Consider the following 72089-nt stretch of genomic DNA (forward strand, 5'->3'; position numbering starts at 1 on the left):
TAATATTGTATTGTATAGTATCTGTAATATTTTATCATATAATATTGTATTATATAGTATGTTATATTTTATCATATAATATTGTATTGTATAGTATGTTATATTTTATCATATAATATTGTATTGTATAGTATCTGTTATATTTTATCATATAATATTGTATTGTATAGTATCTGTAATATTTTATCATATAATATTGTATTATATAGTATGTTATATTTTATCATATAATATTGTATTGTATAGTATGTTATATTTTATCATATAATATTGTATTGTATAGTATGTTATATTTTATCATATAATATTGTATTGTATAGTATCTGTAATATTTTATCATATAATATTGTATTGTATAGTATCTGTTATATTTTATCATATAATATTGTATTGTATAGTATCTGTTATATTTTATCATATAATATTGTATTGTATAGTATCTGTTATATTTTATCATATAATATTGTATTGTATAGTATGTTATATTTTATCATATAATATTGTATTGTATAGTATCTGTTATATTTTATCATATAATATTGTATTGTATAGTATATGTTATATTTTATCATATAATATTGTATTGTATAGTATCTGTTATATTTTATCATATAATATTGTATTGTATAGTAGCTGTTATATTTTATCATATAATATTGTATTGTATAGTATCTGTTATATTTTATCATATAATATTGTATTGTATAGTATGTTATATTTTATCATATAATATTGTATTGTATAGTATCTGTTATATTTTATCATATAATATTGTATTGTATAGTATGTTATATTTTATCATATAATATTGTATTGTATAGTATCTGTTATATTTTATCATATAATATTGTATTGTATGGTATCTGTTATATTTTATCATATAATATTGTATTGTATAGTATCTGTTATATTTTATCATATAATATTGTATTGTATAGTATATGTTATATTTTATCATATAATATTCTATTGTATAGTATGTTATATTTTATCATATAATATTGTATTGTATAGTATCTGTTATATTTTATAATATAATATTGTATTGTATAGTATCTGTTATATTTTATCATATAATATTGTATTGTATAGTATGTTATATTTTATTATATAATATTGTATTGCATAGTATCTGTTATATTTTATCATATAATATTGTATTGGATAGTATCTGTTATATTTTATAATATAATATTGTATTGTATAGTATCTGTTATATTTTATCATATAATATTGTATTGTATAGTATCTGTTATATTTTATAATATAATATTGTATTGTATAGTATCTGTTATATTTTATCATATAATATTGTATTGTATAGTATATGTTATATTTTATCATATAATATTGTATTGTATAGTTTGTTATATTTTATCATATAATATTGTATTGTATAGTATCTGTTATATTTTATCATATAATATTGTATTTTATAGTATCTGTTATATTTTATCATATAATATTGTATTGTATAGGATGTTATATTATATCATATCATATAATATTGTATTGTATAGTATCTCTTATATTTTATCATATAATATTGTATTGTGTAATATCATGTTAAAATTAAATTTATCATATAATATTGTATTGTATAATATCTGTTATATTTTATCATATAATATTGTATTGTTTAGTATGTTATATTTTATCATATAATATTGTATTGTATAGTATGTTATATTTTATCATATAATATTGGACTGTATAGTATCTGTTATATTTTATCATATAATATTGTATTGTATAGTATATGTTATAGTTTATCATATAATATTGTATTGTATAGTTTGTTATATTATATCATATAATATTGTATTGTATAGTATCTCTTATATTTTATCATATAATATTGTATTGTATAGTATGTTATATTATATCATATCATATAATATTGTATTGTATAGTATCTCTTATATTTTATCATATAATATTGTATTGTGTAATATCATGTTATAATTAAATTTATCATATAATATTGTATTGTATAATATCTGTTATATTTTATCATATAATATTGTATATGATTATAGTTTATCATATAATATTGTATTGTATAGTTTGTTATATTATATCATATAATATTGTATTGTATAGTATCTCTTATATTTTATCATATAATATTGTATTGTATAGCATGTTATATTATATCATATCATATAATATTGTATTGTATAGTATCTCTTATATTTTATCATATAATATTGTATTGTGTAATATCATGTTATAATTAAATTTATTATATAATATTGTATTGTATAATATCTGTTATATTTTATCATATAATATTGTATTGTTTAGTATGTTATATTTTATCATATAATATTGTATTGTATAGTATGTTATATTTTATCATATAATATTGTATTGTATAGTATCTGTTATATTTATCATATAATATTGTATTGTATAGTATGTTATATTATATCATATAATATTTTATTGTATAGTATCTGTTATATTTTTTCATATAATATTGTATTGTATAGTAGGTTATATTATATCATATAATATTGTATTGTATAGTATGTTATATTATATCATATAATATTTTATTTTATAGTATCTGTTATATTTTTATCATATAATACTGTATAGTATAATATCATGTTAAATTTTATCATATAATATTGTATTGTATAGTATGTTATATTTTATTATATCATATTTTATTGTATAGTATCTGTTATATTTTATCATGTAATATTGTATTGTATAGTTTGTTATATTTGATCATATAATATTGTATTGTATAGTATTTGTTATATTTTATCATATACTATTGTATTGTATAGTATCTGTTATATTTTATCATATAATATTGTATTGTATAGTATGTTATATTTTATCATATAATATTGTATAGTATAGTATGTTATATTTTATCATATAATATTGTATTTTTATAGTATCTGTTGTATTTTATCATATAATATTGTATTGTATAGTATGTTATATAATATCATATAATATTTTATTGTATAGTATCTGTTATATTTTTATCATATAATATTGTATAGTATAATATCATGTTAAATTTTATCATATAATAGTGTATTGTATAGTATGTTATATTTTATTATATCATATTTTATTGTATAGTATCTGTTATATTTTATCATGTAATATTGTATTGTATAGTTTGTTATATTTGATCATATAATATTGTATTGTATAGTATTTGTTATATTTTATCATATACTATTGTATTGTATAGTATCTGTTATATTTTATCATATAATATTGTATTGTATAGTATGTTATATTTTATCATATAATATTGTATAGTATAGTATGTTATATTTTATCATATAATATTGTATTTTTATAGTATCTGTTGTATTTTATCATATAATATTGTATTGTATAGTGTCTGTTCTATTTTATCTATTTTATATTTTATCATATAATATTGTTTTGTATAGTATCTGTTATATTTTATCATATAATATTGTATTGTATAGAATGTTATATTTTATCATATAATATTGTATTGTATAGTATCTGTTATATTTTATCAAATAATATTGTATTGTATAGTATGTTATATTTTATCATATAATATTTTATTGTATAGTATGTTATATTTTATCATATAATATTGTATAGTATAGTATCTGTTATATTTTATCATATAATATTGTATAGTATAGTATCATGTTATATTTTATCATATAATATTGTATTGTATAGTATCTGTTATATTTTATCATATAATATTGTATTGTATAGTATCTGTTATATTTTATCATATAATATTGTATAGTATAGTATCATGTTATATTTTATCATATAATATTGTATTGTATAGTATCTGTTATATTTTATCATATAATATTGTATAGTATAGTATCTGTTATATTTTATCATATAATATTGTATAGTATATTATCATGTTATATTTTATCCTATATTGCATTGTATAGTATGTTATATTTTATCATATAATATTGTATTGTATAGTATCATGTTATATTGTATTATATCAGTGTGTATTACTTATATTGCACAAATATGCACAGTCCATTAGTTTTAAAATTAAAATAAATAGCATTAATTCAACCCCATTTCATACAATATACATATATATGTAACATGTTAGACATTCTTAGTTTAGTCACAATAGGGTTAATGCACTCTCTAGGTATCCTGGTTCTTTCCTATCTGCATCCTTTGCTGGGTGTAACAACTGGCACTAAAACATAGAATTTAATATAAATAACAACTCTGGCCACCTGCCAGCTCTTCCGTGACTTCATACGTTAAAGATAAATCTCTTTAAAGGACCATCCTGTTGTGTGAGGCTGTGTGACTTATGCTGGGACCGCTACTGGCACCCACACTGTTGGTGTGATAATCATGTGATATCTGGAGGGTCATGTGACAACTGTGTGATATCTAAAAAGTCATGTGACAGCTTTATGATATTCTAGAGGGTCATGTGAAAATTGTATGATATCTAGAGAGTCATGTGACAACCGTGTGATATCTAGACAGTCATGTGACAACTGTATGATATTCTAGAGAGTCATGTGAAAACCGTGCAATATCTAGAGGGTCATGTGACAACACTATGATATCTAGACGGTCATGTAAAAACTGTATGAAACTGTATGACATCTAGAGGGTAATGTGATAACTGTATGATATCTAGAGAGTCATGTGACAACTGTGTGCTATCTAGACAGTCATATGACAACTATATGATATTCTAGAGAGTCATGTGACAACCGTGTGTTATCTAGACAGTCATGTGACAACTTTATATTCTACAGGGCCATGTGACAACAGTATGCTATCTTGAGGTTCATGTGACAACCGTAAGATATCAAGAGGGTCACGTAACAACCGTATAATATCTAGAGGCTCAAGTAACAGCCATATGACATCTAGAGGGTCATGTCAGGACAACCATTTAAACGGGAGTCTATTGTGTTTTGTACAAGGATCTCATGGATTTATTGTATTTATTTATTTTGAGAAAATATTTTACACAATTCCTTTTTTATTACTCTAAATCCAATGTATAAAGGGTTAATAAACATTGGCCACATGTTATACAGACAGCCAGTTGAACCCTTATGAGACTCTACTGCTCCCATGGGTAAATAAATGTATCTTTAGCTCAGACAGAGGTGCATGTATCCCATTTATTACTCTACACCTGGTGTCTAACATGTTAGAAAACTGGCATTGTCACTAAAGTATGTACAGATGAGAGCGCTACATCACATCAGCTCATAGGGGTTTTGAGGATTAATTCTATGACCTGATGCCTTTTAACTCCAAAGTTGACCAAATGTTTTTATAGCCATATATGAGGCAGACATGAATGAAAATCATTGGCAATGGGAGTTCTCAATGCCTAGGGCAGCACAAATACCAAGTGCACCTCTGGATTTATCCTTATGTTCCTTTATAGATAATAAGCTTTTATCCTGCTTTTTATGCTTTGTCACATTGCAATACAAGAAATAATGGTTTCCTATTCATGCTCATTACCATACATGACTGCACATATTGGTATTTGTTATGTTAACTGGAAGAATGTGCAGAATATTTTGATAGCTAAAGTGATCAACTATTAAAGGATGTTAATTGTCCGTCTGATAACTATCATACCTGACGGACCAGCCACACCTCCAGGATTTATATAAATACCAGGGAAGTATTCTTTAAAGTCACTTCTGTCATTAGTGTCTCTGGAGCTTTGGATTGGATAACAAAAGGTACAGTGCTTTCTTTAATGGTTTCTTATAATTCAATGGATATTGGTAGAGAGGGACAACTGGAGAACATCTGAGATGTTTTCATCTGCACAGATCTAGAAGAGGACACTTTGAAGGCACAGACGCACTGTAGACACATAGGGTATATATGTAACAATCTATTAGATTCATATAATCAGGAAGATATATTTTATTGGATTGTTATCTACAGTTTCACATGTTTTATGCATCTGAAATTGGTTTGTGTAGGACATAGAGAAGGACACAAGGGTTAGATAAATCTGTTGTACATGGAATTGACCAACAAGAGTAAGTGAAGCAAAGACAAATCATTTATTAGAATAACGCTCTGTAAGGCTGGGGTGGTAATGAGGGATACAAGAGAATCAAACACCTGGGTAAATGACTCTGTGTTTCTTCTGGCAGATTAATAGAGCAAATTAGTGGGTCTCATCTTTACCACCTGAGATAAGAAAAGTTTTAGTTTGGATTCTAAATGCTAATTGTCTTTTATGTCATATAAAAGCTACACAACCGGGCAACAAGAGAATAAGAACCAGCTTAAGTCTCACAAGTAACATCGTAACCTACAGACAAGATGGCAGGAGACATGACCCAGAGAATTGATGATGGTAAGTACCACTGTAAAAGTGTATACATATATATATATGTGTGTAACTGGGGGATATACAGTAGAGAGTCTCATAAGCTGGTCATGCTCTGTTTAGAGAGAGAGAGAGAGAGAGAGAGAGAGAGAGAGAGAGAGAGAGAGAGAGAGAGAGAGAGAGAGAGAGAGAGAGAGAGAGAGAGAGAGAGAGAGAGAGATGATAGATAGAGAGATAGATAGATAGATAGATAGATAGATAGATAGATAGATGATAGAGTGATAGATGCATAGATAATTGATTAATAAACAGATATATACAAATAGATAGAGATAGATAAATAGATAGATAGATAAATAGATATAGATAGATAATTGATAGATATATAGATAAATAATTTATTGATAGACAGATAGATAGATAGATAGATAGATAGATAGATAGATAGATGATAGATACAGAAAGAGATAGATAAATGATAGATATATACAAATAGATAGAGATAGATAAATAGAGCGATAGATAGAGAGATAGATAGATAGATTATAGATGATTGATAGATAGATTGATAGATACATAGATAGATAGATAGATAGATAGATAGATAGATAGATAGATAGATAGATAGATAGATAGATACAGAAAGAGACAGACAGATAGATAGATGATAGATAGAGAGATAAATAGATAGATAGATAGATAGATAGATGATAGAGTGATAGATACATAGATAATTGATTAATAAACAGATATATACAAATAGATAGAGATAGATAAATAGATAGATAGATAAATAGATATAGATAGATAATTGATAGATATATAGATAGATAATTTATTGATAGACAGATAGATAGATAGATAGATAGATAGATAGATAGATAGATAGATAGATAGATAGATAGATAGATGATAGATACAGAAAGAGATAGATAAATGATAGATACAAATAGATAGAGATAGATAAATAGAGAGATAGATAGAGAGATAGATAGATAGATAGATAGATAGATAGATAGATAGATAGATAGATAGATGATAGATGATTGATAGATAGATAGATGATAGATACGTGATTGATAGATAGATAGATAGATAGATAGATAGATAGATAGATAGATAACAACAAAGACAGACAGGCAGATAGATAAATAGATAGATAGATAGACAACAAAGACAGACATATAGACAGAGAAAGAGATAGCTAGATAGATAGATAAATAGATAGATAGATAGATAGATAGATAGATAGATAGATAGATAGATAGATAGATAGATAGATAGGATAGACCGATATAGGTAGACTGAGAGAATATAAATATGTTGTAATCTGTCTATATAACACTGGCTTCTCTTTACATTGCAGGAGTCAATAAATGCTGTTATGGCTGTAGTCTGGGTAAGTATTTAGCTTATTGACTATACCAGGGGCCCTTTTAGTTGAGGGAAGAATAATTCCACTTACCATGTGTTATGGTTACACACCTGACTGATACCTACATATGCAGAGGCACACAATATATAGGATGCATTCCTCCCAGGTGATGCAACCACTGGCACAGAAGTCTGTATCAGCTAAACAGCTGGGAATTGGGTGTGTTGCACATGGGGGTAGTTAGAGGACCTCGGTGAGATGTTTCACCATAAGATTTCTGGCACATAAGTAGCTGGGGACACGCTGCCTGACCCTGTGAAATGCTACTGAATAATATGCTTTTGGGGAAATATATTGTGTTCATTCTGGCACTGTATGTTTTAGCGTCTATACCCTGCTAAACCTGTACAATAAGGTGGTGGTGGGGGGAATATTTAGGGGTCACAGTATCACTTACATAAGATACATTTTCAGTATTGATTTCTTTATATTGTAGTGGTGCAGATTATATTTGGCCTGATATGGACGGCACTGAACATTGCCATGATTGCTGTAGGTAAGTAAAGTATCTGCGGATCTCACCTGACGCTGCATCAGTTTTCATTGGTTGTTTTGCTAACTTCTCCGTCTCTCACCCTCAGGGGCTGTTAACTTATTTGGCTGCCCAGCCCAGCCCATGATCCCAATCTACCTGATCGTGGCCGGGGTATTCGGCTTCTCCTTCTGGATATTTCTGCCCCTGGAGTGGTTCGCCCCCTGCCTGAGAAAGATCCTCATGTTTGCTGTAACCCTGTTCCTTTTAGCCTGGCTTATTGCAGGTAATACAAGTCACCAGTACTGCTGCTTTCTAATGACAAACCCTCAGTACAAGTCTGTACAGCACATCCCTAGCTTCTGATGTACATGTGAGGAGTTTACTTCCATCCATCCTGAATGTGTAGCCCTTAAAGGGATATTGCACAAAAATATCATGCATGAGAAAACATCATTATATAAACACGGTATATATATATATTCTTCTATGATAAAAACTAACAGGAAGTAGATGTTTGTACACAACTCATCCCAAGAAAAAAATTGTTTATTGGCAAAATGAACAAGCATAAAAAAGTAGTTTTATTCAAGTCATGAAAATATGATTTAAAAAAAAACCTGTGATACATTTTTAATTACATTATTTTGCATGCAGGAAACAAATGAATCCCCATCAATAATAAGTTAACTGTCTGCCTGTTTTTAAATATTGTTAAACAAGTAGAGTGGTTAAAAGCTTATTTACTATTATCACTAGATATTGCTGTTCCTCACACTAGTTCCTCAGTACTAGTTATTGCTGTTCCTCACACTAGTTCCTCAGTACTAGGTATTGCTGTTCCTCACACTAGCTCATCAGTACTAGGTATTGCTGTTCCTCACACTAGTTCCTCAGTACTAGGTATTGCTGTTCCTCACACTAGCTCCTCAGTACTAGTTATTGCTGTTCCTCACACTAGCTCCTCAGTACTAGTTATTTCTGTTCCTCACACTAGTTCCTCAGTACTAGTCATTGCTGTTCCTCACACTAGCTCCTCAGTACTAGTCATTGCTGTTCCTCACACTAGTTTCTCAGTACTAGTTATTGCTGTTCCTCACACTAGCTCCTCAGTACTAGTTATTGCTGTTCCTCACACTAGTTCCTCAGTACTAGTTATTGCTGTTCCTCACACTAGCTCCTTAGTACTAGTTATTGCTGTTCCTCACACTAGTTCCTCAGTACTAGTTATTGCTGTTCCTCACACTAGCTCCTTAGTACTAGTTATTGCTGTTCCTCACACTAGTTCCTCAGTACTACTTATTGCTGATCTTCACACTAGTTCCTCAGTACTAGTTATTACTGTTCCTCACACTAGTTCATCAGTACTAGTTATTACTGTTCCTCACACTAGTTAATCAGCACTAGTTATTATTGTTCCTCACACTAGTTCATCAGTGCTAGTTATTACTGTTCCTCACACTAGTTCATCAGTATTAGTTATTGCTGTACGTCACACTAGTTTCTCAATACTAGTTATTACTGTTCCTCACACTAGTTAAACAGCATTAGTTATTACTGTTCCTCACACTAGTTCCTCAGTACTAGTTATTACTGTTCCTCACACTAGTACTACAATACTAGTTATTATTGTTCCTCACACTAGTTTATCACTACTAGTTATTACTGTTCCTCACACTAGTTTATCACTACTAGTTATTACTGTTCCTCACACTAGTACTACAATACTAGTTATTATTGTTCCTCACACTAGTTTATCACTACTAGTTATTACTGTTCCTCACACTAGTTTATCACTACTAGTTATTACAGTTCCTCACACTAGTACTACAATACTAGTTATTACTGTTCCTCACACTAGTTTGTCAATACTAATTATTACTGTTCCTCACACTAGTTAAGCAGCATTAGTTATTATTGTTCCTCACGCTGGTTCCTCAGTACTAGTTATTGCTGTTCCTCACACTAGTTCCTCAATACTAGTTATTACTGTTTCTCACACTAGTTCCTCAGTACTAGTTATTACTGTTCCTCACACTAGTTCCTCAGTACTAGTTATTACTGTTCCTCACACTAGTTTATCACTACTAGCTATTACTGTTCCTCGCACTAGTTTCTCAGTACTAGTTATTATTGTTCCTCACACTAGTTTATCACTACTAGTTATTACTGTTCCTCACACTAGTTTCTCAGTACTAGTTATTACTGTTCCTCACACTATTTCTTCAGTACTAGTTATTACTGTTCCTCACACTAGTTCCTCAGTACTAGTTATTACTGTTCCTCACACTAGTTCCTCAGTACTAGTTATTACGGTTCCTCACACTAGTTCCTCAGTACTAGTTATTACTGTTCCTCACACTAGTTCCTCAGTACTAGTTATTGCTGTTCCTCACACTAGTTCCTCAGTACTAGTTATTACTGTTCCTCACACTAGTTCCTCAGTACTAGTTATTACTGTTCCTCAAACTAGTACTACAATACTAGTTATTATTGTTCCTCACACTAGTTTATCACTACTAGTTATTACTGTTCCTCACACTAGTTTCTCAGTACCAGTTATTACTGTTCCTCACACTAGTTCCTCAGTACTAGTTATTGTTGTTCCTCACACTAGTTCCTCAGTACTAGTTATTACTGTTCCTCACACTAGCTCCTCAGTACTAGTTATTGTTGTTCCTCACACTAGTTCCTCAGTACTATTTATTGTTGTTCCTCACACTAGTTCCTCAGTACTAGTTATTGTTGTTCCTCACACTAGTTCCTCAGTACTAGTTATTACTGTTCCTCACACTAGCTCCTCAGTACTAGTTATTGTTGTTCCTCACACTAGTTCCTCAGTACTAGTTATTACTGTTCCTCACACTAGCTCCTCAGTACTAGTTATTACTGTTCCTCACACTAGCTCCTCAGTACTAGTTATTACTGTTCCTCACACTAGTTTCTCAGTACTAGTTATTACTGTTCCTCACACTAGTTCCTCAGTACTAGTTATTGCTGTTCCTCACACTAGCTCCTCAGTACTAGTTATTGCTGTTGCTCGCACTAGTTCCTCAGTACTAGTTATTGCTGTTACTCACACTAGTTCCTCAGTACCAGTTATTACTGTTCCTCACCCTAGTTCTTCAGTACCAGTTATTACTGTTCCTCACATCTATGTATTATGTGCACATTATAGACTGTACTTTAGATCTTAGCTAAAGAGTTAAAATAACAGTTGTATTCCTTTGTTTTGTAGGCAGCGTGTGGGTTTTCAGAATATACCCATTTCCAGCTAGAGCTTGCCAAATAAATATGTACCTCTTTGCATTTGCGGTCATTATCATACAGTACATATTTCTTGGATTAATGTTGATATACTGCCTGATCTCCTGCTTCTGCTCAAAAATATTAGTAAGTATTTGTCATTAAGTTGAACTTATAGGTCTGTAGAACATTTTCATCTTCTTGTGATAAATCTCATACCTGACTGGGTGGTTCCTTTCCATAAAACCCTTAATATTCTCTATGCCCAATATAACCGCTCCCTATAACTCCTCCTATTGCACCATATAACTGCTCCCTATAACTCCTCCTATTGCACCATATAACTGCTCGCTATAACTCCTCCTATTGCACCATATAACTGTTCCCTATAACTCCTCCTATTGCACCATATAACTGCTCCCTATAACTCCTCCTATTGCACCATATAACTGCTCCCTATAACTCCTCCTATTGCACCATATAACTGCTCCCTATAACTCCTCATATTGCACCATATAACTGTTCCCTATAACTCCTCCTATTGCACCATATAACTGCTCCCTATAACTCCTCCTATTGCACCATATAACTGCTCCCTATAACTCCTGCTATTGCACCATATAACTGCTCCCTATAACTCCTCCTATTGCACCATATAACTGCTCCCTATAACTCCTCATATTGCACCATATAACTGTTCCCTATAACTACTCCTATTGCACCATAACTGCTCCCTATAACTCTTCCTATTGCACCATATAACTGTTCCCTATAACTCCTCCTATTGCACCATATAACTGCTCCCTATAACTCCTCCTATTGCACCATATAACTGCTCACTATAACTCCTCCTATTGCACCATATAACTGCTCCCTATAACTCCTCCTATTGCACCATATAACTGCTCGCTATAACTCCTCCTATTGCACCATATAACTGCTCCCTATAACTCCTCCTATTTCCCCATATAACTGCTCCCTATAACTCCTCCTATTGCACCATATAACTGCTCGCTATAACTCCTCCTATTGCACCATATAACTGCTCCCTATAACTCCTCCTATTGCACCATATAACTGCTCCCTATAACTCCTCCTATTGCACCATATAACTGCTCCCTATAACTCCTCCTACTGTACCATATAACTGCTCCCTATAACTCCTCCTATTGCACCATATAACTGCTCCCTATAACTCCTCCTATTGCACCATATAACTGCTCCCTATAACTCCTCCTATTGCACCATATAACTGCTCGCTATAACTCCTCCTATTGCACCATATAACTGCTCGCTATAACTCCTCCTATTGCACCATATAACTGCTCCCTATATCTCCTCCTATTGCACCATATAACTGCTCTCTATAACTCCTCCTATTGCACCATATAACTGCTCTCTATAACTCCTCCTATTGCACCATATAACTGCTCTCTATAACTCCTCCTATTGCACCATATAACTGCTCCCTATAACTCCTCCTATTGCACCATATAACTGTTCCCTATAACTCCTCCTATTGCACCATATAATTGCTCCCTTTAACTCCTCCTATTGCACCATATAACTGCTCCCTATAACTCCTCCTATTGCACCATATAACTGCTCGCTATAACTCCTCCTATTGCACCATATAACTGCTCGCTATAACTCCTCCTATTGCACCATATAACTGCTCACTATAACTCCTCCTATTGCACCATATAACTGCTCCCTATAACTCCTCCTATTGCACCATATAACTGCTCACTATAACTCCTCCTATTGCACCATATAACTGCTCCCTATAACTCCTCCTATTGCACCATATAACTGCTCCCTATAACTCCTCCTATTGTACCATATAACTGCTCCCTATAACTCCTCCTATTACACCATATAACTGCTCCCTATAACTCCTCCTATTGCACCATATAACTGCTCCCTATAACTCCTCCTATTACACCATATAACTGCTCCCTATAACTCCTCCTATTGCACCATATAACTGCTCCCTATAATTCCTCCTGTTGCACCATATAACCGCTCCCTATAAATCCTCCTGTTGCACCATATAACTGCTCCCTATAACTCCTCCTATTGCACCATATAACTGCTCGCTATAACTCCTCCTATTGCACCATATAACTGCTCCCTATAACTCCTCCTATTGCACCATATAACTGCTCCCTATAACTCCTCCTATTGCACCATATAACTGCTCCCTATAACTCCTCCTATTGCACCATATAACTGCTCGCTATAACTCCTCCTATTTCCCCATATAACTGCTCCCTATAACTCTTCCTATTGCACCATATAACTGCTCCCTATAACTCCTCCTATTGCACCATATAACTGCTCCATATAACTCCTCCTATTGCGCCATATAACTGCTCCCTATAACTCCTCCTATTGCACGACATAACTGCTCCCTATAACTCCTCCTATTGCACGACATAACTGCTCCCTATAACTCCTCCTATTGCACGACATAACTGCTCCCTATAACTCCTCCTATTGTACCATATAACTGTTCCCTATAACTCCTCCTATTGCACCATATAACTGTTCCCTATAACTCTTCCTATTGCACCATATAACTGCACCTTATAACTCCTCCTGTTGCACCATATAACTGCTCCCTATAACTCCTCCTATTACACCATATAACTGCTCCCTATAACTCCTCCTATTACACCATATAACTGCTCCCTATAACTCCTCCTATTGCACCATATAACTGCTCCCTATAACTCCTCCTATTGTACCATATAACTGCTCCCTATAACTCCTCCTATTGTACCATATATCTGCTCCCTATAACTCCTCCTACTGAACCATATAACCGCTCCCTATAACTCCTCCTATTGCACCATATAACTGCTCCCTATAACTCCTCATATTGCACCATATAACTGCTCGCTATAACTCCTCCTATTGCACCATATAACCGCTCTCTATAACTCCTCATATTGCACCATATAACTGCTCGCTATAACTCCTCCTATTGCACCATATAACTGCTTCCTATAACTCCTCCTATTGCACCATATAACTGCTCCCTATAACTTCTCCTATTGCACCATATAACTGCTCCCTATAACTCCTCCTATTGCACCATATAACTGCTCCCTATAACTCCTCCTATTGCACGACATAACTGCTCCCTATAACTCCTCCTATTGCACCATATAACTGCTCCCTATAACTCCTCCTATTGCACCATATAACTGCTCCCTATAACTCCTCCTATTGCACCATATAACTGCTCCCTATAACTCCTCCTATTGCACCATATAACTGCTCGCTATAACTCCTCCTATTGCACCATATAACTGCTCGCTATAACTCCTCCTATTGCACCATATAACTGCTCCCTATAACTCCTCCTATTGCATCATATAACAGCTCCCTATAACTCCTCCTATTGCACCATATAACTGCTCCCTATAACTCCTCCTATTGCACCATATAACTGCTCCCTATAACTCATCCTATTGCACCATATAACTGCTCCCTATAACTCCTCCTAGTGCACCATATAACTGCTCCCTATAACTCCTCCTATTGCACCATATAACTGCTCCCTATAACTCCTCCTGTTGCACCATATAACTGCTCCCTATAACTCTTCCTATTGCACCATATAACTGCTCCCTATAACTCCTCCTATTGCGCCATATAACCGCTCCCTATAACTCCTCCTATTGCACCATATAACTCCTCCCTATAACTCCTCCTATTGCACCATATAGCTGCTCCCTATAACTCTTCCTATTGCACCATATAACTGCTCCCTATAACTGCTCCCTATAACTCCTCCTATTGCGCCATATAACTGCTCCCTATAACTCCTCCTATTGCACCATATAACTGCTCCCTATAACTCCTCCTATTGCACCATATAACTGCTCCCTATAACTCCTTCTACTGCCACAAATAACTGCTAATTTGTACATTTTCATATTTTTTTCAGTGTTGTTGCAAGCAGACTGAACAAAATTGAAACAGGAGAAGATTTGTATTCTTCAAGACATTTAAATTATTATTATTTTTTTGTTGCTGCTATAATCCTACCAATCTTTGTATTTTACCCAAGATAAGGATTGCAATAGAATCAATGTTAATTTGTTCTGGTAATTATTTCATTATTAAACTATTTCAAAAAGCTAAAATATATTCAACTATTTATTTTTATGACATATTGTCTTTTTATATGGAATATAACCATTACTGTATAAAGAGCAGTGTATATATAAACATATAGATACCCATTATCATTATACAGTGCAGTTTGTTCAGTATAAGGGAAGTGAATGACAAGATATTGAGAATCATAGTATATGGTTGTGTGTTTAATGTAAACTTCACATGCTAATTATATAACCACAGAGTCAGTCCAACATATACAGAGACATAAGCATGACACAAACTATTTTAGATGCTAATGCACCAATGTTGGGAATTCATCCTGTTCACCTGAAGATTGAAAATGTTTTAAACCATTTTCTGGGTACATAAGCCAGTATTATTGTATGGTTAAGGATAGTGGCTGGGATAATGAGGTAGCACAGGACGTATAGGTGTCAATTGGGTACGATCTGGACAGAAAAATTAAGGAACAGAGAATAGAGGGTAAAAAATATGGAAGAAATCTGCAATGCTCATGGGATATCTCTCTAGCAGACCAAACTTGGCCAGTAGTCTTCTTATCCCGGCATCAAGTGGAATGATAGGAAATATCCCAGAGCAGAGTAAGTTAGTGAAAAAAGTTAAGCAGTACTCACGGTAGTCAGGGTAGTCCTCAGGGCAATAAGAAGAAGGCAGAGAATGGTCAAGACAGGCTGAGTCCGGCAACAGGAAAGCAATCCTGCAGTAAATCAGTTCAGGGGTAAACCAATAAAACGGTCAGACTAACAGAGTTCAATATCAGTATGGCAATCCAGCAGTTCAGGGATTAAGCAAGCAGAGTGGTCAGACAGGCAGAGTTCAATAACAGTATGGCAATCCAGCAGTTCAGGGATTAAGCAAGCAGAGTGGTCAGACAGGCAGAGTTCAATAACAGTATGGCAATCCAGCAGTTCAGGGGTTAAGCAAGCAGAGTTCAATAACGGTGTAATAATCCAGCATAAAGTAACACCTATACTTGGGCACAGGTGAGAGCAACTGAGGCACTTACATAGAGCAGGATTCGTGTCACAGGAGGGATCCGGACCGGCATCAGAAGATAGGCGTGCAGTGATGACGTTTTCACCAGCGCCTGAAGCTACCGCCGCATCCATGGCAACAGAGCGGTGGCAGCTTCAGGAGTGCAGCGGCGTGACAAACTCCATGAGTCTCATTTGCCACCTCATCAGCAACACTTAGGCAGTTTATAAATAATATTGTTCAATTATAAATCAAAAGAGAAAATGAGAGCACCTAATAAATTAGTTATTTCAATAGATAAAATAAATACTCTCTCTTCCTGCTATCTATTAGGATAAAAAAGTATAACAAATACTAAAGGACAGCACAGTGATAGAGAGACAAAGGAATAATCTATTGTAGTAAAAATAACTCCACAATTTATTGGTCAAAATATAAATCAAAATAGATGCAAAATATGGGTACATTGTATCTGTTAAAATGTATCACAAATCACAACCCCTGAGTGTTACACCTGAAAAAGGGGGAGAAGCCACAAAACACATTGTGTGGATACAGCTCATGCCAGGCAAGCAGTGTAGTCTGTTTTTATATATGTTCTTAAATATTGTTTTTTAATAGTGTATTTATTTGTTGTGGTTTGTGATCAATTTTAACAGATACAATGTAGCAACATTTTGCATCTATAATGATTTATATTTTGACCAATAAATTGTGGAGTTATGGTTTATTTCTCTCTGTGTGTCTGTGCTGTTCTTTTTGTATTTATTGTTCAAATATAATAATATTTTTTGGAGGTTCATAACACATTTTGCAAGGACTCACTGATTTTTTCCTACATAAGGTCTCAATCTCATATTGTATGGTATAGGCTCTAGTATGTACTAAAACAGTCACATCATGCAGTAACATCTGTTCATGGGTTTGATTCCATAAATTCTGTATTTGTGTACAGTGTCTTGTATACTTTAATCCCACTGTCATGTCTTAAAATGCAATAACTGACTAATTCAATGTATTACTCAACAATACAATATGTATATAAGATTAATGGAACCCTATAGTATTATTACCAATAAAGGTTAAGTTGTAAGTAAATATCTCTGCTCAATTATCTCATTGTTGTCACAGAATGTTCACAACGACTAGTTATAAAAGTCAGTGAAGCACCTGTTTTTAGTTTTAAATACTCCCCATAATCAAATATACATTGGCAATGATATCTTACATAGATATGCCATACAAATAGATTTGATTAACTTTTACCTCTGGAGCAGGTTAAGGGGGGGCCCTGAAGTATTTCAGGATGAAAAGGCAGCCCTGAAATCAAACCAGCAATTACCATATGCTGTAAATAAATCAGAAGAAGTGGGAGAACCAGGCGCCAACTAACGGAGGCTAGGTGTGGTCAAATCAAAAAGTTGAAAATACAAGATTTATTGCTAATTAAAACAATATCAGAAATAAATACAGTAAAACTTCTAGTCTATGGATCCAAGACTGTATACAGGGTTAAAATTGTTACAATAAAATATTATTCGGTGCAATAAAATAATACAATAGATTAATGTAAGCAGAGAATGTGTTATTGGAGAAATAGGAGAATCTCCTCAAAAAATATCCTTTGAACTTTAAATGAAAACCTGCTACGATCAGAGATTATAAAAAATGTCCATAAATTGATGTCCAGTGAAGTAGATATAGGTGTTAATTAAATTGGTGAATAAAACAACAGTCAAACTTCAAATATTCAATATAAGTCCCAAAGTAGTGTCCTTATGTTATAATCCAAAAAATATAAAATCCAAAAATAATTGTGCAATAAAACTCCAAAAATTACAAAAATTACAAAGTTGTGTCCGAAAAATTCAATGTCTGAAGAAAAATTCCAAAGTGATAAACGTGGGTGAAAATATATGTAGAGATGAGTGTGACACAATATTCTATTTCAGCACCAAAAGCAAATAAACTTCAAGAAAATATTCCAAAAAGAATTCCAAAGTGATATATGTGGGTGAAAGTACGTTAAATATATGCAAAAGTTAGTGTAACACAGTGTGCTATTTCAGCACCAAAAACAAATAGACTCCAACTGATTAATCCTGAGGTAAAAGGTATGTTGTATTCCAAACCTTTAGACACAGGGGGTTCTACTTACACAATGGGAGAACAGGCCATTGTGAAAAATGTGAAACACAACAGAAAATAGCAAAAATCAAAAATACAAAAATACTGATGTGAAGTACCTGTGAAAAAAAGAAAGGTACTTCACATCGGCATTTTTGTATTTTTGATTTTTTGCTATTTTCTGTTGTGATTCACATTTTTCACTATGGCCTGTTCTCCCATCGTGTGAGTTGAACCCCCTGTGTCCAAAGGTTTGGAATACAACATACCTTTTACCTCAGGATTAATCAGTTGGAGTCTATTTGTTTTTGGTGCTGAAATAGCACACTGTGTTACACTAACTTTTGCATATATTTAACGTACTTTCACCCACATATATCACTTTGGAATTCTTTTTGGAATATTTTCTTGAAGTTTATTTGCTTTTGGTGCTAAAATAGCATATTGTGTCACACTCATATCTACATATATTTTCACCCACGTTTATCACTTTGGAATTTTTCTTCAGACTGAATTTTTCGGACACAACTTTGTAATTTTTGTAATTTTTGGAGTTTTATTGCACAATTATTTTTGGATTTTATTTTTTGGATTATAACATAAGGACACTACTTTGGGACTTATATTGAATATTTGAAGTTTGACTGTTGTTTTATTCACCAATTTAATTAACACCTATATCTACTTCACTGGACATCAATTTATGGACATTTTTTATAATCTCTGATCGCAGCAGGTTTTCATTTAAAGTTCAAAGGATATTTTTTGAGGAGATTCTCCTATTTCTCCAATAACACATTCTCTGCTTACATTAACCTATTGTATTATTTCATTGTACCGATTAATATTTTATTGTAACAATTTTAACCCTGTATACAGTCTTGGATCCATAGACTAGAAGTTTTACTGTATTTATTTCTGATATTGTTTTAATTAGCAATAAATCTTGTATTTTCAACTTTTTGATTTGACCACACCTAGCCTCCGTAAGTTGGCGCCTGGTTCTTCCACTTCTTCTGATTTGTTTACCACTGGTGACAGCTAGGGTTTCACCATCTTCCGTGCGTAGTGGTGTCAGTTGGCGCTTACGTAGATACTCTTTTCTAACATATGCTGTAAATATGCAGGTGTCTAACGATGTTATAATTCCTGCTGGGGGCCTGGGGCTGATAAATTTCTTTTACCCTTACAGGTAAAAAGAGGTCAGAAATTAAAAACTTCTGAAACACTAATTTGCCTATCCCATAGAATACAAAATCTGGGTATAACAATGGCCTATTCTCCTATGGTAAATATTGGAACTATTCCAATACATGTTATTGTACATAACATGACCCCACAGGATATAACCTTATTCAAGGGAACTACCATAGGCTATGCGCTGGAATCAAGTTATTATACTTTTGGATTCCCAAATAATATAATTGGGCTAATACCTGAAGGTTACTTAACTGAAGAACAATTAATAGAACAATCCTTTGCCTCTATGCCAGAGGGTATATTTACTATTCAGTCTATTTACCCCTTCAGCTCAGAGGAAGGCATCTGTAAAATTGAAGAAGCCTCTCTAGTATTTGATCAGCCGATCAAACAGCAAGATTACCCCAATACCCAGAGTCATGGGGACAATATAAATTATAATCAAGGGGATCTCACTTCTAGATTGGAAGAAGCCTATGAAATAGGACAGCCTGAAATCTTTCCAGGATTTCAGCAAATAGTCGAAGAGCAAATATCCTTAGCTAATGGCTGTTCCAGCGATGATGAACGCCAACTGCTGCGAGAACTCCTGATGGAGTACAAGGATATTTTTGCTAGGGATTCTTATGACTGTGGTACTACAGACTTGCACATTGCAAGAATACAAACAGATCCCAATGCGCCACCTGTCTTTGTTAAACAATACAGACTTCCTTTGGCCTCATATGATTCTCTCGCAGAAATCATAAGAAACTTGGAAGAAAGAGGTATTATCAAACAGGTGCACAGCTCTTATAATAATCCTATTCTAGGTGTTCTTAAGCCCAATGGACAATGGCGTTTGTGTGCTGACTTAAGACAGCTAAACAAATGAGTGTACATGTCCGGTTGGCCTGTACCATATATTGACCAGTGCCTAGCGCAGATGCAGGGATCCAAAATATTCACTGCCATTGATTGTGCACAGGGATATTGGACCATAAAGGTACATGAGGAGGACCAGTATAAGCTGGCATTCTCATTCCAAAAGGTCCAGTATGCATTTCAGAGACTTCCTTTTGGATACATAAATTCTGGACATGAATTTGCTGTATTCATGCATAAGGCTATGCCTGATGCACTGGAAAGGGGGACCTTATCTTATGTTGATGATGTTTTAATCAAAAGCACAGACTTTGAAAAAAACATTGCAGAGCTTAAACACGTCCTCAGCCAACTTAAAAGGGCAGGTGTCAAATTATCCCTACAAAAAGCTCAATGGTGCCGCACTTGTGTGAACTTCTTAGGACATGAAGTTACTTTTGAAGGGCTAAATCATCAGAAGAAAAATGTGGAAGCTATAGTAAATTCTAAAAACCCAACTAACTTAAAGGAATTGAGATCCTTCCTGGGTATGACGAATTATTCTCGCAAATTCATTGATAATTATGCAGAATTAGCTAAACCACTACTACTTCTTCTAAAGAAGGATGTGAAATGGCACTGGAGTGAGTCTCAAGAGACAGCCATCGGAAAGCTGAACAGAAAACTCACTCAAGCACCTTGCTTAGCGTACCCTGAAGGTGGTAAACCTTTCTTCTTAGAAACAGGTTACACAGATATAAGCATGAGTGCTGTTTTATACCAAAAGCATGATAATCTTAACAAAGTCATTGCTTATGCGAGCAAAACTCTATCCCCAGTAGAAATAAAATTTAGCGATTGCGAAAAAGCCCTCTTATCTACTGGATGGGCCCTACAAAATTTCCGCAGCTATATACAGGGCGAGAAAATCATTGTAGAAACGGCCCACCAGCCTTTGCTATATTTGCAAAGTGAGAGAATAAGAGATGGGAATTTGTCTAATAGCCACATAACAGCGTGAACTCTTTTCTTACGAGGCTGGCTGGCTAACTTTGACTGGAGAATCGTTTTGCTAAAACCTGAAGGAATAACTGCTACAGTTATTATTAAGCAAACAGCTACTTTCTATTCTTCATATGCGACAATACCCAATTTTTGTATTCTGAGGTGAGATTGTTCCTGTTAAGAAATATTGGATATCGATTATTTATCTGGGTAAAGTATAAAGAAGAAAAATTTGCAATTACATGTGATATTCTAAAATAAGATATAGGCATATTCACTGCAGTTTAAAGTATAGTTGAGAGATTTAAAAGAGCAGTTTCTATTTTAGTTTATATCCATAGTCTGTGTATTGTTAAACATATATCCTTAATGCTAAGCTGTTTTATCTGTGCAAATATAGAGCTATAACTCAGAGTTTGATTGTTGATACAAATAATATATATAACTTCTGGTGTTTCAATTAGAGTATATATACTGTCCTATTGTTTAACTAAGCACTGTTAAAATTGTATTGCTTGGATGTTAGCAGTTAAAGATCTTGGAATCGCATTGTGTTAACTGAATTAAATTCTATTGTGGATAAGGTAAACTTGTATGAACTCTGCATAGCATATTTTAATAGTTTGTAAACGTATATAATATTGATTCATATTCTAGTTCCTACAAATATATTTCAATGTGTTCATAGATATTAACTAATAATAAAGAATTCAGGAATTTATATTAATTTCATGGTTTTTGGTATATGCATACTTTTGGGTTTCAGTTTAAAGGATAATTATTAAATATATTGTGTTATAACCCTGCCATATACTGACATATTATTTGGAAAGTACCGCTGAGATCTTATTAAATATACTTACATAAATATAACTATAGTGATACACAATCAGTCCAGAATCCAGACGAGCTCTTCGGTACAATTTAACAAATGTAAACTAAAGTATCCAATGCAGGGATTTGATTGGTCACCCTTCTGGAAAATGTTACAGATGTCAGTGAAAAACAAATTGTATGAGTAATCAGTTACAGCCCAATATCTGGATCTTGTCTGATATTATAAGACATTATGGAAGTTATATTGATGACATATCTTCGGCGTATCAAAAACAACCCAGTTTATATAAGTAATTATTATTGAGCCGATCACTTAGGATGGATAAACACCAAATAGCTAGAAGCTAAATATTGATTGAGTTTTATTATTTAAAATGGGTGGGGAACAACTGATGACAACAAGCTTGTAACAAGATTAATGTAGTGACCTAGAACATTAATGGAGATTCTCACCATATATAAAATGCTATTGTCTATAATGATCCTTATTGTTCATTTAAGAGATCTCACTAAGAATAACCACATGAGTTCTATTGACTGAGCATAAGTCATCATCTTCTGGTTAATATTTTCAATATTTGGGAATTTTGGACAATTAAAGTTTCTAGGTAAAGCAGAATTCTGGGACAAAATTACAAGATTTACTCCTCAACAACATCACATACAACAAAACATGTAAAATTATATAAATGTTACAACATAAATGTTGGACATCAGCTCCAAAACTGGTGCAATGATAAATGCCGAGAGCGTACGCTGTCAGCATTTATCGATGTGCAGTGGACATGATCTGCAATATCGGATCATGTCCGCTCGCACATTAATAAATAGGCCCGATTGTCTGGATCAGTTGCCTTAAATGAAAATTAGTAGAAGCCATATAGATTGAAAAGATGACAGATTTATTTAAATAACAAAATACTTTAAATGAGCATATACTTGCAGGGTATTTTAAATATGTACTATTCAGGTATGTTATATCCACATACGCCAGGAGTGAAAAGGAACAAACAAGTAAGCAGAGATGAAGATTCAAAAGGAAAGTCTTTCTCCAGGTAGGAACTGAAGAGCAGGAATCTGGATAAGGTAGAAAACAACCTTGTAAACAGTGATGCAGATTTCAAAGATAAAGTCTTTCTCCTGGTAAGAACTGAAGTGCAGGAATTTTGCACAAGACAGGAAACAAACTTGTAAAGAGCGTATCAGGTTCAAAGGTGATGTCTTCCTCCAAATAGGTACTGAAGTACAGGAAACAGGTTCTGGCTTGAGGCAAAACAGAAACAATGTAAAGACCATGGGACCGAATTATCAGAACGGAGCTTGATGCCCCGTTTCTGTGCGAGTTTTCAGGCTCACCTGAAACAGCAGTTATGAAGCAGCAGTATTAAGGCCGCTGCTCCATAACTGGTCTGCTGATTTTGAGGCTGGGGTCTGCAAACCGCCCGATCCTATACGATCGGGTTGATTGACACCCACTGGCCGCGAATCTGCAGGGGGCGGCATTGCACAAGCAGTTCAGAAGTTAAATGCCGACAGTGTATGCTGTCTACTTTCATAGATGTCTGTCAGACATGATACACGACAGCGTATCATGTTGGACAGACATTGATAAATATATCCAGCATAACAGCCAGCCTTAAATAGGGAGGTTTTGCACAGGATTGGCTCAGAGTATATCCAAAATAAGAGCACCTGTGTTTTGCACAGGTGAAAATTCAATTAGACAAATACACATTTGGCAGATCTTTAAAGTTGCATGATATTGCATTTGAAATTCTCAGCCTGCTAGATCTGTGGCTCAACACACAAGCAAACATGATAGAAGACTCAGGGCCACAGGTTCAAATCCCCCCATGGCCCTGTTGGTTGGAATGCTTCCTGTACCATTTATTTTTCTTTTTAGTCTGAAGGCTTGGTTTGTGACAGTATCATTAAAATATTGGTGTAATAAACATGATATGGTCACTCAAGATATTTTTGCTTCATTTTATAATAATTTCTTATTCTTCAGAAAAGATTCTGTCTGAATTTAGATAAATCTCTCTCTCATTATCCTTCTCTCTCTCTCTCATTTGCTTTCTCATTCTCTCTCTCATTCTCTCTCTCTCACACTCTCTCTCATTATTTATCTCACTCTCTCTCTATCATTCTCTCTCATTCTCTCTCATTTTCTCTTGTTCTCTCACATTCTCAATCTCTCTCTCTCTCTCTCTTAGGGGGGTAGTTATCAACATGTCAACTTTCCTGCCTTCGCCGGCCCAATACGCCCGCCTAAGCTCGCCTCACATCGCCGCCGTGGACCTGAAAAATTTCGCCTAAATTATCAAATAAAGCTGTCAAAAAGCCGCGCACCATGTACGGGGCGATGAGCAGCGGACTGTGAGAGTTATCAATCATCCGATCTCGCTGCTCTTCGGCTTTTTTCCCAGCTTTATTGCTAGCCTGTCACTAAGCACCCACACTATCTACACTGTTCTACCCCCTATACCGGCGCCTCCGGAGCCCCCCGCAACTAAATAAAGTTACTAACCCCTAAACCGCCGCTCCTAGACCCTGCCGCAACTCTGAAAAATGTATTAACCCCTAAACCGCCGCTCCTAGACCCTGCCGCAACTCTGATAAATATATTAACCCCTAAACCGCCGCTCCCGGACACCGCTGCCACCTACATTATATCTAGTAACCCCTATCCTGCCCCCCATACCGTCGCCCTCTATAATAAAGTTATTAACCCCTATCCTGCTGATCCCGCACCTCGCCGCAAATAAATAAATAGTTTAACCCCTAAACCGCCGCCCCAGACCCTGCCGCAACCTATATTAAATTTATTAACCCCTAATCTGCCCCCCCTACACCGTCGCCACCTATAATAAATGTATTAACCCCTATCCTGCCCCCCACTACACCGCCGCCACTGTAATAAATTTATTAACCCCTAAACCTAAGTCTAACACTAACCCTAACACCCCCTAACTTAAATATTAATTAAATAAATCTAAATAATATTTCTATTATGAACTAAATTAATCCTATTTAAAACTAAATGCTTACCTTTAAAATAAACCCTAATATAGCTACAATATAAATAATAATTATATTGTAGCTATCTTAGGATTTATTTTTATTTTACAGGCAAATTTCAATTTATTTTAACTAGGTACAATAGCTATTAAATAGTTATTAACTATTTAATAGCTTACCTAGCTAAAATAAAGAGAAATTTACCTGTAAAATAAATCCTAACCTAAGTTACAATTACACCTAACACTACACTATACTTTAATAAATTATTCCTATTTAAAACTAAATACTTACCTGTAAAATAAACCCTAAGATAGCAACAATGTAATTAATAATTACATTGTAGCTATCTTAGGATTTATATTTATTTTACAGGTAACTTTGTATTTATTTTAGCTAGTTAGAATAGTTATTAAATAGTTGTTAACTATTTAATAACTACCTAGCTAAAAGAAATACAAAATTACCTGTAAAATAAATCCTAACCTAAGTTACAATTAAACCTAACACTACACTATCTTTAAATTAATTAAATAAATTAACTACAAATAACTAGAATTAAATACAATTACATAAACTAACTAAAGTACAAAAAATAAAAAAGCTAAGTTACAAAAAATAAAAAAAACAGGTTACAAACATTTTAAAAATATTACAACAATTTTAAGCTACTTACACCTAATCTAAGCCCCCTAATAAAATAACAAAGCCCCCCAAAATAAAAAAATGCCCTACCCTATTCTAAATTAAAAATGTTCAAAGCTCCTTTACCTTACCAGCCCTTAAAATGGCCTTTTGTGGGGGCATGCCCCAAAGAATTCAGCTCTTTTGCCTGTAAAAGAAAAATACAACCCCCCCAACATTAAAACCCACCACCCACATACCCCTAATCTAACCCAAACCCCCCTTAAAATAACCTAACACTAATCCCCTGAAGATCATCCTACCTTTAGTCGTCTTCACTCAGCCGAGCAGTGATGGAACCGAAGAGGAGACCCAGAGCGGCAGAAGTGATCCTCCAAGCGGCGCTGAAGAAATCTTCCATCCGATGAAGTGATCCTCCAAGCGGCGCTGAAGAACTCTTCCATCCGGGCGATGTCATCTTCCAAGAGGCGCTGAAGAAGTCTTCTATCCGGGCGATGTCATCTTCCAAGACGGGTCTTCAATCTTCATCCCGCCGACGCGGAACATCCTTCTTTACTGACGGACTACCGACAAATGAAGGCTCCTTTAAGGGACGTCATCCAAGATGGCGTCCCTTCAATTCCGATTGGCTGATAGGATTCTATCAGCAAATCGGAATTAAGGTAGGAAAAATCTGATTGGCTGATTGAATCAGCCAATCAGATTCAAGTTCAATCTGATTGGCTGTTCCAATCAGCCAATCAGATTGAGCTCACATTCTATTGGCTGTTCCGATCAGCCAATAGAATACAAGCTCAATCTGATTGGCTGATTGGATCAGCCAATCGGATTGAACTTGAATCTGATTGGCTGATTCAATCAGCCAATCAGATTTTTCCTACATTAATTCCGATTGGCTGATAGAATCCTATCAGCCAATCGGAATTGAAGGGACGCCATCTTGGATGACGTCCCTTAAAGGAGCCTTCATTCGTCGGTAGTCCATCGGTAAAGAAGGATGTTCCGCGTTGGCGGGATGAAGATTGAAGACCCGGCTTGGAAGATGACATCGCCCGGATAGAAGACTTCTTCAGCGCCTCTTGGAAGATGACATCGCCCGGATGGAAGAGTTCTTCAGCGCCGCTTGGAGGATCACTTCATCGGATGGAAGATTTCTTCAGCGCCGCTTGGAGGATCACTTCTGCCGCTCCGGGTCTCCTCTTCGGTTCCATCGCTGCTCGGCTGAGTGAAGACGACTAAAGGTAGGATGATCTTCAGGGGATTAGTGTTAGGTTATTTTAAGGGGGGTTTGGGTTAGATTAGGGGTATGTGGGTGGTGGGTTTTAATGTTGGGGGGGGTTGTATTTTTCTTTTACAGGCAAAAGAGCTGAATTCTTTGGGGCATGCCCCCACAAAAGGCCCTTTTAAGGGCTGGTAAGGTAAAAGAGCTTTGAACTTTTTAAATTTAGAATAGGGTAGGGCATTTTTTATTTTGGGGGGCTTTGTTATTTTATTAGGGGGCTTAGATTAGGTATAAGTAGCTTAAAATTGTTGTAATATTTTTAAAATGTTTGTAACTTATTTTTTTTATTTTTTGTAACAGCTTTTTTTTTTGTACTTTAGTTAGTTTATGTAATTGTATTTAATTGTAGTTATTTGTAGTTAATTTATTTAATTCATTTAAAGATAGTGTAGTGTTAGGTTTAATTGTAACTTAGGTTAGGATTTTTTTTACAGGTAATTTTGTATTTCTTTTAGCTAGGTAGTTATTAAATAGTTAATAACTATTTAATAACTATTCTAACTAGCTAAAATAAATACAAAGTTACCTGTAAAATAAATATAAATCCTAAGATAGCTATAATATAATTATTAATTACATTGTTGCTATCTTAGGGTTTATTTTACAAGTAAGTATTTAGTTTTAAATAGGAATAATTTATTTAAGTATAGTGTAGTGTTAGGTGTAATTGTAACTTAGGTAAGTTTTTATTTTACAGGTAAATTTCTCTTTATTTTAGCTAGGTAGCTATTAAATAGTTAATAACTATTTAATAGCTATTGTACCTAGTTAAAATAAATTGAAAGTTACCTGTAAAATAAAAATAAATCCTAAGGTAGCTACAATATAATTATTATTTATATTGTAGCTATATTAGGGTTTATTTTAAAGGTAAGTATTTAGTTTTAAATAGGATTAATTTAGTTCATAATAGAAATAATATTTAGATTTATTTAATTAATATTTAAGTTAGGGGGTGTTAGGGTTAGTGTTAGACTTAGGTTTAGGGGTTAATAATTTTATTACAGTGGCGGCAGTGTAGTGGGGGGCAGGATAGGGGTTAATACATTTATTATAGGTGGTGACGGTTTAGGGGGGGCAGGATAGGGGTTAATAAATTTAATATAGGTTGCGGGGGTCAGGGAGCGGCGGTTTAGGGGTTAAACTATTTATTTAGTTGCGGCGAGGTGCGGGATCAGCAGGATAGGGGTTAATAACTTTATTATAGAGGGCGGCGGTATAGGGGGGCAGGATAGGGGTTACTAGGTATAATGTAGGTGGCGGTGGGCTCCGGGAGCGGCGGTTTAGGGGTTAATATCTATAGAGTAGCTTGCGGTGGGCTCCGGGAGCAGCAGTTTAGGGGTTAATACATATATTATAGTTGCAGTGGGCTCCGGCGGGAGCGGTGGTTTAGGGGGTAATAACTTTATTTAGTTGCGGCGGTGTAGGGGGGGACATATTAGGGGTGTTTAGACTCGGGGTACATGTTAGGGTGTTAGGTGTAGACAGCTCCCATAGAAATCAATGGGATGTCTGGCAGCAGCGAACTTGTACTTTTGCTATGGTCAGACTCCCATTGATTCCTATGGGATCCGCCGCCTCTAGGGTGGCGGTTTGAAAACCAGGTACGCTGGGCCGGAAAAGTGCCGAGCGTACCTGCTAGTTTTTTGATAACTAGCAAAAATAGTCCGATTGTGCCGCACTTGTGTGCGGAACATCTGGAGTGATGTAAGAATCGATCTGTGTCGGACTGAGTCCGGCGGATCAAAGTTTACGTCACAAAATTCTACTTTTGCCGGTCTCTAGCCTTTGATAACTAAGGCGAATCAGCCTCGCCACAAATACGCTGCGGAATTCCAGCTTATTTGAGGTTGACGGCTTGATAACTAGGCCCCTTAGTCTCTCTCTCATTCTCTCTCTCATTCTCTCTCGTTTTCTCTTTCTCGTTCTCTCTCTATCTCACAATCTATCTTTTTATCTCTCTTTCTCTCTCTCACTCTCTTTCTCTATCTCAATCTCTCCCTCTCTTTCTATCTCTATCTCACACTCTCTCTTTCTTTCACTCTAGCTCACCCTCTCTTTCTCTCCCTCTCTCTTTCTCTCTCTCTTAAACACACACATTCTCTCTCTCTCTCCATCTCTCTCTCTCTCTATCTACCCAATCTCTCTCTTTCGCTCACTCTTTCTCTCTCTCTCTCTCTCTCTCTCTCACATCCTCTCTCTCTTTTACTGGAATCGACAAACTATAAAGGATTGCAATTAAAACTAAAGATTTTTGCATCTGAAAATTATTTCATTTTTTTTTAAATTCAAAGTACATAGTCGATAAGTGAATAAAACAAATTCAAGAAAATGAATGCTATTAATTCTACTATTGTTACATTTTATCATATAATATTGTATAGTATAGTGTGTTATTTTTTATCATATAATATTGTATTGAATAGTATCTGTTATATTTTATCATATAATATTGTATTGTATAGTAGCTGTTATATTTTATCATATGATATTGTATTGAATAGTATCTGTTATATTTTATCATATAATATTGTATTGAATAGTATCTGTTATATTTTATCATATAATATTGTATTGTATAGTAGCTGTTATATTTTATCATATAATATTGTATTATATAGTATCTGTTATATTTTATCATATAATATTGTATTGTATAGTATCTGTTATATTTTATCATATAATATTGAATTCTATAGTATGTTATTTTTTATCATATAATATTGTATTGTATAGTATCTGTTATATTCTATTATATAATATTGTACTGTATAGCATAGTATCTGTTATATTTTATCATATAATATTGTATTGTATAGTATGTTATATTATAATCATATAATATTGTATAGTATTTTATATTTTATCATATAATATTGTATTGTATAGTATCTGTTATATTTTATCATATAATATTGTATTGTATAGTATGTTATATTATATCATATAATATTGTATTGTAAAGTATGTTATATTTTATCACATAATATTATCTGTTATATTTTATTATATAATATTGTATAGTATAGTATCTGTTATATTTTATCATATAATATTGTATTGTATAGTATGTTATATTCTAATCATATAATATTGTATAGTATTTTATATTTTATCATTTAATATTGTATTGTATAGTAGCATGTTATATTTTATCATATAATATTGTATTGTATAGTTTGTTACATTATATCATGTAATATTGTATTGTATAGTATCTGTTATATTTTATCATATAATATTGTATAGTATAGTATGTTATATTTTATCATATAATATTGTATTGTATAGTATCTGTTATATTTTATGATATAATATTGTATAGTGTAGTATCTGTTATATTTTATAATATAACATTGTATTGTATAGTGTGTTATATTATAATCATATAATATTGTATAGTATTTTATATTTTATCATATAATATTGTATTGTATAGTAGCATGTTATATTTTACCATATAATATTGTATAGTATAGTATGTTATATTTTATCATATAATATTGTATTGTATAGTTTGTTATATTATATCATATAATATTGTATTGTACAGTATCTGTTATATTTTATCATATAATATTGTATAGTATAGTATGTTATATTTTATCATATAATATTGTATTGTATAGTTTGTTATATTATATCATATAATATTGTATTGTATAGTATCTGTTATATTTTATCATATAATATTGCATTGTATAGTATGTTATATTATACCATGTAATATTGTATTGTATAGTATCATGTTATATTGTATTATATCAGCTTGTATTACTTATATTGCACAAATATGCACTGTCCATTAGTTTTAAAATAAAAATAAACAGTATTAATTCAACCCCATTTCATACAATATACATGTATATGTAACATATTAGACATTCTTACGGCTAGATTTAGAGTTTTGTCGGTAACGACCCGCGTAGCTAACGCTGGCTTTTTTCTGGCCGCACCTTTAAAATAACTCTGGTATTGAGAGTCCAAAGAATGGCTGCGTTAGGCTCCAAAAAAGGAGCGTACAGCATATTTAACGCAACTTCAACTCTCGATACCAGAGTTGCTTACGGACGCGGCCAGCCTCAAAAACGTGCTCGTGCACGATTCCCCCATAGGAAACAATGGGGCTGTTTGAGCTGAAAAAAAACCTAACACCTGCAAAAAAGCCGCGTTCGGCTCCTAACGCAGCCCCATTGTTTGCTATGGGGAAACACTTCCTACATCTGCACCTAACACTCTAACATGTACCCCGAGTCTTAACACCCCTAACCTTACACTTATTAACCCCTAATATGCCGCCCCCGCTATCGCTGACCCCTGCATATTATTATTAACCCCTAATCTGCCGCTCCGTAAACCGCAGCTACTTACATTATCCCTATGTACCCCTAATCTGCTGCCCCTAACACCGCCGACCCCTATATTATATTTATTAACCCCTAATCTGCCCCCCACAACGTCGCCTCCACCTGCCTACACTTATTAACCCCTAAGCTGCCGACCGGACCGCACCGCTATTATAATAAAGTTATTAACCCCTAATCCGCCTCACTAACCCTATAATAAATAGTATTAACCCCTAATCTGCCCTCCCTAACATCGCCGACACCTAACTTCAAACATTAACCCCTAATCTGCCGACTGGAGCTCACCGCTATTCTAATAAATGTATTAACCCCTAAAGCTAAGTGTAACCCTAACACTAACACCCCCCTAAGTTAAATATAATTTAAATCTAACGAAATTAATTAGCTCTTATTAAATAAATTATTCCTATTTAAAGCTAAATACTTACCTGTAAAATAAATCCTAATATAGCTACAATATAAATTATAATTATATTATAGCTATTTTAGGATTTATATTTATTTTACAGGTAACTTTGTATTTATTTTACCCAGGTACAATAGCTATTAAATAGTTAAGAACTATTTAATAGCTAAAATAGTTAAAATAATTACAAAATTACCTGTAAAATAAATCCTAACCTAAGTTACAATTAAACCTAACACTACACTATCAATAAATTAATTAAATAAAATACCAACAATTACCTACAATTAAACCTAATACTACACTATCAATAAATGAATTAAATACAATACCTACAAATAACTACAATTAAATAAACTAACTAAAGTACAAAAAATAAAAAAGAACTAAGTTACAAAAAATAAAAAAATATTTACAAACATTAGAAAAATATTACAACAATTTTAAACTAATTACACCTACTCTAAGCCCCCTAATAAAATAACAAAGCCCCCCAAAAATAAAAAAATGCCCTACCCTATTCTAAATTACAAAAGTTCAAAGCTCTTTTACCTTACCAGCCCTGAACAGGGCCCTTTGCGGGGCATGCCCCAAAGAATTCAGCTCTTTTGCCTGTAAAAAAAAACATACAATACCCCCCCCCAACATTACAACCCACCACTCACATACCCCTAATCTAACCCAAACCCCCCTTAAATAAACCTAACATTAAGCCCCTGAAGATCTTCCTACCTTATCTTCACCCTGCCAGGTTCACCGATCCATTCTCGTAAGTCTTGATCCAAGCCTCGGAAGTGTTGATCCAAGCCCAAGCGGGGGGCTGAAGAGTGACGTCCATCCTCGGGCTGAAGTCTGGTCCAAATGAAGTCTTCTATCAAGCCGCATCTTCAATCTTCTTTCTTCTGGAGCGGAGCGGAACCATCTTCTTCTAAGCCGACGCGGAACATCCTCTTCAACCGACGACTAGACGACGAATGACGGTTCCTTTAAATGACGTCATCCAAGATGGCGTCCCTCGAATTCCGATTGGCTGATAGGATTCTATCAGCCAATCGGAATTAAGGTAGGAATATTCTGATTGGCTGATGGAATCAGCCAATCAGAATCAAGTTCAATACGATTGGCTGATCTAATCAGCCAATCGGATTGCACTTGATTCTGATTGGCTGATTCCATCAGCCAATCAGAATATTCCTACCTTAATTCCGATTGGCTGATAGAATCCTATCAGCCAATCGGAATTAGAGGGACGCCATCTTGGATGACGTCCCTTAAAGGAATTGTCATTCGTCGGGAAGTCGTCGTCGGAAGAAGATGGGTCCGCGGTGGAGGTCTTCAAGATGGAGCCGGTCCTCATCGGATGAAGATAGAAGATGCCGCTTGGAAGAAGATGGTTGCCGGTCCGGATCTACTCTTCTTCCCGGATAGGATGAAGACTTTGGAGCCTCTTCTGGACTTCTTCAGCCATCGGATGATGGATGTCTAGCCCCCTCTTGGGCTTAGATGAAGATATCAGAGCCAGGATGGATCGGTGTGATACCCGGTGAGGTGAAGACAAGGTAGGAAGATCTTCAGGGGCTTAGTGTTAGGTTTATTTAAGGGGGGTTTGGGTTAGATTAGGGGTATGTGGGTGGTGGGTTGTAATGTTGGGGGGGGTATTGTATGTGTTTTTTTTACAGGAAAAAGAGCTGAATTTCTTGGGGCATGCCCCGCAAAGGGCCCTGTTCAGGGCTGGTAAGGTAAAAGAGCTTTGAACTTTTGTAATTTAGAATAGGGTAGGGCATTTTTTATTTTGGGGGGCTTTGTTATTTTATTAGGGGGCTTAGAGTCGGTGTAATTAGTTTAAAATTGTTGTAATATTTTTCTTATGTTTGTAAATATTTTTTTATTTTTTGTAACTTATTTCTTTTTTATTTTTTGTACTTTAGTTAGTTTATTTCATTGTAGTTATTTGTAGGTATTGTATTTAATTAATTTATTGATAGTGTAGTGTTAGGTTTAATTGTAGGTAATTGTAGGTATTTTATTTAATTTATTTATTGATCGTGTAGTGTTAGGTTTAATTGTAACTTAGGTTAGGATTTATTTTACAGGTAATTTTGTAATTATTTTAACTATTTTAGCTATTAAATAGTTCTTAACTATTTAATAGCTATTGTACCTGGTTAAAATAAATACAAAGTTACCTGTAAAATAAATATAAATCCTAAAATAGCTATAATATAATTATGATTTATATTGTAGCTATATTAGGGTTTATTTTACAGGTAAGTATTTAGTTTTAAATAGGAATAGTTTATTTAATAAGAGTTAATTTATTTCGTTATATTTAAATTATATTTATCTTAGGGGGGTGTTCGTGTTAGGGTTAGACTTAGCTTTAGGGGTTAATACATTTATTAGAATAGCGGCGAGATTCGGTCGGCAGATTAGGGGTTAATAATTGAAGTTAGGTGTCGGCGATGTTAGGGAGGGCAGATTAGGGGTTAATAAATATAATATAGGGGTCGGCGGTGTTAGGGGCAGCAGATTAGGGGTACATAGCTATAATGTAGGTGGCGGCTCTTTGCGGTCGGCAGATTAGGGGTTAATAAGTGTAGGCAGGTGGAGGCGACGTTGAGGGGGGCAGATTAGGGGTTAATAAATATAATATAGGGGTCGGCGGTGTTAGGGGCAGCAGATTAGGGGTACATAAGGATAACGTAGGTGGCGGTCGGCAGATTAGGGGTTAAAAAAATTTAATCGAGTGGCGGCGATGTGGGGGGACCTCGGTTTAGGGGTACATAGGTAGTTTATGGGTGTTAGTGTACTTTAGAGCACAGTAGTTAAGAGCTTTATAAACCGGCGTTAGCCCAGAAAGCTCTTAACTACTGACTTTTTTCTGAGGCTGGAGTTTTGTCGTTAGAATTCTAACGCTCACTTCAGCCACGACTCTAAATACCGGAGTTAGGAAGATCCCATTGAAAAGATAGGATACGCAATTGACGTAAGGGGATCTGCGGTATGGAAAAGTCGCGGCTGAAAAGAGAGCGTTAGACCCTTTTTTGACTGACTCCAAATACCGACGGTAGCCTAAAACCAGTGTTAGGAGCCTCTAACGCTGGTTTTCACGGCTACCGCCAAACTCCAAATCTAGGCCTTAGTTTATTCTTCCATTTACACAAAAAAATTAATGAATTCTAATTTCTGTAAATACTTCATTGTCCATTATTATGTGTAACAAAATGCTCTTCTTTCTTCCTCCATGTGACATAATATGGTAACATGTAGTCATAAAGGGGTTAATGCACTCTCTAGGTATCCTGGTTCTTTCCTCTCTGCATCGTTTTCTGGGTGTAACAACTGGCACTAAAACCTAGAATTAAATATTAATAATAACTCTGGCCACCTGCCAGATCTTCCCTGACCTCATACGTTAAAGATAAATCTCTTTAAAGGACCATCCTGTTGTGTGAGACTGTGTGACTTACGCTGGGACCTCTACTGGCACCCACACCATGGGTGTGATAACCATGTGATATCTGGAGGGTCGTGTGACAACTGTGTGATATATAGACATTTATGTGACAACTATATGATATTCTAGAGAGTCATGTGACAACCCTGTGATATCTAGAGGGCCATGTGACAACTGTTTGATAGCTAGATGGTCATGTGACAACTATATGATATTCTAGAGGGCTATGTGAAAACCGTATGATATCTAGAGGGTCATGTGACAACCGTGTGATATCTAGACGGTCATGTTACAACTATATGGTATTCTAGAGGGTCATGTGACAATTGTATGATATCTAGAGGGTCATGTTCTAACTGTTATAATATCTAAATAGTGAAAACCATGATATCTAAAGGGTCACGTGACAACCATATGATATCTAGAGGGTTATGTGACAACCGTATTATATCTAGAGGGTCATATGACAACTGTATGATATCTAGAGTGTCATGTCAGGAAACCATTTGAAAGAGTAGTCTATTGTGTTTTGTACGAGGATCTCATGGATTTATTGTATTTATTTTTATGTAAAATCAGTGGATATAGGAGGCGCTATAGAGCCGTAGGATATATAGATATAAATAAATGTAAAATTCACTGTATCGTTACCAGTTAAAACAATCCAAAAAATTAAAAATCCAAAAATCCCAATGACCCTTAAGGGATACGTTTAAATACTATTTATGTGCAAAATCTGTGATAAAAAATTGGTGATAATTAAAAAATAAAGGAAAATATCTACGTACATATATATATAAACAATTTATCCAAGTGAAAAATCAAAGTGAAATAAATGCAGTATATCAAAGTGCAATCAATGATCAAGTGACAATATTTAGTAAAACACAGATGTGATATTTAATAAGTCAATGCATAAAAGGTTGACACATACAATCCATATAACAATCAATCATACATAAAATAAAACCGGTTTAAACATACACACTATACATAACCCCTCAGATTCCCCAAATCAAATGTGGCTGGCGGAGAACACCTATAATGACTGTGTTCTAATCTTGGTGTTAGTAATTCAAGGGGATCCCCCAAAGAAGATGGTCCGGAATGATAATGTGGGTTTAATTATTGTAAATCCAAAGATATAAATGTTAATGTTTCTGAATGATGCCGTTATATCCCCAGTCTTTTTTGGTCACAAATAAAAGCCCACAATGGTATAGAGCTCCTTCCTTAATGTTCTCTTAGTTAATAGGCAATCAAGAATTTATAACTTAGCCGGGAGGCTCTCCTACCTTCTTACAAGTGTCTGCCAGCGATCTCCTTACCTGGCCCGACACTCCGGCTGCTCCTTTAGATGTCTGCTCAGCGAAAATCCCGTGAGTGACGTCACCCGGTTCCGGGTCCTAGGTGACCACTTGCGCAAGTGTTTGTTTCCACAGGATGTCCTCTGTACGCCAGGGTACAGAGAGTTCACTTCAGCTTCGGTCCTCCAAAAAAATCACAAACAGTAGCAGGTAAGTCCTCTACGCGTTTCAACCCCTTCTGGGTCTTTTTCAAGATGCTACTTCCTGCAACCTTTGCCCTTAAATCCACTCTCTGCACAGGTGATTCGCTATTGCGACAACACCTTTCCGCAGGTAACTATTTCCTGGGGGGGGATCAAAACACCTCACATGTCATTCTTTGTTCGTAAATTTTCACACGAAATCCCAAGCCAGATCTCTAGTGTTTAAAAACTCGTTTCCATATAATCAAATAACGTTATATATGGAATATTTTAAACACTAGAGATCTGGCTTGGGATTTGGTGTGAAAATTTACGAACAAAGAATGACATGTGAGGTGTTTTGATTCCCCCCCAGGAAATAGTTACCTGCGGAAAGGTGTTGTAGCAATAGCGAATCACCTGTGCAGAGAGTGGATTTAAGGGCAAAGGTTGCAGGAAGTAGCATCTTGAAAAAGACCCAGAAGGGGTTGAAACGCGTAGAGGACTTACCTGCTACTGTTTGTGATTTTTTGGAGGACCGAAGCTGAAGTGAACTCTCTGTACCCTGGCGTACAGAGGACATCCTGTGGAAACAAACACTTGCGCAAGTGGTCACCTAGGACCCGGAACCGGGTGACGTCACTCACTGGATTTTCGCTGAGCAGACATCTAAAGGAGCAGCCGGAGTGTCGGGCCAGGTAAGGAGATCGCTGGCAGACACTTGTAAGAAGGTAGGAGAGCCTCCCGGCTAAGTTATAAATTCTTGATTGCCTATTAACTAAGAGAACATTAAGGAAGGAGCTCTATACCATCGTGGGCTTTTATTTGTGACCAAAAAAGACTGGGGATATAATGGCATCATTCAGAAACATTAACATTTATATCTTTGGATTTACAATAATTAAACCCACATTATCATTCCGGACCATCTTCTTTGGGGGATCCCCTTGAATTACTAACACCAAGATTAGAACACAGTCATTATAGGTGTTCTCCGCCAGCCACATTTGATTTGGGGAATCTGAGGGGTTATGTATAGTGTGTATGTTTAAACTGGTTTTATTTTATGTATGATTGATTGTTATATGGATTGTATGTGTCAACCTTTTATGCATTGACTTATTAAATATCACATCTGTGTTTTACTAAATATTGTCACTTGATCATTGATTGCACTTTGATATACTGCATTTATTTCACTTTGATTTTTCACTTGGATAAATTGTTTTTATATATATGTACGTAGATATTTTCCTTTATTTTTAATTATCACCGATTTTTTATCACAGATTTTGCACATAAATAGTATTTAAACGTATCCCTTAAGGGTCATTGGGATTTTTGGATTTTTAATTTTTTGGATTGTTTTAACTGGTAACGATACAGTGAATTTTACATTTATTTATATCTATATATCCTACGGCTCTATAGCGCCTCCTATATCCACTGATTTTACATTCTCAATTCTCTATTGTCTAGAGATGAGCCAATAACCTTTAGTGAGGCTAAGTAGGTTTTTGGTCTAGCGCTATACCCTATCCGTATCTGTATTTATTTTTACTCAATTCCTCTTCTATTACTCTAAATATGTTTAAAGGGTTAATAAACATTGGCCACATAATATACAGACAGTCAGTTGATCTCTTATGAGTCTCTACTGCTCTCATGGGTAAATAAATGTATCTTTAGCTCAGATAGAGGTGTAGTTATCACATTTGTTACTCTATACCTGGTGTCTAAAACATTAGAAAACTGACATTGTCACTAAAGTATGTACAGATGAGAGTGAGTCAGCTGATAGGGGTTTTGAGGGTTAATTCTATGACCCGATGTTTTATAGACATATATGAGGCAGACATGAATGACAATCGTAGCGATGGGAGTTTAGGGGACAGCAGAATACTCAATGCCTAGGGCAGCACAAATACCAAGTACATCTCTGGTTCATTCTTATGTTCCTTTATAGATAATAAGCTTTTATCCTGCTTTTTTATGCTTTGTCACATTGCAATACAAGAAAAGGTTTCCTATTCATGCTCATTACCATACATGACTGCACATATTGGTATTTGTTATGTTAACTGGAAGAATGTGCAGAATATTTTGATAACTAAAGTGATCAACTATTTAAGGATGTTAATTGTCCGTCTGATAACTATCATACCTGACGGACCAGCCACACCTCCAGGATTCATATAAATACCAGGGAAGTATCCTTCCAAGTCACATTTGTCATTATCTGGAGCTTGGGATTGGATAACAGAAGGTACAGTGCTTCCTTTAATGGTTTCTTATAACTCAACGGATATTGGTAGAGAGGGACAACTGGAGACCGTCTGAGATGTTTTCATCTGCACAGATCTAGAAGAGGACACTTTGAAGGCACAGACGCACTGTAGACACATAGGGTATATATGTAACAATCTATTAGATTCATATAATCAGGAAGATATATTTTATTGGATTCTTATCTTCAGTTTCACATGTTTTATGCATCTGAAATTGGTTTGTGTAGGACATAGAGAAGGACACAAGGGTTAGATAAATCTGTTGTACATGGAATTGACCAACAAGAGTAAGTGGAGCAAAGACAAATCATTTATTAGAATAACGCTCTGTAAGGCTGGGGTGTTAATGAGGGATAAAAGAGAATCAAACACCTGGGTAAATGACTCTGTGTTTCTTCTGGCAGATTAATAGAGCAAATTAGTGGGTCTCATCTTTACCACCTGAGATAAGAAAATCTTTAGTTTGGATTCTAAATGCTAATTGTCTTTTATGTCATATAAAAGCTACACAACCGGGCAACAAGAGAATAAGAACCAGCTTAAGTCTCACAAGTAACATCGTAACCTACAGACAAGATGGCAGGAGACATGACCCAGAGAATTGATGATGGTAAGTACCGCTGTAAAAGTGTATACATATATATATATGTGTGTAACTGGGGGATATACAGTAGAGAGTCTCATAAGCTGGTCATGCTCTGTTTAGAGAGAGAGAGAGAGAGAGAGAGAGAGAGAGAGAGAGAGAGAGAGAGAGAGAGAGAGAGAGAGAGAGAGAGAGAGAGAGAGAGAGAGAGAGAGAGAGAGAGAGAGAGAGAGAGAGAGAGAGATAGATAGAGAGATAGATACAGAAAGAGACAGACAGATAGATAGATGATAGATAGAGAGATAAATAGATAGATAGATAGATAGATAGATAGATAAAGAGACAGACAGATGATACAGAGATAAATAAATAGATAGATAGATAGATAGATACATAGATAATTGATTAATAAACAGATAGATACAAATAGATAGAGATAGATAGATAAATAGATAGATGATATATAAATAGATATAGATAGATAATTGATAGATATATTTATTGATAGACAGATAGATGGATAGATAGATAAATAGATACAGAAAGAGATAGATTATAGATACAGAAAGAGATAGATAAATGATAGATAGATCGATACAAATAGATAAATAGAAAAATAGATAGATAGATAGAAAGAGATAGACAGATAGATAGATAGATAGATAGATAGATAGATAGATAGATAGATAGACCAATATAGGTAGAATAAGAGAATATAAATATGCTGTAATCTGTCTATATAACACTGGCTTCTCTTTACATTGCAGGAGTCAATAAATGCTGTTATGGCTGTAGTCTGGGTAAGTATTTAGCTTATTGACTATACCAGGGGCCCTTTTAGTTGAGGGAAGAATAATTCCACTTACCATGTGTTATGGTTACACACCTGACTGATACCTACATATGCAGAGGCACACAATATATAGGATGCATACCTCCCAGGTGATGCAACCACTGGCACAGAAGTCTGTATCAGCTAAACAGCTGGGAATTGGGTGTGTTGCACATGGGGGTAGTTAGAGGACCTCGTGAGATGTTTCACTATAAGATTTCTGGCACATAAGTAGCTGGGGACACGCTGTCTGACCCTGTGAAATGCTACAGAATAATATTATGCTTCTTGGGAAATATATTGTGTTCATTCTGGCACTGTATGTTTTAGCGTCTATACCCTGCTAAACCTGTACAATAAGGTGGTGGTGGGGGGAATATTTAGGGGTCACAGTATCACTTACATAAGATACATTTTCAGTATTGATTTCTTTATATTGTAGTGGTGCAGATTATATTTGGCCTGATATGGACGGCACTGAACATTGCCATGATTGCTGTAGGTAAGTAAAGTATCTGCGGATCTCGCCTGACGCTGCATCAGTTTTCATTGGCTGTTTTTATAACTTCTCCGTCTCTCACCCTCAGGGGCTGTTAACTTATTTGGCTGCCCAGCCCAGCCCATGATCCCAATCTACCTGATCGTGGCCGGGGTATTCGGCTTCTCCTTCTGGATATTTCTGCCCCTGGAGTGGTTCGCCCCCTGCCTGAGAAAGATCCTCATGTTTGCTGTAACCCTGTTCCTTTTAGCCTGGCTTATTGCAGGTAATACAAGTCACCAGTACTGCTGCTTTCTAATGACAAACCCTCAGTACAAGTCTGTACAGCACATCCCTAGCTTCTGATGTACATGTGAGGAGTTTACTTCCATCCATCCAGAATGTGTAGCCCTTAAAGGGATATTGCACAAAAATATCATGCATGAGAAAACATCATTATATAAACACGGTATATATATATATTCTTCTATGATAAAAACTAACAGGAAGTAGATGTTTGTACACAACTCATCCCAAGAAAAAAATTGTTTATTGGCAAATCATAAAAAAGTAGTTTTATTCAAGTCATGAAAATATGATTTAAAAAAAAAAACTGTGATACATTTTTAATTACATTATTTTACGTGCAGGAAACAAATGAATCCCCATCAATAATAAGTTAACTGTCTGCCTGTTTTTAAATATTGTTATACAGGTAGAGTGGTTAAAAGCTTATTTACTATTATCACTAGATATTGCTGTTCCTAACACTAGTTCCTCAGTACTAGTTATTGCTGTTCCTCACACTAGCTCCTCAGTACTAGATATTGCTGTTCCTCACACTAGCTCCTCAGTACTAGATATTGCTGTTCCTCACACTAGTTCATCAGTACTAGATATTGCTGTTCCTCACACTAGTTCCTCAGTACTAGTTATTGCTGTTCCTCACACTAGTTCATCAGTACCAGTTATTGCTGTTCCTCACACTAGTTCCTCAGTACCAGTTATTGCTGTTCCTCACACTAGCTCCTCAGTACCAGTTATTGCTGTTCCTCACACTAGTTCCTCAGTACCAGTTATTGCTGTTCCTCACACTAGTTCCTCAGTACCAGTTATTGCTGTTCCTCACACTAGCTCCTCAGTACTAGATATTGTTGTTCCTCACACTAGCTCCTCAGTACTAGTTATTGCTGTTCCTCACACTAGCTCCTCAGTACTAGATATTGCTGTTCCTCACACTAGCTCCTCAGTACTAGTTATTGTTGTTCCTCACACTAGCTCCTCAGTACTAGATATTGCTATTCCTCACACTAGTTCTTCAGGACTAGTTATTGCTGTTCCTCACACTAGCTCCTCAGTACTAGTTATTGCTGTTCCTCACACTAGTTCCTCAGTACTAGTTATTGCTGTTGCTCACACTAGCTCCTCAGTACTAGTTATTGCTGTTCCTCACACTAGCTCCTCAGTACTAGTTATTACTGTTCCTTACACTAGCTCCTCAGTACTAGTTATTGCTGTTCCTCACACTAGTTCCTCAGTACTAGTTATTGCTGTTCCTCACACTAGCTCCTCAGTACTAGTTATTGCTGTTCCTCACACTAGCTCCTCGGTACTAGTTATTGCTGTTCCTCACACTAGTTCCTCGGTACTAGTTATTGCTGTTCCTCACACTAGCTCCTCGGTACTAGTTATTGATGTTCCTCACACTAGCTCCTCAGTACTAGTTATTACTGTTCCTCACACTAGTTCCTCAGTACTAGTTATTGCTGTTCCTCACACTAGCTCCTCATTACTAGTTATTGCTGTTCCTCACACTAGTTCCTCAGTACTAGTTATTGCTGTTCCTCACACTAGCTCCTCAGTACTAGTTATTGCTGTTCCTCACACTAGCTCCTCGGTACTAGTTATTGCTGTTCCTCACACTAGTTCCTCGGTACTAGTTATTGCTGTTCCTCACACTAGCTCCTCGGTACTAGTTATTGATGTTCCTCACACTAGCTCCTCAGTACTAGTTATTACTGTTCCTCACACTAGTTCCTCAGTACTAGTTATTGCTGTTCCTCACACTAGTTCCTCAGTACCAGTTATTGCTGTTCCTCACACTAGCTCCTCAGTACTAGATATTGTTGTTCCTCACACTAGCTCCTCAGTACTAGTTATTGCTGTTCCTCACACTAGCTCCTCAGTACTAGATATTGCTGTTCCTCACACTAGCTCCTCAGTACTAGTTATTGTTGTTCCTCACACTAGCTCCTCAGTACTAGATATTGCTATTCCTCACACTAGTTCTTCAGGACTAGTTATTGCTGTTCCTCACACTAGCTCCTCAGTACTAGTTATTGCTGTTCCTCACACTAGTTCCTCAGTACTAGTTATTGCTGTTGCTCACACTAGCTCCTCAGTACTAGTTATTGCTGTTCCTCACACTAGCTCCTCAGTACTAGTTATTACTGTTCCTTACACTAGCTCCTCAGTACTAGTTATTGCTGTTCCTCACACTAGTTCCTCAGTACTAGTTATTGCTGTTCCTCACACTAGCTCCTCAGTACTAGTTATTGCTGTTCCTCACACTAGCTCCTCGGTACTAGTTATTGCTGTTCCTCACACTAGTTCCTCGGTACTAGTTATTGCTGTTCCTCACACTAGCTCCTCGGTACTAGTTATTGATGTTCCTCACACTAGCTCCTCAGTACTAGTTATTACTGTTCCTCACACTAGTTCCTCAGTACTAGTTATTGCTGTTCCTCACACTAGCTCCTCATTACTAGTTATTGCTGTTCCTCACACTAGCTCCTCAGTACTAGTTATTGCTGTTTCTCACACTAGTTCCTCAGTACTAGTTATTGCTGTTCCTCACACTAGCTCCTCAGTACTAGTTATTGCTGTACCTCACACTAGCTCCTCAGTACTAGTTATTACTGTTCCTCACACTAGCTCCTCAGTACTAGTTATTGCTGTTCCTCACACTAGCTCCTCAGTACTAGTTATTGCTGTTCCTTACACTAGCTCCTCAGTACTAGTTATTGCTGTTCCTTACACAAGCTCCTCAGTACTAGTTATTGCTGTTCCTTGCACTAGCTCCTCGGTACTAGTTATTGCTGTTCCTCACACTAGTTCCTCAGTACTAGTTATTGCTGTTTCTTACACTAGTTCCTCAGTACTAGTTAGTGCTGTTCCTCACACTAGCTCATCAGTAGTAGTTATTGCTGTTCCTTACACTAGCTCCTCAGTACGAGTTATTGCTGTTCCTCACACTAGTTCCTTGTTACCAGTTATTGATGTTCCTCACACTAGCTCCTCAGCACTAGTTATTGCTGTTCCTGACACTAGCTCCTCAGTACTGGTTATTGCTGTTCCTGACACTAGCTCCTCAGTACTGGTTATTGCTGTTCCTCACACTTGCTCCTCAGTACTAGTTAGTGCTGTTCCTCACACTAGCTCCTCAGTACTAGTTATTGCTGTTTCTCACACTAGCTCCTCAGTACTAGTTATTGCTGTTCCTGACACTAGCTCCTCAGTACTGGTTATTGCTGTTCCTCACACTAGCTCCTCAGTACTAGTTATTGCTGTTCCTCACACTAGTTATTGCTGTTCCTCACACTAGCTCCTCAGTACTAGTTATTGCTGTTCCTCACACTAGCTCCTCAGTACTAGTTATTGCTGTTCCTCACACTAGCTCCTCAGTACTAGTTATTGCTGTTCCTCACACTAGTTCCTCAGTACTAGTTATTGCTGTTCCTCACGCTAGTACCTCATTACCAGTTATTGATGTTCCTTACACTAGCTCCTCAGTACAAGTTATTGCTGTTCCTCACACTAGTTCCTCATTACCAGTTATTGATGTTCCTTACACTAGCTCCTCAGTACTAGTTATTGCTGTTCCTCACACTAGCTCCTCTGTACTAGTTATTGCTGTTCCTCACTCTAGCTCCTCAGTACTAGTTATTGCTGTTCCTCACACTAGTTCCTCAGTATTAGTTATTGCTGTTCCTCACGCTAGTACCTCATTATCAGTTATTGATGTTCCTTACACTAGCTCCTCAGTACGAGTTATTGCTGTTCCTCACACTAGTTCCTCGTTACCAGTTATTGATGTTCCTTACACTAGCTCCTCAGTACTAGTTATTGCTGTTCCTCACACTAGCTCCTCTGTACTAGTTATTGCTGTTCCTCACACTAGCTCCTCAGTACTAGTTATTGCTGTTCTCCACATAAGTTCCGCAGTACTCGTTATTACTGTTCCTCACACTAGTTTCTCAGTACTAGTTATTGCTGTTCCTCACACTAGTTCCTAAGTACTATTTATTGCTGTTCCTCACACTAGTTCCTCAGTACTAGTTATTGCTGCTCCTATCACTTCACTAGTTCCTCTGTACTCGTTATTGCTGTTCCTCACACTAGTATTGATGTTCTGTACACTAGTTCCTCAGTACTAGTTATTATTGTTCCTCACACTAGTTCCTCAGTACTAGTTATTATTGTTCCCCACACTAGTTCCTCAGTACCAGTTATTGCTGTTCCTCCCACAAGTTCCTCAGTACCAGTTATTGCTGTCCCTCACACTAGCTCCTCAGTAATAGGTATTCCTGTTCCTCACACTAGTTTCTCAGTAATAGTTATTGCTGTTCCCCACTCAAGTTCCTCAGTACTAGTTATTCCTGTTCCTCACACTAGCTCCTCAGTACTAGTTATTGCTGTTCCTCACTCAAGTTCCTCAGTACTAGTTATTACTGTTCCTCACACTAGATCCTCAGTACTAGTTATTACTGTTCCTCACACTAGTTCCTCAGTACTAGCTATTCCTGTTCCTCACACTAGTTCCTCAGTACTAGTTATTGCTGTTCCTCACACTAGCTCCTCAGTACTAGTTATTACTGTTCCTCGCACTAGTTCCTCAGTACTAGTTATTGCTGTTCCTCACACTAGCTCCTCAGTATTAGTTATTACCGTTCCTCACACTAGTTCCTCAGTACTAGTTATTACTGTTCCTCACACTAGTTCCTCAGTACTAGTTATTGCTGTTCCTCACACTAGCTCCTCAGTACAAGTTATTACTGTTCCTCGCACTAGTTCCTCAGTACTAGTTATTGCTGTTCCTCACACTAGCTCCTCAGTACTAGTTATTGCTGTTCTCCACATTAGTTCCTCAGTACTCGTTATTACTGTTCCTCACACTAGTTTCTCAGTACTAGTTATTGCTGTTCCTCACACTAGTTACTAAGTACTATTTATTGCTGTTCCTCACACTAGTTCCTCAGTACTAGTTATTGCTGCTCCTATCACTTCACTAGTTCCTCTGTACTCGTTATTGCTGTTCCTCACACTAGTATTGATGTTCTGTACACTAGTTCCTCAGTACTAGTTATTATTGTTCCTCACACTAGTTCCTCAGTACTAGTTATTATTGTTCCCCACACTAGTTCCTCAGTACCAGTTATTGCTGTTCCTCCCACAAGTTCCTCAGTACCAGTTATTGCTGTCCCTCACACTAGCTCCTCAGTAATAGTTATTCCTGTTCCTCACACTAGTTCCTCAGTAATAGTTATTGCTGTTCCCCACTCAAGTTCCTCAGTACTAGTTATTCCTGTTCCTCACACTAGCTCCTCAGTACTAGTTATTGCTGTTCCTCACTCAAGTTCCTCAGTACTAGTTATTACTGTTCCTCACACTAGCTCCTCAGTACTAGTTATTACTGTTCCTCACACTAGTTCCTCAGTACTAGCTATTCCTGTTCCTCACACTAGTTCCTCAGTACTAGTTATTGCTGTTCCTCACACTAGCTCCTCAGTACTAGTTATTACTGTTCCTCGCACTAGTTCCTCAGTACTAGTTATTGCTGTTCCTCACACTAGCTCCTCAGTATTAGTTATTACCGTTCCTCACACTAGTTCCTCAGTACTAGTTATTACTGTTCCTCACACTAGTTCCTCAGTACTAGTTATTGCTGTTCCTCACACTAGCTCCTCAGTACTAGTTATTACTGTTCCTCGCACTAGTTCCTCAGTACTAGTTATTGCTGTTCCTCACACTAGCTCCTCAGTACTAGTTATTACTGTTCCTCACACTAGTTTCTCAGTACTAGTTATTACTGTTCCTCACACTAGTTCCTCAGTACTAGTTATTGCTGTTCCTCACACTAGCTCCTCAGTACTAGTTATTGCTGTTCCTCACACTAGTTCCTCAGTACTAGTTATTGCTGTTCCTCACACTAGCTCCTCAGTACTAGTTATTGATGTTCCTCACACTAGCTCCTCAGTACTAGTTATTACTGTTCCTCACACTAGTTCCTCAGTACTAGTTATTGCTGTTCCTCACACTAGCTCCTCAGTACAAGTTATTGCTGTTCCTCACACTAGTTCCTCAGTACTAGTTATTGCTGTTCATCGCACTAGCTCCTCAGTACAAGTTATTGCTGTTCCTCACACTAGTTCCTCAGTACTAGTTATTGCTGTTCCTCACACTAGCTCCTCAGTACTAGTTATTGCTGTTCCTCACACTAGATCCTCAGTACTAGTTATTACTGTTCCTTACACTAGCTCCTCAGTACTAGTTATTGCTGTTCCTCACACTAGTTCCTCAGTACTAGTTATTGCTGTTCCTCACACTAGCTCCTCAGTACTAGTTATTGCTGTTCTCCACATTAGTTCCTCAGTACTCGTTATTACTGTTCCTCACACTAGTTTCTCAGTACTAGTTATTGCTGTTCCTCACACTAGTTCCTAAGTACTAGTTATTGCTGTTCCTCACACTAGTTCATCAGTACTAGTTATTGCTGCTCCTATCACTTCACTAGTTCCTCTGTACTCGTTATTGCTGTTCCTCACACTAGTATTGATGTTCTTTACACTAGTTCCTCAGTACTAGTTATTATTGTTCCTCACACTAGTTCCTCAGTACTAGTTATTATTGTTCCCCACACTAGTTCCTCAGTACCAGTTATTGCTGTTCCTCCCACAAGTTCCTCAGTACCAGTTATTGCTGTACCTCACACTAGCTCCTCAGTAATAGTTATTCCTGTTCCTCACACTAGTTCCTCAGTACTAGTTATTGCTGTTCCTCACTCAAGTTACTCAGTACTAGTTATTCCTGTTCCTCACACTAGCTCCTCAGTACTAGTTATTGCTGTTCCTCACTCAAGTTCCTCAGTACTAGTTATTACTGTTCCTCACACTAGCTCCTCAGTACTAGTTATTACTGTTCCTCACACTAGATCCTCAGTACTAGCTATTCCTGTTCCTCACACTAGTTCCTCAGTACTAGTTATTGCTGTTCCTCACACTAGCTCCTCAGTACTAGTTATTACTGTTCCTCGCACTAGTTCCTCAGTACTAGTTATTACTGTTCCTCACACTAGTTCCTCAGTACTAGCTATTCCTGTTCCTCACACTAGTTCCTCAGTACTAGTTATTGCTGTTCCTCACACTAGCTCCTCAGTACTAGTTATTACTGTTCCTCACACTAGCTCCTCAGTACTAGTTATTACAGTTCCTCACACTAGTTCCTCAGTACTAGTTATTACTGTTCCTCACACTAGTTCCTCAGTACTAGTTATTACTGTTCCTCACACTAGTTCCTCAGTGCTAGTTATTACTGTTCCTCACACTAGCTCCTCAGTACTAGTTATTACTGTTCCTCGCACTAGTTCCTCAGTACTAGTTATTGCTGTTCCTCACACTAGCTCCTCAGTACTAGTTATTACTGTTCCTCACACTAGTTTCTCAGTACTAGTTATTACTGTTCCTCACACTAGTTCCTCAGTACTAGTTATTGCTGTTCCTCACACTAGCTCCTCAGTACTAGTTATTGCTGTTCCTCACACTAGTTCCTCAGTACTAGTTATTGCTGTTCCTCACACTAGCTCCTCAGTACTAGTTATTGATGTTCCTCACACTAGCTCCTCAGTACTAGTTATTACTGTTCCTCACACTAGTTTCTCAGTACTAGTTATTACTGTTCCTCACACTAGTTCCTCAGTACTAGTTATTGCTGTTCCTCACACTAGCTCCTCAGTACTAGTTATTGCTGTTCCTCACACTAGCTCCTCAGTACTAGTTATTGCTGTTCCTCACACTAGCTCCTCGGTACTAGTTATTGCTGTTCCTCACACTAGTTCCTCGGTACTAGTTATTGCTGTTCCTCACACTAGCTCCTCGGTACTAGTTATTGATGTTCCTCACACTAGCTCCTCAGTACTAGTTATTACTGTTCCTCACACTAGTTCCTCAGTACTAGTTATTGCTGTTCCTCACACTAGCTCCTCAGTACTAGTTATTGCTGTTCCTCACACTAGCTCCTCAGTACTAGTTATTGCTGTTTCTCACACTAGTTCCTCAGTACTAGTTATTGCTGTTCCTCACACTAGCTCCTCAGTACTAGTTATTGCTGTACCTCACACTAGCTCCTCAGTACTAGTTATTACTGTTCCTCACACTAGCTCCTCAGTACTAGTTATTGCTGTTCCTCACACTAGCTCCTCAGTACTAGTTATTGCTGTTCCTTACACTAGCTCCTCAGTACTAGTTATTGCTGTTCCTTACACAAGCTCCTCAGTACTAGTTATTGCTGTTCCTTGCACTAGCTCCTCGGTACTAGTTATTGCTGTTCCTCACACTAGTTCCTCAGTACTAGTTATTGCTGTTTCTTACACTAGTTCCTCAGTACTAGTTAGTGCTGTTCCTCACACTAGCTCATCAGTAGTAGTTATTGCTGTTCCTTACACTAGCTCCTCAGTACGAGTTATTGCTGTTCCTCACACTAGTTCCTTGTTACCAGTTATTGATGTTCCTCACACTAGCTCCTCAGCACTAGTTATTGCTGTTCCTGACACTAGCTCCTCAGTACTGGTTATTGCTGTTCCTGACACTAGCTCCTCAGTACTGGTTATTGCTGTTCCTCACACTTGCTCCTCAGTACTAGTTAGTGCTGTTCCTCACACTAGCTCCTCAGTACTAGTTATTGCTGTTTCTCACACTAGCTCCTCAGTACTAGTTATTGCTGTTCCTGACACTAGCTCCTCAGTACTGGTTATTGCTGTTCCTCACACTAGCTCCTCAGTACTAGTTATTGCTGTTCCTCACACTAGTTATTGCTGTTCCTCACACTAGCTCCTCAGTACTAGTTATTGCTGTTCCTCACACTAGCTCCTCAGTACTAGTTATTGCTGTTCCTCACACTAGCTCCTCAGTACTAGTTATTGCTGTTCCTCACACTAGTTCCTCAGTACTAGTTATTGCTGTTCCTCACGCTAGTACCTCATTACCAGTTATTGATGTTCCTTACACTAGCTCCTCAGTACAAGTTATTGCTGTTCCTCACACTAGTTCCTCATTACCAGTTATTGATGTTCCTTACACTAGCTCCTCAGTACTAGTTATTGCTGTTCCTCACACTAGCTCCTCTGTACTAGTTATTGCTGTTCCTCACTCTAGCTCCTCAGTACTAGTTATTGCTGTTCCTCACACTAGTTCCTCAGTATTAGTTATTGCTGTTCCTCACGCTAGTACCTCATTATCAGTTATTGATGTTCCTTACACTAGCTCCTCAGTACGAGTTATTGCTGTTCCTCACACTAGTTCCTCGTTACCAGTTATTGATGTTCCTTACACTAGCTCCTCAGTACTAGTTATTGCTGTTCCTCACACTAGCTCCTCTGTACTAGTTATTGCTGTTCCTCACACTAGCTCCTCAGTACTAGTTATTGCTGTTCTCCACATTAGTTCCTCAGTACTCGTTATTACTGTTCCTCACACTAGCTCCTCAGTACTAGTTATTGCTGTTCCTCACACTAGTTCCTAAGTACTATTTATTGCTGTTCCTCACACTAGTTCTTCAGTACTAGTTATTGCGGCTCCTATCACTTCACTAGTTCCTCTGTACTCGTTATTGCTGTTCCTCACACTAGTATTGATGTTCTGTACACTAGTTCCTCAGTACTAGTTATTATTGTTCCTCACACTAGTTCCTCAGTACTAGTTATTATTGTTCCCCACACTAGTTCCTCAGTACCAGTTATTGCTGTTCCTCCCACAAGTTCCTCAGTACCAGTTATTGCTGTCCCTCACACTAGCTCCTCAGTAATAGGTATTCCTGTTCCTCACACTAGTTCCTCAGTAATAGTTATTGCTGTTCCCCACTCAAGTTCCTCAGTACTAGTTATTCCTGTTCCTCACACTAGCTCCTCAGTACTAGTTATTGCTGTTCCTCACTCAAGTTCCTCAGTACTAGTTATTGCTGTTCCTCACACTAGCTCCTCAGTACTAGTTATTACTGTTCCTCACACTAGTTCCTCAGTACTAGTTATTCCTGTTCCTCACACTAGTTCCTCAGTACTAGTTATTGCTGTTCCTCACACTAGCTCCTCAGTACTAGTTATTACTGTTCCTCGCACTAGTTCCTCAGTACTAGTTATTGCTGTTCCTCACACTAGCTCCTCAGTATTAGTTATTACCGTTCCTCACACTAGTTCCTCAGTACTAGTTATTACTGTTCCTCACACTAGTTCCTCAGTACTAGTTATTGCTGTTCCTCACACTAGCTCCTCAGTACTAGTTATTACTGTTCCTCGCACTAGTTCCTCAGTACTAGTTATTGCTGTTCCTCACACTAGCTCCTCAGTACTAGTTATTACTGTTCCTCACACTAGTTTCTCAGTACTAGTTATTACTGTTCATCACACTAGTTCCTCAGTACTAGTTATTGCTGTTCCTCACACTAGCTCCTCAGTACTAGTTATTGCTGTTCCTCACACTAGTTCCTCAGTACTAGTTATTGCTGTTCCTCACACTAGCTCCTCAGTACTAGTTATTGCTGTTCCTCACACTAGCTCCTCAGTACTAGTTATTACTGTTCCTCACTCTAGCTCCTCAGTACTAGTTATTGCTGTTCCTCACACTAGTTCCTCTGTACTAGTTATTGCTGTTCCTCACTCTAGCTCCTCAGTACTAGTTATTGCTGTTCCTCACACTAGTTCCTCAGTATTAGTTATTGCTGTTCCTCACGCTAGTACCTCATTACCAGTTATTGATGTTCCTTACACTAGCTCCTCAGTACGAGTTATTGCTGTTCCTCACACTAGTTCCTCGTTACCAGTTATTGATGTTCCTTACACTAGCTCCTCAGTACTAGTTATTGCTGTTCCTCACACTAGCTCCTCTGTACTAGTTATTGCTGTTCCTCACACTAGCTCCTCAGTACTAGTTATTGCTGTTCTCCACATTAGTTCCTCAGTACTCGTTATTACTGTTCCTCACACTAGTTTCTCAGTACTAGTTATTGCTGTTCCTCACACTAGTTCCTAAGTACTATTTATTGCTGTTCCTCACACTAGTTCCTCAGTACTAGTTATTGCGGCTCCTATCACTTCACTAGTTCCTCTGTACTCGTTATTGCTGTTCCTCACACTAGTATTGATGTTCTGTACACTAGTTCCTCAGTACTAGTTATTATTGTTCCTCACACTAGTTCCTCAGTACTAGTTATTATTGTTCCCCACACTAGTTCCTCAGTACCAGTTATTGCTGTTCCTCCCACAAGTTCCTCAGTACCAGTTATTGCTGTCCCTCACACTAGCTCCTCAGTAATAGTTATTCCTGTTCCTCACACTAGTTCCTCAGTAATAGTTATTGCTGTTCCCCACTCAAGTTCCTCAGTACTAGTTATTCCTGTTCCTCACACTAGCTCCTCAGTACTAGTTATTGCTGTTCCTCACTCAAGTTCCTCAGTACTAGTTATTACTGTTCCTCACACTAGCTCCTCAGTACTAGTTATTGCTGTTCCTCACACTAGCTCCTCAGTACTAGTTATTGCTGTTCCTCACACTAGCTCCTCAGTACTAGTTATTGCTGTTCCTCACACTAGTTCCTCAGTACTAGTTATTGCTGTTCCTCACACTAGCTCCTCAGTACTAGTTATTGCTGTACCTCACACTAGCTCCTCAGTACTAGTTATTACTGTTCCTCACACTAGCTCCTCAGTACTAGTTATTGCTGTTCCTCACACTAGCTCCTCAGTACTAGTTATTGCTGTTCCTTACACTAGCTCCTCAGTACTAGTTATTGCTGTTCCTTACACAAGCTCCTCAGTACTAGTTATTGCTGTTCCTTGCACTAGCTCCTCGGTACTAGTTATTGCTGTTCCTCACACTAGTTCCTCAGTACTAGTTATTGCTGTTTCTTACACTAGTTCCTCAGTACTAGTTAGTGCTGTTCCTCACACTAGCTCATCAGTAGTAGTTATTGCTGTTCCTTACACTAGCTCCTCAGTACGAGTTATTGCTGTTCCTCACACTAGTTCCTTGTTACCAGTTATTGATGTTCCTCACACTAGCTCCTCAGCACTAGTTATTGCTGTTCCTGACACTAGCTCCTCAGTACTGGTTATTGCTGTTCCTGACACTAGCTCCTCAGTACTGGTTATTGCTGTTCCTCACACTTGCTCCTCAGTACTAGTTAGTGCTGTTCCTCACACTAGCTCCTCAGTACTAGTTATTGCTGTTTCTCACACTAGCTCCTCAGTACTAGTTATTGCTGTTCCTGACACTAGCTCCTCAGTACTGGTTATTGCTGTTCCTCACACTAGCTCCTCAGTACTAGTTATTGCTGTTCCTCACACTAGTTATTGCTGTTCCTCACACTAGCTCCTCAGTACTAGTTATTGCTGTTCCTCACACTAGCTCCTCAGTACTAGTTATTGCTGTTCCTCACACTAGCTCCTCAGTACTAGTTATTGCTGTTCCTCACACTAGTTCCTCAGTACTAGTTATTGCTGTTCCTCACGCTAGTACCTCATTACCAGTTATTGATGTTCCTTACACTAGCTCCTCAGTACAAGTTATTGCTGTTCCTCACACTAGTTCCTCATTACCAGTTATTGATGTTCCTTACACTAGCTCCTCAGTACTAGTTATTGCTGTTCCTCACACTAGCTCCTCTGTACTAGTTATTGCTGTTCCTCACTCTAGCTCCTCAGTACTAGTTATTGCTGTTCCTCACACTAGTTCCTCAGTATTAGTTATTGCTGTTCCTCACGCTAGTACCTCATTATCAGTTATTGATGTTCCTTACACTAGCTCCTCAGTACGAGTTATTGCTGTTCCTCACACTAGTTCCTCGTTACCAGTTATTGATGTTCCTTACACTAGCTCCTCAGTACTAGTTATTGCTGTTCCTCACACTAGCTCCTCAGTACTAGTTATTGCTGTTCCTCACACTAGCTCCTCAGTACTAGTTATTGCTGTTCTCCACATTAGTTCCTCAGTACTCGTTATTACTGTTCCTCACACTAGTTTCTCAGTACTAGTTATTGCTGTTCCTCACACTAGTTCCTAAGTACTAGTTATTGCTGTTCCTCACACTAGTTCCTCAGTACTAGTTATTGCGGCTCCTATCACTTCACTAGTTCCTCTGTACTCGTTATTGCTGTTCCTCACACTAGTATTGATGTTCTGTACACTAGTTCCTCAGTACTAGTTATTATTGTTCCTCACACTAGTTCCTCAGTACTAGTTATTATTGTTCCCCACACTAGTTCCTCAGTACCAGTTATTGCTGTTCCTCCCACAAGTTCCTCAGTACCAGTTATTGCTGTCCCTCACACTAGCTCCTCAGTAATAGTTATTCCTGTTCCTCACACTAGTTCCTCAGTACTAGTTATTGCTGTTCCCCACTCAAGTTCCTCAGTACTAGTTATTCCTGTTCCTCACACTAGCTCCTCAGTACTAGTTATTGCTGTTCCTCACTCAAGTTCCTCAGTACTAGTTATTACTGTTCCTCACACTAGCTCCTCAGTACTAGTTATTACTGTTCCTCACACTAGTTCCTCAGTACTAGTTATTGCTGTTCCTCACACTAGTTCCTCAGTACTAGTTATTGCTGTTCCTCACACTAGCTCCTCAGTACTAGTTATTACTGTTCCTCGCACTAGTTCCTCAGTACTAGTTATTGCTGTTCCTCACACTAGCTCCTCAGTATTAGTTATTACCGTTCCTCACACTAGTTCCTCAGTACTAGTTATTACTGTTCCTCACACTAGTTCCTCAGTACTAGTTATTGCTGTTCCTCACACTAGCTCCTCAGTACTAGTTATTACTGTTCCTCGCACTAGTTCCTCAGTACTAGTTATTGCTGTTCCTCACACTAGCTCCTCAGTACTAGTTATTACTGTTCCTCACACTAGTTTCTCAGTACTAGTTATTACTGTTCATCACACTAGTTCCTCAGTACTAGTTATTGCTGTTCCTCACACTAGCTCCTCAGTACTAGTTATTGCTGTTCCTCACACTAGTTCCTCAGTACTAGTTATTGCTGTTCCTCACACTAGCTCCTCAGTACTAGTTATTGATGTTCCTCACACTAGCTCCTCAGTACTAGTTATTACTGTTCCTCACTCTAGCTCCTCAGTACTAGTTATTGCTGTTCCTCACACTAGTTCCTCTGTACTAGTTATTGCTGTTCCTCACTCTAGCTCCTCAGTACTAGTTATTGCTGTTCCTCACACTAGTTCCTCAGTACTAGTTATTGCTGTTCCTCACGCTAGTACCTCATTATCAGTTATTGATGTTCCTTACACTAGCTCCTCAGTACGAGTTATTGCTGTTCCTCACACTAGTTCCTCGTTACCAGTTATTGATGTTCCTTACACTAGCTCCTCAGTACTAGTTATTGCTGTTCCTCACACTAGCTCCTCTGTACTAGTTATTGCTGTTCCTCACACTAGCTCCTCAGTACTAGTTATTGCTGTTCTCCACATTAGTTCCTCAGTACTCGTTATTACTGTTCCTCACACTAGTTTCTCAGTACTAGTTATTGCTGTTCCTCACACTAGTTCCTAAGTACTATTTATTGCTGTTCCTCACACTAGTTCTTCAGTACTAGTTATTGCGGCTCCTATCACTTCACTAGTTCCTCTGTACTCGTTATTGCTGTTCCTCACACTAGTATTGATGTTCTGTACACTAGTTCCTCAGTACTAGTTATTATTGTTCCTCACACTAGTTCCTCAGTACTAGTTATTATTGTTCCCCACACTAGTTCCTCAGTACCAGTTATTGCTGTTCCTCCCACAAGTTCCTCAGTACCAGTTATTGCTGTCCCTCACACTAGCTCCTCAGTAATAGTTATTCCTGTTCCTCACACTAGTTCCTCAGTAATAGTTATTGCTGTTCCCCACTCAAGTTCCTCAGTACTAGTTATTCCTGTTCCTCACACTAGCTCCTCAGTACTAGTTATTGCTGTTCCTCACTCAAGTTCCTCAGTACTAGTTATTACTGTTCCTCACACTAGCTCCTCAGTACTAGTTATTGCTGTTCCTCACACTAGCTCCTCAGTACTAGTTATTGCTGTTCCTCACACTAGCTCCTCAGTACTAGTTATTGCTGTTCCTCACACTAGTTCCTCAGTACTAGTTATTGCTGTTCCTCACACTAGCTCCTCAGTACTAGTTATTGCTGTACCTCACACTAGCTCCTCAGTACTAGTTATTACTGTTCCTCACACTAGCTCCTCAGTACTAGTTATTGCTGTTCCTCACACTAGCTCCTCAGTACTAGTTATTGCTGTTCCTTACACTAGCTCCTCAGTACTAGTTATTGCTGTTCCTTACACAAGCTCCTCAGTACTAGTTATTGCTGTTCCTTGCACTAGCTCCTCGGTACTAGTTATTGCTGTTCCTCACACTAGTTCCTCAGTACTAGTTATTGCTGTTTCTTACACTAGTTCCTCAGTACTAGTTAGTGCTGTTCCTCACACTAGCTCATCAGTAGTAGTTATTGCTGTTCCTTACACTAGCTCCTCAGTACGAGTTATTGCTGTTCCTCACACTAGTTCCTTGTTACCAGTTATTGATGTTCCTCACACTAGCTCCTCAGCACTAGTTATTGCTGTTCCTGACACTAGCTCCTCAGTACTGGTTATTGCTGTTCCTGACACTAGCTCCTCAGTACTGGTTATTGCTGTTCCTCACACTTGCTCCTCAGTACTAGTTAGTGCTGTTCCTCACACTAGCTCCTCAGTACTAGTTATTGCTGTTCCTCACACTAGCTCCTCAGTACTAGTTATTGCTGTTCCTGACACTAGCTCCTCAGTACTGGTTATTGCTGTTCCTCACACTAGCTCCTCAGTACTAGTTATTGCTGTTCCTCACACTAGTTATTGCTGTTCCTCACACTAGCTCCTCAGTACTAGTTATTGCTGTTCCTCACACTAGCTCCTCAGTACTAGTTATTGCTGTTCCTCACACTAGCTCCTCAGTACTAGTTATTGCTGTTCCTCACACTAGTTCCTCAGTACTAGTTATTGCTGTTCCTCACGCTAGTACCTCATTACCAGTTATTGATGTTCCTTACACTAGCTCCTCAGTACAAGTTATTGCTGTTCCTCACACTAGTTCCTCATTACCAGTTATTGATGTTCCTTACACTAGCTCCTCAGTACTAGTTATTGCTGTTCCTCACACTAGCTCCTCTGTACTAGTTATTGCTGTTCCTCACTCTAGCTCCTCAGTACTAGTTATTGCTGTTCCTCACACTAGTTCCTCAGTATTAGTTATTGCTGTTCCTCACGCTAGTACCTCATTATCAGTTATTGATGTTCCTTACACTAGCTCCTCAGTACGAGTTATTGCTGTTCCTCACACTAGTTCCTCGTTACCAGTTATTGATGTTCCTTACACTAGCTCCTCAGTACTAGTTATTGCTGTTCCTCACACTAGCTCCTCAGTACTAGTTATTGCTGTTCCTCACACTAGCTCCTCAGTACTAGTTATTGCTGTTCTCCACATTAGTTCCTCAGTACTCGTTATTACTGTTCCTCACACTAGTTTCTCAGTACTAGTTATTGCTGTTCCTCACACTAGTTCCTAAGTACTATTTATTGCTGTTCCTCACACTAGTTCTTCAGTACTAGTTATTGCGGCTCCTATCACTTCACTAGTTCCTCTGTACTCGTTATTGCTGTTCCTCACACTAGTATTGATGTTCTGTACACTAGTTCCTCAGTACTAGTTATTATTGTTCCTCACACTAGTTCCTCAGTACTAGTTATTATTGTTCCCCACACTAGTTCCTCAGTACCAGTTATTGCTGTTCCTCCCACAAGTTCCTCAGTACCAGTTATTGCTGTCCCTCACACTAGCTCCTCAGTAATAGGTATTCCTGTTCCTCACACTAGTTCCTCAGTAATAGTTATTGCTGTTCCCCACTCAAGTTCCTCAGTACTAGTTATTCCTGTTCCTCACACTAGCTCCTCAGTACTAGTTATTGCTGTTCCTCACTCAAGTTCCTCAGTACTAGTTATTACTGTTCCTCACACTAGCTCCTCAGTACTAGTTATTACTGTTCCTCACACTAGTTCCTCAGTACTAGCTATTCCTGTTCCTCACACTAGTTCCTCAGTACTAGTTATTGCTGTTCCTCACACTAGCTCCTCAGTACTAGTTATTGCTGTTCCTCGCACTAGTTCCTCAGTACTAGTTATTGCTGTTCCTCACACTAGCTCCTCAGTATTAGTTATTACTGTTCCTCACACTAGTTCCTCAGTACTAGTTATTACTGTTCCTCACACTAGTTCCTCAGTACTAGTTATTGCTGTTCCTCACACTAGCTCCTCAGTACTAGTTATTACTGTTCCTCGCACTAGTTCCTCAGTACTAGTTATTGCTGTTCCTCACACTAGCTCCTCAGTACTAGTTATTACTGTTCCTCACACTAGTTTCTCAGTACTAGTTATTACTGTTCATCACACTAGTTCCTCAGTACTAGTTATTGCTGTTCCTCACACTAGCTCCTCAGTACTAGTTATTGCTGTTCCTCACACTAGTTCCTCAGTACTAGTTATTGCTGTTCCTCACACTAGCTCCTCAGTACTAGTTATTGCTGTTCCTCACACTAGCTCCTCAGTACTAGTTATTACTGTTCCTCACTCTAGCTCCTCAGTACTAGTTATTGCTGTTCCTCACACTAGTTCCTCTGTACTAGTTATTGCTGTTCCTCACTCTAGCTCCTCAGTACTAGTTATTGCTGTTCCTCACACTAGTTCCTCAGTACTAGTTATTGCTGTTCCTCACGCTAGTACCTCATTATCAGTTATTGATGTTCCTTACACTAGCTCCTCAGTACGAGTTATTGCTGTTCCTCACACTAGTTCCTCGTTACCAGTTATTGATGTTCCTTACACTAGCTCCTCAGTACTAGTTATTGCTGTTCCTCACACTAGCTCCTCTGTACTAGTTATTGCTGTTCCTCACACTAGCTCCTCAGTACTAGTTATTGCTGTTCTCCACATTAGTTCCTCAGTACTCGTTATTACTGTTCCTCACACTAGTTTCTCAGTACTAGTTATTGCTGTTCCTCACACTAGTTCCTCAGTACTAGTTATTGCTGTTCCTCACACTAGTTCTTCAGTACTAGTTATTGCGGCTCCTATCACTTCACTAGTTCCTCTGTACTCGTTATTGCTGTTCCTCACACTAGTATTGATGTTCTGTACACTAGTTCCTCAGTACTAGTTATTATTGTTCCTCACACTAGTTCCTCAGTACTAGTTATTATTGTTCCCCACACTAGTTCCTCAGTACCAGTTATTGCTGTTCCTCCCACAAGTTCCTCAGTACCAGTTATTGCTGTCCCTCACACTAGCTCCTCAGTAATAGTTATTCCTGTTCCTCACACTAGTTCCTCAGTAATAGTTATTGCTGTTCCCCACTCAAGTTCCTCAGTACTAGTTATTCCTGTTCCTCACACTAGCTCCTCAGTACTAGTTATTGCTGTTCCTCACTCAAGTTCCTCAGTACTAGTTATTACTGTTCCTCACACTAGCTCCTCAGTACTAGTTATTACTGTTCCTCACACTAGTTCCTCAGTACTAGCTATTCCTGTTCCTCACACTAGTTCCTCAGTACTAGTTATTGCTGTTCCTCACACTAGCTCCTCAGTACTAGTTATTACTGTTCCTCGCACTAGTTCCTCAGTACTAGTTATTGCTGTTCCTCACACTAGCTCCTCAGTATTAGTTATTACCGTTCCTCACACTAGTTCCTCAGTACTAGTTATTACTGTTCCTCACACTAGTTCCTCAGTACTAGTTATTGCTGTTCCTCACACTAGCTCCTCAGTACAAGTTATTACTGTTCCTCGCACTAGTTCCTCAGTACTAGTTATTGCTGTTCCTCACACTAGCTCCTCAGTACTAGTTATTGCTGTTCCTCACACTAGATCCTCAGTACTAGTTATTACTGTTCCTTACACTAGCTCCTCAGTACTAGTTATTGCTGTTCCTCACACTAGTTCCTCAATACTAGTTATTGCTGTTCCTCACACTAGTTCCTCAGTACTAGTTATTGCTGTTCCTCACACTAGCTCCTCAGTACTAGTTATTGCTGTTCCTCACACTAGATCCTCAGTACTAGTTATTACTGTTCCTTACACTAGCTCCTCAGTACTAGTTATTGCTGTTCCTCACACTAGTTCCTCAATACTAGTTATTGCTGTTCCTCACACTAGCTCCTCAGTACTAGTTATTGCTGTTCTCCACATTAGTTCCTCAGTACTCGTTATTACTGTTCCTCACACTAGTTTCTCAGTACTAGTTATTGCTGTTCCTCACACTAGTTCCTAAGTACTAGTTATTGCTGTTCCTCACACTAGTTCCTCAGTACTAGTTATTGCTGCTCCTATCACTTCACTAGTTCCTCTGTACTCGTTATTGCTGTTCCTCACACTAGTATTGATGTTCTTTACACTAGTTCCTCAGTACTAGTTATTATTGTTCCTCACACTAGTTCCTCAGTACTAGTTATTATTGTTCCCCACACTAGTTCCTCAGTACCAGTTATTGCTGTTCCTCCCACAAGTTCCTCAGTACCAGTTATTGCTGTACCTCACACTAGCTCCTCAGTAATAGTTATTCCTGTTCCTCACACTAGTTCCTCAGTACTAGTTATTGCTGTTCCTCACTCAAGTTCCTCAGTACTAGTTATTCCTGTTCCTCACACTAGCTCCTCAGTACTAGTTATTGCTGTTCCTCACTCAAGTTCCTCAGTACTAGTTATTACTGTTCCTCACACTAGCTCCTCAGTACTAGTTATTACTGTTCCTCACACTAGATCCTCAGTACTAGCTATTCCTGTTCCTCACACTAGTTCCTCAGTACTAGTTATTGCTGTTCCTCACACTAGCTCCTCAGTACTAGTTATTACTGTTCCTCGCACTAGTTCCTCAGTACTAGTTATTACTGTTCCTCACACTAGTTCCTCAGTACTAGCTATTCCTGTTCCTCACACTAGTTCCTCAGTACTAGTTATTGCTGTTCCTCACACTAGCTCCTCAGTACTAGTTATTACTGTTCCTCACACTAGCTCCTCAGTACTAGTTATTACAGTTCCTCACACTAGTTCCTCAGTACTAGTTATTACTGTTCCTCACACTAGTTCCTCAGTACTAGTTATTACTGTTCCTCACACTAGTTCCTCAGTGCTAGTTATTACTGTTCCTCACACTAGCTCCTCAGTACTAATTATTACTGTTCCTCGCACTAGTTCCTCAGTACTAGTTATTGCTGTTCCTCACACTAGCTCCTCAGTACTAGTTATTACTGTTCCTCACACTAGTTTCTCAGTACTAGTTATTACTGTTCCTCACACTAGTTCCTCAGTACTAGTTATTGCTGTTCCTCACACTAGCTCCTCAGTACTAGTTATTGCTGTTCCTCACACTAGTTCCTCAGTACTAGTTATTGCTGTTCCTCACACTAGCTCCTCAGTACTAGTTATTGATGTTCCTCACACTAGCTCCTCAGTACTAGTTATTACTGTTCCTCACACTAGTTCCTCAGTACTAGTTATTGCTGTTCCTCACACTAGCTCCTCAGTACAAGTTATTGCTGTTCCTCACACTAGTTCCTCAGTACTAGTTATTGCTGTTCCTCGCACTAGCTCCTCGGTACTAGTTATTGCTGTTCCTCGCACTAGTTCCTCAGTACTAGTTATTGCTGTTCCTCACACTAGCTCCTCAGTACTAGTTATTGCTGTTCCTCACACTAGCTCCTCAGTACTAGTTATTTCTGTTCCTTACACTAGCTCCTCAGTACTAGTTATTGCTGTTCCTCACACTAGTTCCTCAGTACTAGTTATTGCTGTTCCTCACACTAGCTCCTCAGTACTAGTTATTGCTGTTCCTTACACTAGCTCCTCAGTACTAGTTATTGCTGTTCCTTGCACTAGCTCCTCTGTACTAGTTATTGCTGTTCCTCACACTAGCTCCTCGCTACTAGTTATTGCTGTTCCTAACACTAGCTCCTCTGTACTAGTTATTGATGTTCCTCACACTAGCTCCTCAGTACTAGTTATTACTGTTCCTCACACTAGTTCCTCAGTACTAGTTATTGCTGTTTCTCACACTAGTTCCTCAGTACTAGTTATTGCTGTTTCTCACACTAGTTCCTCAGTACTAGTTATTGCTGTTCCTCACACTAGCTCCTCAGTACTAGTTATTGCTGTACCTCACACTAGCTCCTCAGTACTAGTTATTACTGTTCCTCACACTAGTTCCTCAGTACTAGTCATTGCTGTTCCTCACACTAGTACCTCAGTACTAGTTATTGCTGTTCCTTACACTAGCTCCTCAGTACTAGTTATTGCTGTTCCTTACACTAGCTCCTCAGTACTAGTTATTGCTGTTCCTTGCACTAGCTCCTCTGTACTAGTTATTGCTGTTCCTCACACTAGTTCCTCAGTACTAGTTATTGCAGTTTCTCACACTAGTTCCTCAGTACTAGTTAGTGCTGTTCCTCACACTAGCTCATCAGTAGTAGTTATTGCTGTTCCTTACACTAGCTCCTCAGTACGAGTTATTGCTGTTCCTCACACTAGTTCCTTGTTACCAGTTATTGATGTTCCTCACAGTAGCTCCTCAGTACTAGTTATTGCTGTTCCTCACACTAGCTCCTCAGTACTAGTTATTGCTGTTCCTCACACTAGCTCCTCAGTACTAGTTATTGCTGTTCCTCACACTAGTTATTGCTGGTCCTCACACTAGCTCCTCAATACTAGTTATTGCTGTTCCTCACACTAGCTCCTCAGTACTAGTTATTGCTGTTCCTCACACTAGCTCCTCAGTACTAGTTATTGCTGTTCCTCACACTAGTTCCTCAGTACTAGTTATTGCTGTTCCTCACGCTAGTACCTCATTACCAGTTATTGATGTTCCTTACACTAGCTCCTCAGTACGAGTTATTGCTGTTCCTCACACTAGTTCCTCGTTACCAGTTATTGATGTTCCTTACACTAGCTCCTCAGTACTAGTTATTGCTGTTCCTCACACTAGCTCCTCTGTACTAGTTATTGCTGTTCCTCACTCTAGCTCCTCAGTACTAGTTATTGCTGTTCCTCACACTAGTTCCTCAGTACTAGTTATTGCTGTTCCTCACGCTAGTACCTCATTACCAGTTATTGATGTTCCTTACACTAGCTCCTTAGTACGAGTTATTAATGTTCCTCACACTAGTTCCTCGTTACCAGTTATTGATGTTCCTTACACTAGCTCCTCAGTACTAGTTATTGCTGTTCCTCACACTAGCTCCTCTGTACTAGTTATTGCTGTTCCTCACACTAGCTCCTCAGTACTAGTTATTGCTGTTCTCCACATTAGTTCCTCAGTACTCGTTATTACTGTTCCTCACACTACTTTCCCAGTACTAGTTATTGCTGTTCCTCACACTAGTTCCTCAGTACTAGTTATTGCTGCTCCTATCACTTCACTAGTTCCTCTGTACTCGTTATTGCTGTTCCTCACACTAGTATTGATGTTCTTTACACTAGTTCCTCAGTACTAGTTATTATTGTTCCTCACACTAGTTCCTCAGTACTAGTTATTATTGTTCCCCACAATAGTTCCTCAGTACCAGTTATTGCTGTTCCTCCCACAAGTTCCTCAGTACCAGTTATTGCTGTCCCTCACACTAGCTCCTCAGTAATAGTTATTCCTGTTCCTCACACGAGTTCCTCAGTACTAGTTATTGCTGTTCCTCACTCAAGTTCCTCAGTACTAGTTATTCCTGTTCCTCACACTATCTCCTCAGTACTAGTTATTGCTGTTCCTCACTCAAGTTCCTCAGTACTAGTTATTACTGTTCCTCACACTAGCTCCTCAGTACTAGTTATTACTGTTCCTCACACTAGTTCCTCAGTACTAGCTATTCCCGTTCCTCACACTAGTTCCTCAGTACTAGTTATTGCTGTTCCTCACACTAGCTCCTCAGTACTAGTTATTACTGTTCCTCGCACTAGTTCCTCAGTACTTGTTATTGCTGTTCCTCACACTAGCTCCTCGGTACTAGTTATTACTGTTCCTCACACTAGTTCCTCAGTACTAGTTATTCCTGTTCCTCACACTAGTTTCTCAGTACTAGTTGTTGCTGTTCCTCACACTAGCTCCTCAGTACTAGTTATTACTGTTCCTCGCACTAGTTCCTCAGTACTAGTTATTGCTGTTCCTCACACTAGCTCCTCAGTACTAGTTATTACTGTTCCTCACACTAGTTTCTCAGTACTAGTTATTACTGTTCCTCACACTAGTTCCTCAGTACTAGTTATTGCTGTTCCTCACACTAGCTCCTCAGTACTAGTTATTGCTGTTACTCACACTAGTTCCTCAGTACCAGTTATTACTGTTCCTCACCCTAGTTCCTCAGTACCAGTTATTACTGTTCCTCACATCTATGTATTATGTGCACATTATAGACTGTACTTTAGATCTTAGCTAAAGAGTTAAAATAACAGTTGTATTCCTTTGTTTTGTAGGCAGCGTGTGGGTTTTCAGAATATACCCATTTCCAGCTAGAGCTTGCCAAATAAATATGTACCTCTTTGCATTTGCGGTCATTATCATACAGTACATATTTCTTGGATTAATGTTGATATACTGCCTGATCTCCTGCTTCTGCTCAAAAATATTAGTAAGTATTTGTCATTAAGTTGAACTTATAGGTCTGTAGAACATTTTCATCTTCTTGTGATAAATCTCATACCTGACTGGGTGGTTCCTTTCCATAAAACCCTTAATATTCTCTATGCCCAATATAACCGCTCCCTATAACTCCTCCTATTGCACCATATAACTGCTCCCTATAACTCCTCCTATTGCACCATATAACTGCTCGCTATAACTCCTCCTATTGCACCATATAACTGCTCGCTATAACTCCTCCTATTTCCCCATATAACTGCTTCCTATAACTCCTCCTATTGCACCATATAACTGCTCTCTATAACTCCTCCTATTGCACCATATAACTGCTCTCTATAACTCCTCCTATTGCACCATATAACTGCTCTCTATAACTCCTCCTATTGCACCATATAACTGCTCCATATAACTCTTCCTATTGTACCATATAACTGTTCCCTATAACTCCTCCTATTGTACTATATAACTGTTCCCTATAACTCCTCCTATTGCACCATATAACTGTTCCCTATAACTCCTCCTATTGCACCATATAACTGCTCCCTATAACTCCTCCTATTGCACCATATAACTGTTCCCTATAACTCCTCCTATTGCACCATATAACTGCTCCCTATAACTCCTCCTATTGCACCATATAACTGCTCCCTATAACTCCTCCTATTGCACCATATAACTGCTCTCTATAACTCCTCCTATTGCACCATATAACTGCTCCCTATAACTCCTCCTATTGCACCAAATAACTGCTCCCTATAACTCCTCCTATTGCACCAAATAACTGCTCCCTATAACTTCTCCTATTGCACCAAATAACTGCTCCCTATAACTCATCCTATTGCACCAAATAACTGCTCCCTATAACTCCTCATATTGCACCATATAACTGCTCCCTATAACTCCTCCTATTACACCATATAACTGCTCCCTATAACTCCTCCTATTGCACCAAATAACTGCTCCCTATAACTCCTCATATTGCACCATATAACTGCTCCTTATAACTCCTCCTATTACACCATATAACTGCTCCCTATAACTCCTCCTATTGTACCATATAACTGCTTCCTATAACTCCTCCTATTGCACCATATAACTGCTCCCTATAACTCCTCCTATTACACCATATAACTGCTCCCTATAACTCCTCCTATTGCACTATATAACTGCTCAGTATAACTCCTCCTATTGCACTATATAACTGCTCCCTATAACACCTCCTATTGCACCATATAACCGCTTCTTATTACTCCTCCTATTGCACCATATAACTGCTCCTATTGCCTAATATAACCGCTCCATATAACTCTTCCTATTGCACAAAAAAAACACTCCCTTTAACTGTTCCTGTTACCCCTTTTAACCACTCCCTATAACTCCTCCTATTGCAACATATAACCGCTTGCTATAATTCCTTATATTACATTCTATAACCGCTCCCTAAAACTCCTCCTATTGCACCATATAACTGCTCCCTATAACTCCTCCTATTGCACCATATAACAGCTCCCTATTACTCCTCCTATTGCACCATATAACTGCTCCCTATAACTCCTCCTATTACACCATATAACTGCTCCCTATAACTCCTCCTATTGCACCATATAACTGCTCCCTATAACTCCTCCTATTACACAATATAACTGCTCCCTATAACTCCTCCTATTGCATTATATAACTGCTCCCTAAAACTGCTCCTATTGCTCCATATAACTGTTCCCTATAACTCCTCCTATTGCACCATATAACTTTTCCCTATAACTCCTATAGCACTATATAACTGCTCCCTATATCTCCTCCTATGGCACCATATAACTGCTCTCTATAAATCCTCCTATTGCATCATATAATCGCTCCCTATAACTCCTCCTATTGCACCATATAACTGCTCCCTATAACTCCTCCTATTGCACCATATAACTGCTCCCTATAACTCCTCCTATTGCACCATATAACTGCTCCCTATAACTCCTCATATTGCACCATATAACTGCTCCCTATAACTCCTCCTATTGCACCATATAACTGCTCCCTATAACTCCTGCTATTGTACCATTTAACCGCTCCCTATAACTCCTCCTATTACACCATATAACTGCTCCCTATAACTCCTCCTTTTGTACCATATAACTGCTCCCTATAACTCCTCCTATTGCACCATATAATCACTCCCTATAACTCCTCCTATTGCACCATATAACTGTTCCCTATGACTCCTGCTATTGCAACATATAACTGCTCCCTATAACTCCTCCTATTGCACCATATAACTGCTCCCTATAACTCCTCCTATTACACCATATAACTGCTCCCTATAAAGCCTCCTATTGCACCATATAACTGCTCCCTATAACTCCTCCTATTGCACCATAGAACTGCTCCCTATAACGCCTCCTATTGCACCATATAACTGCTCCCTATAACTCCTCCTATTGCACCATAGAACTGCTCCCTATAACTCCTCCTATTGCACCATATTACTGCTCCCTATAACTCCTCCTATTGCACCATATAACTGCTCCCTATAACTCCTCCTATTGCACCATATAACTGCTCCCTATAACTCCTCCTATTGCACCATAGAACTGCTTCCTATAACTCCTACTATTGCACCATATAACTACTCCCTATAACTCCTCCTATTGTACCATATAACTGTTCCTTTTAACTCCTCCTATTGCACCATATAACTGCTCCCTATAACTCCTCCTATTGTACCATATAACTGCTCCCTATAACTCCTCCTACTGTACCATATAACTGCTCCCTATAACTCCTCCTATTGCACCATATAACTGCTCCCTATAACTCTTCCTATTGCACCATATAACTGCTCCCTATAACTCTTGCTATTGCACCATATAACTGCTCCCTATAACTCCTCCTATTGCACCATATAACTGCTCCCTATAACTCCTCCTATTGCACCATATAACTGCTCCCTATAACTCTTCCTATTGCACCATATAACTGCTCCCTATAACTCCTCCTATTGCACCATATAACCGCTCCCTATAACTCCTATTGTACCATATAACCGCTCCCTATAACTCCTCCTATTGTACCATATAACTGCTCCCTATAACTCCTCCTATTGCACCATATAACTGCTCCTTATAACTCATCCTATTGTACCATATAACTGCTCCCTATAACTCCTGCTATTGTACCATTTAACCGCTCCCTATAACTCTTCCTATTACACCATATAACTGCTCCCTATAACTCCTCCTATTGCACCATATAACTGCTCCCTATAACTCCTCCTATTGCACCATATAACTGCTCCCTAAAACTCCTCCTATTACACCATATAACTGCTCCCTATAACTCCTCCTATTGCACCATAGAACTGTTCCCTATAACTCCTCCTATTGCACCATATAACTGCTCCCTATAACTCCTCCTATTGCACCATATAACTGCTCCCTATAACTCCTCCTATTGAACCATATAACTGCTCCCTATATCTCCTCCTATTACACCATATAACTGCTCGCTATAACTCCTCCTATTGCACCATATAACTGCTCTCTATAACTCCTCCTATTGCACCATATAACTGCTCTCTATAACTCCTCCTATTGCACCATATAACTGCTCCATATAACTCTTCCTATTGTACCATATAACTGTTCCCTATAACTCCTCCTATTGTACTATATAACTGTTCCCTATAACTCCTCCTATTGCACCATATAACTGTTCCCTATAACTCCTCCTATTGCACCATATAACTGCTCCCTATAACTCCTCCTATTGCACCATATAACTGTTCCCTATAACTCCTCCTATTGCACCATATAACTGCTCCCTATAACTCCTCCTATTGCACCATATAACTGCTCCCTATAACTCCTCCTATTGCACCATATAACTGCTCTCTATAACTCCTCCTATTGCACCATATAACTGCTCCCTATAACTCCTCCTATTGCACCAAATAACTGCTCCCTATAACTCCTCCTATTGCACCAAATAACTGCTCCCTATAACTTCTCCTATTGCACCAAATAACTGCTCCCTATAACTCATCCTATTGCACCAAATAACTGCTCCCTATAACTCCTCATATTGCACCATATAACTGCTCCCTATAACTCCTCCTATTACACCATATAACTGCTCCCTATAACTCCTCCTATTGCACCAAATAACTGCTCCCTATAACTCCTCATATTGCACCATATAACTGCTCCTTATAACTCCTCCTATTACACCATATAACTGCTCCCTATAACTCCTCCTATTCTACCATATAACTGCTTCCTATAACTCCTCCTATTGCACCATATAACTGCTCCCTATAACTCCTCCTATTACACCATATAACTGCTCCCTATAACTCCTCCTATTGCACTATATAACTGCTCAGTATAACTCCTCCTATTGCACTATATAACTGCTCCCTATAACACCTCCTATTGCACCATATAACCGCTTCTTATTACTCCTCCTATTGCACCATATAACTGCTCCTATTGCCTAATATAACCGCTCCATATAACTCTTCCTATTGCACAAAAAAAACACTCCCTTTAACTGTTCCTGTTACCCCTTTTAACCACTCCCTATAACTCCTCCTATTGCAACATATAACCGCTTGCTATAATTCCTTATATTACATTCTATAACCGCTCCCTAAAACTCCTCCTATTGCACCATATAACTGCTCCCTATAACTCCTCCTATTGCACCATATAACAGCTCCCTATTACTCCTCCTATTGCACCATATAACTGCTCCCTATAACTCCTCCTATTACACCATATAACTGCTCCCTATAACTCCTCCTATTGCACCATATAACTGCTCCCTATAACTCCTCCTATTACACAATATAACTGCTCCCTATAACTCCTCCTATTGCATTATATAACTGCTCCCTAAAACTGCTCCTATTGCTCCATATAACTGTTCCCTATAACTCCTCCTATTGCACCATATAACTTTTCCCTATAACTCCTATAGCACTATATAACTGCTCCCTATATCTCCTCCTATGGCACCATATAACTGCTCTCTATAAATCCTCCTATTGCATCATATAATCGCTCCCTATAACTCCTCCTATTGCACCATATAACTGCTCCCTATAACTCCTCCTATTGCACCATATAACTGCTCCCTATAACTCCTCCTATTGCACCATATAACTGCTCCCTATAACTCCTCATATTGCACCATATAACTGCTCCCTATAACTCCTCCTATTGCACCATATAACTGCTCCCTATAACTCCTGCTATTGTACCATTTAACCGCTCCCTATAACTCCTCCTATTACACCATATAACTGCTCCCTATAACTCCTCCTTTTGTACCATATAACTGCTCCCTATAACTCCTCCTATTGCACCATATAATCACTCCCTATAACTCCTCCTATTGCACCATATAACTGTTCCCTATGACTCCTGCTATTGCAACATATAACTGCTCCCTATAACTCCTCCTATTGCACCATATAACTGCTCCCTATAACTCCTCCTATTACACCATATAACTGCTCCCTATAAAGCCTCCTATTGCACCATATAACTGCTCCCTATAACTCCTCCTATTGCACCATAGAACTGCTCCCTATAACGCCTCCTATTGCACCATATAACTGCTCCCTATAACTCCTCCTATTGCACCATAGAACTGCTCCCTATAACTCCTCCTATTGCACCATATAACTGCTCCCTATAACTCCTCCTATTGCACCATATAACTGCTCCCTATAACTCCTCCTATTGCACCATATAACTGCTCCCTATAACTCCTCCTATTGCACCATAGAACTGCTTCCTATAACTCCTACTATTGCACCATATAACTACTCCCTATAACTCCTCCTATTGTACCATATAACTGTTCCTTATAACTCCTCCTATTGCACCATATAACTGCTCCCTATAACTCCTCCTATTGTACCATATAACTGCTCCCTATAACTCCTCCTACTGTACCATATAACTGCTCCCTATAACTCCTCCTATTGCACCATATAACTGCTCCCTATAACTCTTCCTATTGCACCATATAACTGCTCCCTATAACTCCTGCTATTGCACCATATAACTGCTCCCTATAACTCCTCCTATTGCACCATATAACTGCTCCCTATAACTCCTCCTATTGCACCATATAACTGCTCCCTATAACTCTTCCTATTGCACCATATAACTGCTCCCTATAACTCCTCCTATTGCACCATATAACCGCTCCCTATAACTCCTATTGTACCATATAACCGCTCCCTATAACTCCTCCTATTGTACCATATAACTGCTCCCTATAACTCCTCCTATTGCACCATATAACTGCTCCTTATAACTCATCCTATTGTACCATATAACTGCTCCCTATAACTCCTGCTATTGTACCATTTAACCGCTCCCTATAACTCTTCCTATTACACCATATAACTGCTCCCTATAACTCCTCCTATTGCACCATATAACTGCTCCCTATAACTCCTCCTATTGCACCATATAACTGCTCCCTAAAACTCCTCCTATTACACCATATAACTGCTCCCTATAACTCCTCCTATTGCACCATAGAACTGTTCCCTATAACTCCTCCTATTGCACCATATAACTGCTCCCTATAACTCCTCCTATTGCACCATATAACTGCTCCCTATAACTCCTCCTATTGAACCA

At 37.6% G+C, this 72089-nt stretch overlaps 1 protein-coding gene and 1 long non-coding RNA gene across 2 annotated transcripts in view; both read left to right on the forward strand.

Annotated features, from left to right (window-relative positions):
* The first annotated feature begins 6333 nt into the window (after window positions 1-6333).
* On the forward strand, window positions 6334-15650 carry LOC128636194 (transmembrane protein 272-like). The gene is made up of 5 exons (XM_053689241.1): window positions 6334-6367; window positions 8212-8271; window positions 8357-8533; window positions 11486-11640; window positions 15452-15650. Exons 1-5 carry the CDS (start codon window positions 6334-6336, stop codon window positions 15479-15481), a joined length of 456 nt encoding a protein of 151 aa, XP_053545216.1. The 3' UTR covers window positions 15482-15650.
* A 49645-nt stretch (window positions 15651-65295) lies between these two features.
* LOC128635729 (uncharacterized) overlaps window positions 65296-72089 on the forward strand; it is an 8269-nt gene continuing 1475 nt past the window's right edge. Inside the window, exon 1 of the long non-coding RNA XR_008398571.1 lies at window positions 65296-65425. This is a non-coding gene — a long non-coding RNA (uncharacterized LOC128635729). The remainder of the gene's footprint in view (window positions 65426-72089) is intronic.

The sequence above is a fragment of the Bombina bombina genome, chromosome 7 (genome assembly GCF_027579735.1).
Source record: "Bombina bombina isolate aBomBom1 chromosome 7, aBomBom1.pri, whole genome shotgun sequence".
NCBI classification, from domain to species: Eukaryota; Metazoa; Chordata; class Amphibia; order Anura; family Bombinatoridae; genus Bombina; species Bombina bombina.

Excerpts from the sequence above, each read along its gene's own strand:
- LOC128636194 (XM_053689241.1), top strand. The coding sequence starts at position 6,334 with ATGGCAGGAGACATGACCCAGAGAATTGATGATG. Across the intron at positions 8,534-11,485 it reads TTTAGCCTGGCTTATTGCAG|GCAGCGTGTGGGTTTTCAGA; the intron begins GTAATACAAGTC and ends TTTGTTTTGTAG. Across the intron at positions 11,641-15,451 it reads GCTTCTGCTCAAAAATATTA|TGTTGTTGCAAGCAGACTGA; the intron begins GTAAGTATTTGT and ends TATTTTTTTCAG.